We start from the raw sequence: 72,089 nt of genomic DNA on the forward strand, positions 1-72,089 counted from the left end.
TTCCTGGGCAGCACACACAGATCCAGGCGGCCGGAGGCACCTGAACGTCTCAGCTGGTCCTAGGTCTGCCCTGGGCTGCAGGCCCATTGAGAGCACCCTCCTCAAGGAGAGCACACCCTTTTAAGCTTTGATGCCGACAGATGTTAAGTTTGTGTCTAGTATTTGTACAAAAACTATACAAAAAGTTAAATCTTATGGGTGCAAAATCTAACAGAAATAAAATCAGATCAATATGAATTATATGCTAATTCATCTTTCAGTCGTCTTATTACATCTGCCCTCTCTTTACTAAGGTGCTTTTCTGCTCAATCTGCCAAAGAGATACAACGAATTTTATAGATGTGTATGGTATAAAAGAATCACTATTTAAATTAACTAGTCCAACTCTGTCATTTTACAGATAAAGAAATGGAGACCCTGAAAAGTTTAACGAAAAAGCTGCGAGCCAAACCCAGTCTAGTATTCATGACACTGTACCTCTGGCCTCCACAGAACACATGCCCTAACCAGCCAAGCTATTCCAGGCAATGTAAGTAAATGGAGATGTGTTTCTCAAGACAAACGTCAGTCACTGGTATAAACGATGCTTAGAAAACATTAGCCCTTTTTGGTTACTGCTGACACTGTTCCTGCAGTGTTTGGTCTAGCTTTTAAGGATGATTAATCTGCAGTTGCTTCCTTTGAGGATGTTTATTTATCCACTGTAGGAAAACACATGGTTAAATATGATCATATAATCAATCTCTAAATTATTTTTACATACGTTTGGATTCTTTTAACATGAGAATTACTTTATGCAGAGAATGAGTGACATATTACCTCTATATAAATTGTTGGCAACTTGAAAATCAGTTCTTTTCATTTAGAAAAGGAACTCTTCTAACTAATAGAAAGGGCATCCAGGGTAACAAAAACTGTATTTAAAATTACAGAAGTGAATTTTGACTAGTCTATCATCTGAGCTATGGAAGAAAGGACATGCTCAGAGAAATAGATCTGAGTTCAAGGGTTAATGCCCTTCCTTCCTGGATATGTAATAACCTGGAAGCAATTCAATAAACTTCTGGGTCAGTTTCTTTATCTGCAAAGAGCTAACATTTGCACTACCTACCTCATTAGATTATTGAGATTCACATACAGTCAAATATATGTGAGTGCTTGTAAATAGAAAAGCACACCAACAATATTGATTATTATTACCCCAATAATTATTAAAATGTGGACCTAGAAAAAAATTTAAATAATTACCACTCAGTGGCACTAGGCATGCTCAGGAGAACAAATTCAGAGGGTAAACCATGCAAACATCTTCAACTTTCTATGGCAAAGTTAAAAAAAAAAAAAAAAATCACACAAAGATATAATACCAAGGAGCTTTTTTAGAGAAAGTACTGAAAGACACAAACTTAAGTGACTTTAAAATGATTTGAGAATGATTTACTGCATATAAAGAGGTATTTAGTCTTTAGTGGAGAAAGCTGCTTCCTGTCAGAAAAACAAGCATTTGGGCATTCCTAAGACAAATGGAATAAAATTCCATCATGTTTGGCTGTTTTGTAAACCAGGCTTCTCACTAGTAACTACTAATTTTTCCAGTACTGAAATATACCCTAAAAGATAAAAGAAAATATCTGCCTCTAAATCACATCCAACGAGAGCCTGCATGAATGCAAGGCTTAAACAGAGTTCTCCCAGCTCCACAGGCACCTGAAAGTATTGACTATCCTTCATGACCACCCGTACTCCACCCAGAATAACGGAGATAGAGCACAGACTTCAAATACAAGGACTTCACAGACTCTTCTGATGCAGCTGGCTCACTCTTACAATGCTCCACTCTGGCGGCCTTTGTCTGTTTTTATTTGGAAAATTAGGTAGTACATTAGTCTTTCCCTTCAAATATGCCTTCTGATGTTCACTCTTATACCAAAAAAAAAGTTAACAACCCAAAATAAATGAAGATGCAAGGAAGAGAGAAATGAGATACAATTCATTAGGTATAAAAATATGTTGTTTCAAATTCAGAATAATTTAATAACTCTTCGTTATTTCATATGTATCTGGAAATGGGACGGATACATGTCCTGATCCTGTCACGAGAGGTAGAATTCCAGCATTTGGTACGACATTCCAGGACAGGGTTAAAGTGACATTCCTATTTCCCCTGTAACGAGACATCATAAACAGACATCAGCAGAAACATCTGTAGTTCAATAAAAATGTTTTAATTCAAGCACTGCGGTATCATATACTTTATATTTTAACCAGCTCTGAGTGGAATTCTAATCTACAAACACATTTTCTCAAGTCTTTTGAAATCTCAGACAATGCTGGAAAACCCCAGCATTCTCACTGTTGGCTTCCTGTAATGACCCACCTCAAGTTACTTCAGCATCAGTTAAGCAGCCATCAACCAAAATGCTTAAATGTGTAAAACACAGGGAACATAAACATGTTTGAGCTAGAGACCAGGGGGAAATGATCTGAAACTTAATTCTATCATTATCCACATGGGCAAACCTGAATTGATCAAAATCTCTCAATTATGGAAAATTTTCATCTGCAAAAACAGGTTTGGTTAAAATAGCGCTTCCTTAAAATCCTTTCCAAAGCTGACCCACAGAGACTAGAGCCAAAGCGGACCCAAAAGATCAATCATTCTAATTCCTTCATTTTGTACAAAAAGAAGCTGAGGTTCAGAGGTTAAGTGAACCAAAACCAGGAACCTCAGTGTCAACTCATTCAGGTTCCCTGGCAGTTCCTCTGACACCCCTACAGGAGCCCTCTGGGGATAACCGTCCCACCCCAGGATCAGAAGCCCAGGACGTGCTGCACTCCTAAGAGCAGAAGCCCCAGGCCCTCCTAGTCTGACTATTAAGTTCCCAGAAGCCAAGAGAACCGAGCACTTAAGACTCCGGGTTGTATAGCACTGTTTCTACTCAATCTTCCAGTTCAGAGCTATGTAAATACTTTTCTTCTCTCAACTTTACTTTTTAGCCTGTAACGTTTTTCTTTAAAAACACATCACGTCTTTCTCTCCCCTTCACGCCGCATCACATGTAAAAGATGACAAAGAGTTGCTCACTTGAGACCATTTCCGTCGTCAAAGAAAAAATACTTTGTTTTCATATCTTTTAACAGCAGCTTCGGATTATCACCTCTCAGAACAATCTTGTCCCAGAGGACAACCTGGTTCAGAGCCTGCATTAAAATAAAAATTAATTAGATAATTCAATAGAAATTAGCATCTTGGTCACTTCAGATGTATTGGTAAATAAAGTCTTATTTATATGAATGACTCTAACTTTGAGGGAACTGTTAAAATCTTAAAGCAGACAAAATGATACAAGTGGATAAACACAGGAGTCCAACTTCTCCTGGACAAAAGCCATTTCCCTAAGGAAAATCACCTCTTTTGCTAAGACAACCATATTATTTAGAGCCCTTGGAGCTCAAGGCAAGGGTTTAGACTTACGTGCTCTTCAGAGCAAAGCCCTAGGAGAAACAGAAATTTCACTATGGTAAAATCCTGGGAGTCAAACAATCCTTTCAAGTCACTGCTTTGACAGGTCACAAACAAGTATGGGAAATTAAGGACATGAAATGGAGAAAAAACACATCTGTAAAAAAAACAGAAGCTACAAAAGAGATAGTTTTCTTAGTAGAGTCACCATCTCCATGGGCTTGCAATTTTTACTAAATTACTCAGGTCAGATATTTCAACTATATAAAATTTATATTCTTTCCTAAAGAATGAGGTTTTAAATATCTACAGAAATACCTCCACACATGTACTTACATTATTTTTTGTTGAATATTCAGCTGATAAATAAAGAAACAACTGCTTAACATTCCAATCAAATATATTTTCTAGATGTAAATAAATTAAGGAATACATAAATCACAAAGCAGCATACAACTTTAAAAAAGATTTTAGTTATTCTTAAATTGATAATTCACAGCAATTGATACTAAAATTAAAATAAAGAAGAGGTGGCCCAGAAACATACTGGCGCACTAATAAAAACATATAAAAGATAATACAGTGTGAAATCCAGCTCATTCCAAAGTCAAAAAATACCAGAGAGATTAGAAGCATCATTCACTGCTCCCCTAAGCATTACTACCTGAGACACTTCAATTAATAAGAAATTAACCAAGAAATAAAAATTTAGTTTTCTGTAACATCAGCCCATTAAGTCTACAAGAAAGAGGACCTAGTATCTTAAACATACATGACTCCACTGGAGTTCCGAGTATGACCAATAATCACAAGGCAACTTCATGTTATGCAAAAAAGAACAGGCTCAAGTAACTAAACCAAGTAAACTGTACATGTTGAACTGAACTGAACCAAGGACAGTAAACTGTATATGTTGTTTATGGACACATGCCAGTAGAGATCAAAATGTCTTAACCCATGATGTGCTTTGTAAAGTAAGAGTATGAAGACCAACTTGGTTTGCAAGAGTGAAAAAGCGCACCAGGATTAATCACAAGACTAGTGGCACTGAGACCTGGGTTGGGAAGATCTGGAGGAGGGATGGCAACCCAGGTGCTTGGAGAATCCCCATGGACAGAGAAGCCTGCCGGGCTACCGTCCACGGGGTCACCAAGAGGAGGACACGACTGAGCGACTAAGCACAGTGGCACTAAGAAATGAACTGAGTCAATGTCTGGATTTCACTAAGCATCATACATTAAGTGAGTCATTTCATTATATCCATTTACATGCTAAGAGGTACATGTTCATGACATTCCTCTCTTGGATGTGTGTATGCACTAAGAATCACTATTTTAGAATTGAAGTCTTCAATATCTCTTTATATGGACAGGTACAATTTCAACTTTTAGCAGCCATGTTAAGAGAATTAAACTACAAATGATGAAACTGGGAATATATAAATATAATAGTTGAAATATCAGGAAGCTTCACTCTAAATGCCCAATACACAAAACTCCTACTTTTACACTAGATCCAAACTCCCTCACTAGCTTAGATTAAAAAAAAAAAAAAATGACTTAATAGCAGAAGTCTGCCACAGGACTTTTCTGATGGTGTATTCTATTTCCTTTATAAAAAAAAAAAAGTGCCTACAGAATTAATTACTAGTCTACTTCTAAACCCCATAATTTATTTTTAAAAAAGGAAATTAAAAGTAATTCCAGGGTAGTAAAGGGGCATGTCAGATAAACTCCCCAGGTACACAATCTGCTTCCACTGTTCAGACAGCTGCTTTACACAAGTACAGACAGTTCAATCTCCATATTCAATTTTAATCTTGCGGTCCTAAAAAGGCAGGTGAGATCCTAGAAGTGGCTGGGAAGAATATTGTCAAAATCGAATCCCATCAAGGAAGATTAAACTGGCCAAAAAGGAGTCAAAAGGTGGAAATTCAAAATAAAACACTGAAATCGCCTCCATTTTAAGTAACTGTTTTCATTAAGATTTCTCTTACTACATAAGTACTTATAAAAGAACTGTAAGGCAGAATGCTAGCACTTTTACTAATAATCATCTGATAATGACCTTCTGAACCACTGCACATGCAATTCACTTTTTTTAACATATGCTCCATATGCTTCTCTCTGCTATCACAAAATACAGACATATTCTTTGGGACTGTACATGAAACACTGCATCTAGGTAGGCTGAGTACTGGTAACATTCTTCCTACTTTAAGCTAAACGATCTAACTTTATTTTCTTTCTGAAATCTAGACTCAAACTCTTGTAGCTTTAGATTTAACTCAAGAATCTATAAATAAGTTTTCCCAAGGTGCGAATGAGGTGACAGTAACACGATTATACTAATGAAAACACAAGCACAGAAATTTACAAGGTTTGATTGATAACGTGGATAAACATACTTATTGCCCCCCAAGTCACTGAACAATATGTATATCATTATACAAGCAATGAGGTATTTTTTCAAAAGGATATCAGCAGTTATATCAAATGTAATGAATCCCAAATCACTTCTTTCTCTAGGTCCAGTGAAGTCTTCTACATTTTTTCTAGAAGCAAAAAATAGTAAGTTTTACCATCATTCAAACTTAACAGCATACAAAATTCACAAAATTCCTTACATAAGTGAAAGACGGTCTAGCTGTACCCCACAAACAAGTAAAAATCAGAGAAACTTGTGTATCAACAAACATTCTAATTCACTATTGAAGCAGGTCTTCACCTATTTCCATTTATCTTAAAAGAATCCCTAACAAAACCCAGAGGGAGATAAAAAGTGCTCAAAGAATGTGAAATACTTTATGTCAAGTAATACTAGCGCTTAGTATGTGTCTCTGTCAGGTCCACTATGTATTTTTGACAATCATCTCAATGCTCACAACATGCCTATGGGTTGGGTGTTACTTCCACTTCAGACAAAAGCAAATGAAGACCAAAAAAGGTTAAGAAGCCAGCTCCAGATACAAAGGAGCTAACAGTTCAGGATTTACCACGAGCCATGCTTTTCTAAACTCTCCCAGAGCAGACAGACTCCGGAGTTCCAGCCAGGGTCTACCTTCATGTAAAAAAAAAAGCTAAAAAACATCCACATAGGCAGGAAAAAAAAAATAGTAGGGGTATAGCTATCAGATGACCTGCTGGTCCGCATTTCCGACTTAAGAAATAAAACGAAGTTGAAGACGAGAGAGCACTTGTTGAAAGATGGCACAGAGAAGGACGATAGAACCAGGGAGGAGTAAAAAAAAAATGCGACGAATAGAAGAAGAAAATCCCGGAGAATAAATCTTAGCATTAAAAAAAAATAATGGGCATTAGCGGAAGGACCATAGCATTAAAAAAAAATAATGGGCATTAGCGGAAGGACCATGTCATTTTCAATTCTACTTGGGGACATGTTCGCAGAATGTATTCAAGCGGCTTGGTCCTTCAAAAATTTTTAAATTCAAAGCGCGCGGCCGCGCAGCGCCGGGGTGCCGCGTCCGCCCCAGGCACCCTCAGCCCTCCGGCGCAGTCGGCAGGCACCCTCGGCGGCCGGAGGCGCAGGCCGACCCGCGGAGGTGAGGGGTCGGGGGGCGAGCGGCGCGGGGCGCGGGGAGGCCGCCGCGCTGTCGTGGGGCTCCCTCATTGGCCGCGCGCGGCCGCGGAAGTGACGAACCGGAAGGAAGCGCGGACGCCGACCCGAGCAACGCTCCACAGGAAAACCGAGGAGCGAGCCCGCGAAGGCGCGGCGCAGGGGGGCGCCGGGGGCCGAGCCGCCCGCCCGGGGGCGCCGGCTCCTCGTGAGGGGCCCCGCGGCCCGGCCGGCCCCCCGACGCCCTGCCCGCTCCCCGGCGGCGGCCGCACTCACAGCATGATCCGCGAGACGTGCAGCCGCACCGGGACGCTCCTGTCTTTGAAGGCGGTGGTGATGAAGCAGCCGAACGTGAGCGCCGCCATCACGCTGAGCGAGAAGGCGAACAGTGAGTTCGCCCGCGACAGCACCGTGTTCATCTCGGCCGACGCCCCGAGACTGCACCGCGGCACAGGCACAGCCGGGACCCCGTTCCGGCAGCGGACCGGCTCCCGACGATCCGCGCCGCCTGCGCCGCGCGTTCCGGGGACGCGCGCCGCCGCGGCCCCGCCTCCTTTCCGGTCCCGGACGCGACCGAGCGCGCGCGCCCCCGCGGCCCGGACACACCCACCGGCGGACGGGGCGCACGCGGAGCCCGAGAGACGGAGCCGCGCGAGGGACCGCCCCCTGTCCTGCCGCCAATCACCGTGAGGGGGCGGGGCTTCGCCGAGGAAGGTCCGCCCACTTGGTCTTAAGTCCCCTAGCCCGGCCCGGGTCTCTGTGCCCAGCACCGTCTCTGCCTCTTCGTCAGCTTGTGTGGAGCTGTGGCTTCCCGGGTGCTTAGGTTCCGTTATTTTGCGTTTAAAGTTAGCAGCGGGGCAAGATCGTTTGGTGCGTGTCCTGACGGGTCGCGTTTGAAAGCAGCACTTTACAAAGCGCCCAGTCTTCCCCTTTGTCAAGCCTGATCAAAGTTAGAACATCAGCTTTTGGGGAGGGCGTGGGGCACAAAATTTATCGGATAATTGAAAGGATGACCTCACTGGGCTCTCAGGATCAAAGAAGGTGATCGCTGTGGAATTGCTATGCCCCACAAAAGATAGTTTAAATTTTTATAAAATACATAAAATGAAATTTTATAAAATATATAAATTTATAGTGTAAATTTTGCAAGCCATCAATACATAATGGCCTTGAGAGACCGTAGGGTTCAGACTGCCAATCCCTGAGTTTAAATAAACTGCCGACACCTTTGTTGCGTTAGCAGCTAGGGTGGGATTTTGGGTTTTGGCGGGGGGTTGTAATTTGAAAAATAGGATTCAATGAGCCCAGTAATCCGCTGAAGTTAACTTCTTAAAAAGTTTTGAGTCCATAAACTAAGGGTGCGAACACCTGAGATATCTGCAGACCAGAAAATGATACTCTGACCCTATTGCTGGTTTACCTGATCGGTTGTTGAGCCCTTGTTTCTTTGTACTACTCAGTAATCACTCAGTTTTCATACAGCCATGCAGTTAAAATTCTAAGTGCCTAGTATGCCAGGTACAGCAGGCTTTGAGAGAACGGGACTAATAACACAAAGCTCCTGCTAAATTGAAGTAGGGCCAAGTAATGAAAACCAAACAAGCTATAAACGAAAGAGAGATCTTTAGCTAAGTTTAAGCCCTAATATTTTATCTTCCAGGCAGCAAAGTGATTAAATGAAGCAATGATTTGTTGAACATCTACTGTGTTGCACGTGACACAGGTGTCTGTGTGTATAACATGGATATCGAAGGAGTATCCATTAATTCCTTCTTTATTGAGAAGTTTTTTTTTTAAACATAAACGAGTGTTGAATTATTTTCAAATGTATTTCTGTATCTTTGGATGTGATCATATGATTTTTCTGGTACCTATTGCTATAGATGGAATGTTTGTGACCACCTCATCTCAATTCCATATGTTGAAATCCTAACTCCCAGTGTGGTGGTATTAAGAGATGACCTCTGGTAAGTGATCTGGTCAAGAGGGTGGAACCCTTATGAGTAAAATGAGTGCCCTTCTAAAGAGACCCCGGAGAGGTCCCTACCCCTCCCTTCATGTTAGGAAATGGTCAGAAGACTGCAGGTCTGTGAACCGAGAAGAATACCTTAAAAAGTTAAAAATCCATATGCAACTCTTATCATTCTATCTTAGTAACTTGCAAAAGGGGGATAAGGAAATATTTGAATTCTTCATATCCTTCCTTTGAAAGGTCTATTGTGAAGAAAAAAATTGTGTAAATGGAATATATTAGATTTTAGCTTCTGGGTGCTAAAGTATGTTCAATTTTTTTGCGCTAATACAGTCTGAATCCGTATATTGGAAGGAAGTACAAAGTATTATTCAAAGGATGTGAATATACTACTAAAACGGAAATTCATGAAGCACAAATTCTGTTTCTGTGGTTTAACCGTAAGTTGTAAGAGTCAGTCATAAGTGTATGATATTCTAGGGACAGGTGGGGAAGCAAAGACCCTGTGACCTGGTATAAGATCAGTTAACAGACGCTGAGTAATGAGCTTGACAGGTGCTCTGATTGTACCATATAGGCAGGGAAGACCCACTGCCCCAAAGACAGCTGTGGTTCTGGTGAAAATCAACATATGATTTGAGTTGTGCATGAACACTTTGGGTGTCTTTCTGCACTTAACATTGCTCATTTGCATAAAACCCAGTGTTGTTTAGCAGTTGGTGATTTTTGTGACAACTTTCCTGTGAAAGATCCCAAGTGATTCCTGATACCAAGTGATTCCTGACACCAGGTGACTCTTAACACCAATATCCCTGGAAGAAAGCAGTGAATAGATCATGTCTTCCTTCTTTTCTCAGATAAATATAAAGAGAAAGCCAAAGTTCAGTCAGTCTACAAACTACATTTCTTCCCTTTCCACCTTCATCGAGCCTTTGGATGTAGATGTGAATCTAGAGAGAGACCCACATGACACTTGTACTTCTCTTTGGTTCAGAAGTGAAGTCGCTCAGTTGTGTCCGACTCTTTGTGACCCCAGGGACTGTAGCCTACCAGGCTTCTCCGTCCATGGGATTTTCCAGGCAAGAATACTGGAGTGGATTGCCATTTCCTTCTCCAGGAGATCTTCCCGACCCAGGGATTGAACCTGGGTCTCCTGCATTGTAGGCAGGCACTTTACCATCTGAGCCACCAGGGAAGTCCCTTTGGTTCAGAGGCTTACAGTAAATGTCAGTTTAGTTATTCTCATACTCCATTACCTAAAAAGTTGCTCTCTATCACTTGATATCATTAAAGGACATTTTTATATGTAGTGCATATTCAAACCACACAATACTCTCAGTCAATGCATTATGGGAATTAATAAGATAATGTCTTTTAAAGCTGGCTTCCCAGTTGGTATAATGGTAAAGAACCTGCCTGCCAATGCAGGAGATGCAAGAAATGAGGGTTTGATCCCTGGGTCAGGAAGATCCCCTGGAGTGGGAAATGGCAACCCACTCCGGTATTCTTGCCTGGGAAATTCTATGGACAGAGGAGCCTGGCGGGCTACAGTCCATGCAGTTGCCAAGAGTCGGACACAACTGAGCGACTGAGAACACCTGCACACACACACACACATTTTAAACTTGGAATCGATAATATTATATACATAAAAAATATAATTTCCATCATTTCTATTAGCTTATGTATATAATTTCTAAATCAAATATTTATATGTATTAGCTAATATATTTTTTATTCTTAAAATTAATAGTTTATTATTAGACTGTTCAAAACAAAATATAATTCTTTGGTTAACCAACCATGGTGAATAGGAGGCTGTTGTACCGGCCCTGAAACACTGGTTTAATGTTCCCACTGTGTTTTTTTATATCTGATTGTTGTTATTCCATAGGGATTTTGTGTCTTTAGAAGACGTGCTTTAAAGAAGATGTGTTCATTAACTGCTTTATTCCTGCCTAAGCCAAGAATGTTTGGTAACAAAGAAGAGAATCTGGTTTTTTTTAAAGTTGAACAATAGCAGGGAAATTCGCTGATACTACTGAAAGGAGACAAATAGAGACTCCTACCAGAAACTGCGTTAGATAACCAAAAATCTGCTTTGAAGAAGAAGGATACTAGAACAACCAATGCCAGTCAGCCTACTTCTGAAAATTCCTATGCAGAGAGATGAACTCTCAAAGCAAACAGAAAACCCTAAGACCAGCATTCTTAGCTCACCTCCTGAGAATGGTACCCATGCATGTCGTCACTGCCTCTGCTTCATCTAGGAGTAAATTATTTGAAGACCCATTTATAATCGGAATTATAAAAGAAGCATTTCATTAGATTTCAGTGTGTAGATCTGAGGCACTATAAATAAATCTCTCAAGCAGCAACCCTCTCCAGTGGGCTCAAGTAATCAATTATAGCTCCACTAAGAGAGATGCATTTTAATGTCTGACTTTGCCAAAAAGCAGGCTAACAGCTGATTCATTCCTAAAGACATTAGTGTCAGTTTTCAAACAATCTTTATTCATAAGAAACGTTCTAAGTCAGGCATCCAGAATTCTTTGGTTCTTAATTTTTTTGATTACTTCAGTGGTCCTGCCTCTAAGTCATTTCAGTCATGTCCAACTCTTTGCAACCCTATGGACTGTAATCCACCAGGCTTCTCTGTCCATTGGATTCTCCAGGCAAGGATACTGGAGTGGGTTGCCATGCCCATCTCCAGGCGATCTTCCCATAACAGGGGTCAAACTCATGTCTTTTACATCTCCTGCGTTGGCCATTATTTAGTAAAAAATAAATTTAGAAACTGAGAACATTGATGACAGAATCAATAGAGTTTAAACTCCAGTGAAGATTTTGGAATGTTAATTATGGTGGACATGTGTCATTCATGTTTACCTAAATTTTTTTCAATGCTTTCTCCACATGGTAACATCAGTAGTTTTGCACTTTGTCCATTCTTCCCTCCCAGCACAGAATCTGAAAAATAACTACTTTTCCCAGCACTCTGTTGCCAGGTACGGACATGTGACTTGTATTTCACCAATCAGATAAAGCCTCATGAACCTATGATTTGACTGACAACATAAGGAAATAGGAGACTGACATCCAAGTTTGCAGGCCTGAGTGTTTAAGTTTGAGGGTGAGTGAACCAGCCTGGAGAGTCACAGCAGAGGCAGTGTAGCTGGGTGGTCATTGGTGGTAGAAGCAGGACTTGTCTAAGGTCAGATAAGCCAGCCAGTCCCATGGATATGACACATCCCAAGATAGATCCCTTCTACCTCTGCTGGTTTTTCTTTGTTTTTTTTTAAATCTGTGCTGTTTAATTTCTGCTTTCTTTTACTCCAGTCATTACCCAAATGCTTACCTTGTTTAATACTGTTTTGCAGTGGTTTGTTATGATTTCAAATCCCGTTGTTTATGACAAAATGAAGCTGTCTTTAAGGGTGAAGTGGTTTTCAAGAACAAAGTGGTTTTTTTTAATAATGTTTATTGGAGTATAGTTGGTTTACAATGTTGTGTTAGTTTCTGCCATATAGCAATCTGCTATACATACCCACTCGCTTTTTAGATTCCTCCCAATGAAGTTAGTGTTTTGATGTAAAAGTGAAATTGTGTGTCAGGATGTCATCAACCACGTCCGTGAGCAGCTGAGGGGTCGCTGGGGGCTGGTCACTAAGAATGTGTAAGAGGCAGCTGGAGCAAGGGGACGCTTAGGTTACAAACACTCGAGACTGTTGCATCCAGGCAAAGGCTGGCCTTTGCTGATTAAACAGCTCTCCAAAGATCTCTGGGCATTAGCTCCTGATGTGAAGGCGACTGTTAACAGCAGTGGCCCCAGGAGGGACTATCTTCTTGCCTATCAACTCCGTTGCAGTCATTCCAGGCCACAGGTTCTACCAACAGGGGACTTTTCATTCTTGTGCTGGCGGCTGGCCATTAGCTCTAGTTGGTCAAGCCTTTTCCCTGAAAACCAGCTCATAGAAATGTACAGGTCCCCTTGTCTGGAGTGATGGTATAATTAATCTACTATTGGCTTGAGTCTGTTATTTCTGTATTGGTTTATTAAGAGGCATTATCCTGTATGCTGTTGGCTTGTGAAATTATTATAATCCCCACAGGGAACCTGTGTTAAATAAATTTTTGGCAAAAAACACTCTTGGTCTCTGAGCAAGCATAATTTGCCACAAAACAAACCCCTATTCAACAATGACATTATGTGGCATTAGACTTACCGTTAAAGTCTGTTTTCTGGAATGTTAAGCCATGATTGACTTCTGAGCCTAAAACTGGTACATCATAATGAACCATGTTTTCTTACTTTTTTGTCATTCAGTTTACAGTGTTTATGCTCAGCTTGGTTACGAAGTGCCAGATGGCAACTCATTGCCAGTAATTTATTAGGAAATAGGAAAAACACCATGTAATATATAGTGCTGGAATATGGAAATGCTAATCATCCGTGGCCATGTTTTAAATTTACACCAATTAATATTTCTTTGGGTACAGTTTTCTGAAATGAAGCCCACATATTGTCTCACAAGATGTTTAGCCCTGGAGTCTTTTCTCAGCACTTTCTTTTCTGCAGTTGTGTAAAGCTTCACAAATCAATGTGGCATTCTGGTGCTCTGAATATTCTGCCCCTGCACATCCAGGATTGTGCTGTGCCATTTCAAAGATGGTATTCTTTGATGCCTTCCTTCTTCTTCTGTCCAATTAGTCACCAAGTTTCTGTCGACTCCATCCCTAAGTGTGTCTTGCGTTGCATCCACTCTTCTCGGTTTTCACTTCATTACCCTAGTTCCAGGCATCACCTCAGCTGGCCCGCTGTAGCAGCACCCTCACCAGTCCTCCGATTCTGTTCCTGTCCTCTGTGATTCTTATACACCAGTTAAAATCATCCTCCCTTGCTTTTAGGAAAGCCTTTCAATCACCTTCCATTTAATTTAGAATAAAGTCCCATGGACTTGTGACGTGGCAGTTTGCTTCTTTGAGAAGACATCTCGAGTCAGAGCCCTGCTTGCAAGCGGGTGTGTGGGGAGCATCACGGGCTCCCCAAGAGGACCAACAGCGAGTGCAGTCGGCAGGCATCACCATCAGCAGCTGGGGGAAGACGTTCTAGAGGAGAGTCTGCGGGGTACTTGACAGTGTCCAGGATCTGTGGCTCAAAAGAAGGGTCATGCCCCCTCCTTCAGCACCATCTCATGCCTAGCTTCAGGCACACTGGCCCTCTATCAGGTCTGGGGAAATCAAAATCCTCGACTGCCACCTATTTTTCTATAAGGAAGGCTCATTCTAGCTCATCACATTAGCATCACTGAGGCCCCACTCCCTGCAAGTGTTTGCCAGGTTATAGAGAAACAGGTTCGGGTTTCCCTGGTGGCTCCGACAGTAAACAATCTGCCTACAATGCAGGAGACCTGGGTTCAACCCCTGGGTTGGGAAGATCCCCTAGAGAAGAGAATGGCTACCCACTCCAGTATTCTTACCTGGAGGATTCCATGGACAGAGGAGCCTGGCGGGCTATAGTCCATGCAATCAGAAAGAGTCAGACACGACCGAGCCACTAACACAGTTACAGAGATTGATCTAAGAAGACAGAATATATCTCCTGCTTTCAGAAGTCAGGATAGCTTATTGCTTTGCTCATATAAACACTAGAAAGGTTCTGGAATTATGATTGCAAAGAGTCGGACACGCCTGAGTACAGCACAGCAATCTGCATGTAGGCGCAAGCTGGGCTGAGGAACAATATCCTTGAATTCTTCTGACTTATCCAAGGGATCAAATATAAAAATACTCATAGATTCAACAGCTAAGCTTCAAAGGGACCGAAGACTGGAACCAAGCTGCTGATCAAATGCACGTGACCCAGACTGGGATTCTAGAGTTCCCAGGTAAACAAACAAAGCATCTGGACTCATAAATGCCTTTCAAGGTCCCTCGAGGAACAGGCATTAAAAAATCTCCAAAAGTAGCTTTCAGTTCAGCAGTTAGTTGAGGGTGATATTCCAGTTGGAACAGGTGTGGAGAACTTGATGGACCCTGTCAGAGACACAAGTTTCTTAAAACTAAGCAGATCCACCGGAAAAGATGGTGGCAGCAGCCTCTGGGGCACAAGCCTAGAAGGGTCTGCTCAGAAGAAACCTAGGGGCCAGCCGCCATGTGGAGCTCCCGCACAGAGTCCCGAGCGCCCACATTCGAGGCTCCAGGGGAAATGCAAAGTAGGACCTGTGTCCAGAACAGTACCCCAAACAAGGTCCGATGACTGGAACCTTCATTGCAAGCTCAAAATCTCTGCAAAAAGATTTCAGTGTCACAAATGTCACTGTGACAGAGGAGAGGGTGTCTGAGTGGGCGTCTCCTCCCAAGACCTAGTAATTTACACAGTACCCGAATTCAACTATTGCTGAGAAATCACTTCTAAGCGCCCAGTGTGTAGATGTTCTACAGTTCCCATCTTTTGTAGGCAATCTGGTCAAGATAAACCCAGATTTTTCTTTTTTTCCCTCAGCTAGTACACTCAGATATTGAGTTTCTGCCATGGTTTTAGCAGTATTAATACCACGTTCCAGGAATGTAATTTTTCCTGGAATAACTGCCAGCAGCAAGGACTGGTTTTGTTTTCTGCATTTGTTGGGTAGAGAGCTAGGGCTGTGGACAATCCTTTCCAACCTAGTATCTGAACTGTTTGGTAAGCAAGGGACACTGGAAGCCTGGCCTTGAGCTGGTAGGGCTCCTGCTGCCCTGACAGTCATTCAAGTGAGAATCCTGGCTGGAGAAGGTGCAGGAACACCACCTCTACCCTGTTCCTGAGTGAGAACTCCTCTGACTGAGCTGAATAAGAAACTGGTAGAATCATGTCTGGATCTTAATTTAGCTTGAGGTTTTTTGGGTTTTTTTTTTAACTTTGAACTGGTAACCCACATGAGCAAGTGATTTTAACTGTAGATTCCAACTCCTTTACACATAAACATGCTAAGGGACTTAGGCCCTTTTTAAAATTTGTGAAATTCAACAATATTGAAAAATGCACAAAACAAATACATAAAATGGTAACCCAAGTGCAAGACACAGGATGTTGTCCCCTGCCATAACACATTCTTTGTCACACCTCCTGCACCTCAAAAATAACCACTAACCTGGTAAACATGGCCTTGCTGTTCTTCATTCATTTTTACCACCTCAGTATGTGTCCCTAAAAACAGTGGTTCAGACCTGTCTTTGTATGATGTTTATGTTAAGTTGCATCAGTCGTGTCTGACTCCTTGTGACCCCATGGACTGTAGCACACCAGGCTCCTCTGTCCAAGGGATTCTCCAGGCAAGAACACTGGAGTGGGTTGTCATGCCTTCCTCTGAGGGGATTTAATAGCTCATACATATAATTATTTATTATATATTAAACTATTAGGATTATCTTGCATATTGTGAGATTATTCTGCTTGAGTGCATGCTCAGTCGTTCAGTCATGACCCCATGGACTGTAGCTTGCCAGGCTTCTCTGTCCAAGGGATTCTCCAGGCAACAATACTGGCGTGGGTTGCCATGGCCTCCTCCAGGGGCTCTTCCTGACCCAGGGATGGAACCCCCGTCTCCTGTGTCTCCTGCATCGATGGGGGATTCTTCACCACTGGCACCACCTGGAAAGCCTTTGTGTGAACTTCATATAAACGAAAGCGTGGGTGCTTTGGGGGAGGTAGGGAGTCGTTTCTCAGCACCGTGTCTGTGAGAGCCGAGGGTGTGCACAGCTGCTGTTTGTTTTCCTCAGGAACAGAAAGCCGGGGCCTGGTTCACTGCCTGTTTGGCCAAGCTGAAACCAGATGGTGTCCTTGGCCACGGCAGCTGTTCAGCCTCAGTGCCCGCGATGCAGACCTGAGAGTGGTCGCAGTCTCTCCGCTGGGTTGGTGGAATCCCCTTCCATTCTCACAGTTCAGCAGCACGCCCCTCCATGAGCCTCGTTAGGTTTTAATTGATTCTGGGGCTGTCGCCAATGGCCTAGCTGTTCAGTCTCCACTTGGAAAGCCACAAGTTCACGAACTGAAGACCCTCCTCTTGGAGGCCATACACGATGATAGCAAATGTTGGTACCACCTGAACCATCTGGGTCCCTTGCTGGATGCCCAGGGAAAGGGCTCATCCCGGTGAGACCAAGCTAAGCTGCTGTCTGCGCCAGCCAGTTGGCATCATTGCTGCCTGCCTCCATCATGGCGCGGAGCATAGTAACACGTCCGCCACCACAGACTGGCAAAGGGAAAGAGCCTAGTTTTGGTGTAGAGGCCAGCACTGCAGCAGACGTGACCCCCGTCATCTGTCCCCTGAGGGGGGCTGCATGGCCTGGGGCATGCCCCCACCCCCGCTCCTGGCAGAGTGACTACATTGGCTTCCATCTCCATAAGCTTAGTAAAAAACGCGACACGCGTTAGATTTCTGGAAACTTCACCGTCCCCAGTACTTATGAGCTTCTTTCTGTCATTTTGTTTGTGCTGGTTCTGTTCATATTGATACATCTTTTTGTGTGTTTCCTTATTTTTGAATGAGTGCTACATATGTCTTTTAAAAAATGTATAGAAGTAATTTAAGGCCTGTGATATTAACTTCCTCCAGAGAACATGCTTTTCATTGTTTCTGAAAGATGCCTATGGGTGCTGGCAATCTTGAATCATCTTAATCCAATCTTCAGGATAGAAATTTTCTAGACCATGTAGATTGTAGCAATTGAAAGTGGCTGGTGTACCTCTGGTTCACTCCACTTTTGCCTCTTCTGGACATCAGCTGTAAGTGTGAGCCCTCTACCATGGCCCTCAATCTTGGCAGACCGTATATATCACATTTTATGTGTCCTTTCCCCCAGGGACTGTTAGGAGGACTGCTTAATCTCTCTGCCATCTCTTCCGGTCCCTGGGGCAAGCGTGGTCCGTAATCCCTCTCTGGATTTTTCTCTTGTCCTACATTCTTAGGCCAGTGACTTCTCACTTTTTTCATACTTCGTGGATATTACTAGCAATGTGGTTTTAATATTTCACCCAGAAATTTTTGTTGTCTCCGCTGGGAGAATTAACTAGCCTGCCATTACCAAAAGCCAACACTTATTTTGTCAATTTTTATTTTATTGCGGTGTCATTCACTTACAGTAAAATGCACAGATTTAAATGTACACTTTGGTAAGATTATTTAAAAATATACACTCCATGTTGCTGTTGTCCAGTCACTAAGTCGTGTCTGACTCTTTGGGACCTCATGAACTGTAGCGCACCAGGTTTCCCTGTCCTTAACTACGTCCTGGAGCTGGCTCAAACTCATGTCCATTGAGTAAGTGAGGCCATCCAACCATCTCATCCTCTGTCGCCCCCTTCTCCTTCTGCCCTCACATTTTACCATCACCCAAATAAAGAGAGATAATATTCCCATCTTCCTGGAAAGATACCTCATTGCCCTCTCCAGTCAATCCTCAACCCCATCCCTGGAAATCAACCTTTAATTCATATCACCATATATTTATATTGTTATATGATATTTATACTGTTGAACTTCATAGAAAATATCATACAGTATGTACTCTTTTGCTCAGCAGAATTTTTTGAGAATCTTCTATGGTTTGCACACATCAGTAGCTTAATCCTTTTATTGTTCAACTGTATTATGTTTTATAAATATATCACTTCCTATTGTTGGACACTTGGACTATTTCAAGTTTTGATTCCTATGAATGTATCTATTTTGAACATTTTTTTAGGATTCATTCATATCTTTTGAATTTTATTTCTCATGGAAAATGATAGGGCATTTATATTGAAATTTAGGGCAAATTTAGGGCATCTGTATGTTATTGGATATTCTTACACCTCATTACACACCAAGCTACACCTTCCAACCTCATCTTCATCAGTTTGTTTTAGTTGCATATTTTTGTTTTTTTTAATTAATTTATTCAACAGGTTTTTATAAAGCACCACTTAGTATGTGCTAGACACTGTTCCAAATACTTTTAAACAGTAACATATGATAGTCCTGACAACCAGTTGAAGTAGTTATTACTATTCATATAAAAAGAATATATTAATGAATAAAAAGTCAACTAGAGCCTTTAGATTTCTGCCAGAGAAGAGGATCATATTTCTTTAAAAAAGAAAACAAGGAAATCATGATTTCAATAGGGTCACTCTATTTCCTCTACATAAAAAATATTTGTGCTAAGATTTAATAACTGGAAAGCACTAGAAACAGGCAATTTTTATTATATCCTCTGGACATGTTTAGTATAATAATTTGAATCAATGCTATAGTTAAGTCAAAACGATTTAGCCTCATTATCTCTGGAAATTTATAGACTAATCTGGCCATATTTGAAACTTATTACGATAGTTGACATCTGAATGACATGAAATTAAGTCTCGGAAACACATCACACACACAGTGTCAACTCATGCATGTAGTACTCGAGATGCTGAAGGGAGCTGAACGAGAGACTTGAAAGAGAAAAGGTCAGGGTCCCAGGGAGTGGTCTTATCTCTGACACCTGTGTGGTGGAGGGAGCAGAGATCATACCCAGAAAGGTGCCCGAAAGAGGAAGCCCAAGGCCTTTGTTTTCTTTGCTTTTTGTTTGAAAGATGCTCTGAGGATCACTCCTGGCCTCGGATGTCCTAAAATGCCTCCTCCACTAACCTACGGAAATAGCGCGTTGGAGCTCACCAGTGTTGCCCCTGTCCTTTCTTGATCCTCATTCTTTTTGCTTTCCTTCAGTCATTTGAGCCTGTTTTTAGCACTCGGCGTGGTTTTCAGTGCACTGCATCTCGACTGCCCTGTACTCTGCACCCCCCCATCTGCTTTCCCTGCTGTTTCAGTGGGAGCTGCTCACCAGCCTTGAACAATCCAGAAGTATTAGCCCAGCCACCAAGCAATCCCTTTCTCCTTGGCTCCCAGGTATCAAGCACACACGAGATTCCATCTCATGGAGTCATCAGAGCCTGGATGGCTCACCCCCTTATTTAGACGCTAATTTAGGTACCTGATTAAATGCAGTCTTAGTCCGACCTCTCTGCTGTGTGTGTGCTTCTGTGTGACTCTGTCTCACTCTCCACATGCACAAGTCGTACTTGCTCATTCCCACAGTAAGTGCTTAAAAATAGAAAATACGGGCAGTAGCTTGAGCACCTATTTTAGAGTCATAACTGTGTTCAAATAGTGCTGCTCAGATGGACTTTTTATAGGCCACCAAAGCTCTCAGAGCTCCACTTTCTTCATCTTTTAAAATGTAAATGACTATAATAGACACTCCTCTGGGATAGAATAAGATCGTAAATGAGGAGGTTTACGGAAAACATGTGGCTGATAGTAAACTCTCAATAAAATCACATCACCCATTCTAGTAACACAATTGTTGAGCTCAGCTTCAGTTTGATTGATTGAAACCAACATGATTAGATGGGTTAGGCTATGCTAGCTAATCACCTACCTCACTCTGCCACATCCTCTGAACATGGTAAATGATAAAAGTATTTATCTCAATAAATCACTTAAATTGCTAATCAATATTTTTTAAGAAAACATGAGTGCCAGGAAAATAGGTACACAATATTTTTCATTTGTCCTTTAGATACTAATAAAATATCAATAAATAACTTATGGTGTTGCTTGGAAGGATCTATAAGGTAAAAAATACAACATCTAGTTTATATTTGATGAGTTCACTTACTATGAGCTTTTCTATTTAGCCTTAATTTTTGTTTAGTGATTAATAGAAATAGAGATGGTAAAAGTTGCCAAAGGAGAGTTTATACTAACAAAAGAAAGGTGGGAAATCAAGGAACTCATTAAAATGAAGCATGACATCTGGACATAAAGTCCTAGATATTGGAGAGTTAGTATTTTCCTACTAGCAAAAACTGTAGGGAGTTAAACAGAATGTTCCAATGATAGCAGCCTTATCGAAATAAAAGTGCTCCTCAGCCCCAAAGAATCCAGTCCCCTGATGAGCTGATGTGGAGATAATTATTTATAATAGCACTTACTGGTAGACAGGAGGCAGTGAAACCTGAGCAGACAGTGAGGCGTGACTCAGGTGGGTTTTATTTCTGATTTCACAGCACGGAAGTGGGTGCGGGTGACTCAGAGCGCTGTGATGGTCCAGCTGTCCCCGGGCACGCCTCCCCGGTGCGGGCACATGTCTCCCCGTGCCAGGGGGAAGACTAGCAGGAGGGTCACCCTCCATAGTCTCACCGTCAGTTACTCCACCGTCAAGAGCCTGCAGTTCATTTTCATCGCTTCCCAAAGCACATGTGAATGCTCCACAAGGGCCTCTGAACAGCCACTCAGTCTAGTTCTCTGCCTCTGAAAACAAGACCAGGGGGCTTTCCCATAAGGAGGGCTGTGGATTGAACTAATTTACTTTTCTGGGAACCACTCAAGCCCTGGGGAAAGGAGAAGTCTGCTTTGTTGGCACATTTATTTTAAAGCTACACCTCTTTTGTCTTAGGGATGTTTTGTGCACGTCAGTGCAACCAGATAAAACACACAGCATAAAAAAGCCTGCGACACTGCCCAGCACAACCCAATATTGATACGCTTCTTTATTCCAAAACGAGCCACTTCTGTTCTCTTATGTCTTTGCTATTATTTGTGATTTTGGAACTTTTCAGAAGACTCAGGAAGCAATAACAACGGACAGGCTTCAAGCCAGGTCATATAAATGTACAAATAAACTCCCCGTGTGATATGTCATTTTGTACTTAAATACCGAAATCTTGACACTCTACATTACTGTTCTTAATAATTTACTCTATTTTGCTTTTTAAAATATAGCTTGCTTAAGGATTAAAATAGTGGTATTTTACTTCAAAACTAAATAAGATAGGGTTTAACTGATGTTGAAGCTGAAACTCCAATACTTTGGCTACCTGATGCAAAGAGCTGACTCATGTGAAAAGACCCTGATGCTGGAAAAGATTGAGGGCAGGAGGAGAAGGGGACGACAGAGGATGAGATGCCTGGATGGCATCACCGACTCAATGGACATGGGTTTGGGTGGACTCTGGGAGCTGGTGATGGACAGGGAGGCCTGGCGTGCTGCGGTTCATGGGGTCACAAAGAGTTGGACAAAACTGAGTGACTGAACTGAACTAACAAAGATTGTGAGCCTAAAAAATATGTTTTTGCTTGGTTTGCGAGAGTAAAGATGAAGCACTTCAGTTTGCTTGAAATTCTCTGAATACAGCGCCTCCTCCAGGAAGCCTTTGGACTCTTTCCTGCCAGGATCAGACCCTTCGTCTTTACGCTGCCCTGTCCTCATGTGTATTTTATCTCATTTCTCTTTCCTCCTTTAGACTCTGAGTTCTTTGTGGCTGTGACATTCTCTGCCGCTCCAGCATCCAGCTAAATGCTTGACACATAGCAGGTGCTTAAAACGTGTCCAGTGGATGAATAAATAGCCTAAAGTTATGACTCTGTGGCTTTCCAGTCTGTCCACTTATACATTTTTTTTCCCTGACAATGATGGAAGCCACATAATTGGCTAATTTGATGAGTGGTCATTAAATCCACAAGTCATGAACTATTTGATAATTTAGCTCATACTCTACAAATAGGAACATTTCAAAGGTTTAAAGTGATGGACTTCATTTTACCTTGGTATCATGAGTTTCGCTTACATTCACACCAGGAACCCCTTACCCAAAGTCTTCAAAACGCTCAGGACAATTATTTCCTCCCCCAAAACTAAGCTGCCTAGATAGCTCAGTTGACAAAGCAGGTGGGTTCGATCCCTTGGTCAGGAAGATCCCCCTGAGAAGGGAATGGCAACCCACTGGAATATTCTTGCCTGGAGAATCCCATGGACAGAGGAGCCTGGAGGGCTAGAGTCCATGGGGTTGCAAAAAGTCCGACACGACTGAGAGACTGAACAACAGACAACAAAAAGGAGACACTCTGTACATTAACGTCAGTACCTGGATTTTGAAACTCAGAGCAGGGAGGTGGAGCGTCATCTTATACCCAGCTCGGAAAGTCAGGCGTCTCAGAACCCGGCACGTGTTGCCGGCGCTCCCCCGGAATATTGTCAGACCAATAGGCGTGTGCGAGGCACTTTTATGGACAGTATAAATATTTTGAGCTGGAGGCATCGCCACCAGCTGATATTTTCTTTCCTCAGGACCAGCTGTTCAGGAGCATCCCGGACCGGAGCCAAGCACATTCAGCACTTGGATCTGACCCGGCCCGGCGGCCCAGCCTGCGCAGCGATGTCGGTGGTGGAGGAAACCCGGCCGTTCGCCCAGCAGCTCTCCAATGTCTACTTCACCATCCTCTCCCTTTTCTGCTTCAAGCTCTTTGTGAAAATCAGCCTGGCCATCCTCAGCCACTTCTACATAGTGAAAGGCAACCGCAAGGAAGCGGCTCGGATAGCGGCCGAGTTTTACGGAGTAACCCAAGGACAAGGTATGTGTCCGGCCTGCGCTCTGGTTTCACGCCGACTCTTATCTTTCATCCACAACCCAAGAAAACACCCCAGGTTTCCTCCTCTAGGGACCGATTCAAAGTGACTGTTTTACCAACTTCTCATCATGGAAAATATTTAAGTCACTTCCTGGCCTCAGGAAAAAAAAAAAGGAAAAGAAAATTGCTTTTTTGGGTTTAATCAAATCGAGGTATGGTTGCAAAATAACCTAATGGGAACATACTCTAAGGTAGCTGTTTTCTTATTCATAAATATTTTTAAACTTACAACATTTCACTTGCCAAGCCATACTTTTACAGGGTTCAACTACTGATTGCACTTCAATCGTCCTTAACATACCCAAGTTTTTATGATTTTTTAAAATCAAATCTTTAGGAATATGTAAAATTATTGTTACAGGAGAAGATTCGAAGGTTTTGTTTGCTTTTCACAGTTTTTATTTGACTGAGATTAGCCACTTGGTTATAAAGTAAAGCACACTGTGGAAAACACTAAGATTGATGGCACGGGTTTTCCTGATGGAATTTTTGTCGCTTTGCTCGATTTGTGAGAAATTGATTACAAAAGGCCAGGACCATGAATGAACAAATGTTGTATGTATGCAGCCAAGTACATCCATCTATATTTCTTAGAAGAAACTGAAGTATGAAACTAAGTGAGAAGCAATCATTTTAACCATAGACTTGAACGGTTGTAAAACAATTTACATTCTATTGGAGTGCTATTTTGTACAACAAAAGCAATTCTTATGGTGGGATTCAAGGTGACATTTCAGTTTCTTAAAGTCTTTTGATTATTTCTGGTTTGGAAATCATCAGGCAAGCATACACATTTTAGAGCTCCAAATATCTCTAAAGTAACTTAAATTTTTGAAATCAAAATATACTACCACATAATTAGAGAATGTATTTTTTTTTAAAGAATGCTTAGAATAGAAAGCTTGTATCTGCTTTTCTATATTTTTCAATTTGTGGAATAACATTTTTAAAATTTAGGTGACTCTGTAGGTATATGTAAAATTGAACAAAGTAGAAAATATTTTTTGGTGTATGCAGTAGATAAGGAATACATTTTCCCCCCAAGGAAGATCGTTCTTATGCAAAATGAGAAAGTTACGTGTTCGTTCAAAGTGAGGAAAATCTAAATGCCAGGATGAAACCCAGACAAGGAAGGTGGGCTCTAGAGGAAACAGGCAACATTTAATCTTTCACCCACAATCTCAGAATAGGGGTAACTGTTTAAATGTGGCATACACCATGTTGGTAAAGGGAATATTCTGTTTTAAAAACCAGCAAACATAAGATTTTAAAGTAAACCTCGTGTTTTTAGATATAAGACTAAATAGATGATGCAGGCATAAGGTGATGAAGTTTACGGTCACAGGCAGCCTGTAACTCATTACTTCTTAATCACATTCCGTCCACGTGTTATGAGAACTGCCGTACACAAGAAACATTGGCTAGAAAGCCCACATTTTTTGTGAATTGACAAGGGTTTTAGAGGAAGCTTTGAAATCTCCTTTTGAACTTACTTACAAATAAAAGAAATGCTTGTTCCCTCTTTAGCCTGATCTCAGTCTGCACAGGCTGGGAAGCCCCTGGGAAGCTGGGAAATGGCTTTCATGTTCCCATCTGTATTGATGAGTTTGTGTTAAGATATATTAGAACTCTAGGATTATATTCCAAAAAGGAGAGAAAGAAATTAACACTCACTAATAGAAAATACTTTTCCTAGGAATATAAATGGGGAACATCAAAATTTCAAATTTGTTATATGTTGTTTATAATTTTGTACCTGTTTACAAGATTCTCACTTCTTATAGCTTGCATTCACATATATATATTGACCAATACAATATACTATAATTTGTATTCAGTGTAAGAATAATCAGTCTCCAATTTTATTTTAATGTTAGGAGGACAGTCAGGAACCTTACAAACTCTTGGTCTACCTCTAAGAATTCATTCTTCCTTGCCTAGGAAGAAATTATACTGTTTTAATATAGGTTTTTATTTTATTTACTATGATTAAACTATCTTTATTGTGTTTATGTTTTTATAATTAACCAATCAGGCTTAATTATCTTTGCTTAATCTAGCAATTTCCTCCTTCCTAGGAAAGATTATCACCTTCGTTCCACTCTGAGTTAGGTTTCTCGTTCCTACTTTCAAGACTTAGCCAGATTGTTCCCCAACATTTCTGATGGGGAGCTGCCAAATTCCATGAAATATGAGATGGTGTGTGTATTTTCATGTCTTTCATAATCACGGAAGATCCTGTTGACAACAGTCTGGATGTCCTCCTAGTGAGCAATAGTTCTTTGGTAGGAAATAAAAGAAACTGTCTTCCCGGATACTGTTGCAAATCAGCTCATTGTCTTAGACAAATAAGGGGTGATCTTTCTTAATGTACTTTCCAATCAGGCTGGAGACCTGGTAGGATCAGGTAAGAATACCAAAAAGCAACATGGTAACTAAAATTGCTTAAGGTTGTTTCCTTCTGATCCCTTTGCTATTCCAATAAGCTATAGAAATCTGACCTTTCACCCTTTTTCCAACTGCACCATCATATTGGAGGGACCTCTTAGGCTTTTCTATGTAACTGTTTCCCCATATGGTTCTTGCTGTTAAATGTCCTGATGACAGTCTCCACATACCTGAGGTCTAGTCTATTTTTAAAGCCAGCACTTTACTGTGAGGCTGATTCAGTGAAACTAACAGGAGTTGAAAGGTGTCTCCAGCTGTTACATCAGACAGTACAGAGAGCAAGTGAGATGTGGAGGAGAATGCCGATTTTATGAAATCCCTCCAAAGGTGGGGAAGAAGCATGTGCCACTGACAACTCACAGGCACCTGGAGAAACAGCTAAGGGTCTACCTTGAAAGTTCTGTCTTAGGCTCTTAGGGGAGTTCAGTACTTTAACCTACATGTAGACAAGGTCAGTTCTAAGTACCTGTTTATTGAGCACCCTGGCATCAAGACATTGAAGAAATAGGATATAAAAAAGGCAAACTGTACTGTTCCCAACTGTAAGCAGGTTATTCTAATTGAGGAGATGTCTGTTGTTCAGTCACTAAGTTGTGTTTGACTCTTTGAGACCCCAGGGACTACAGCATGCCAGGCTCCCCTATCCTTCGGTGTGACCTATAATAATTACTTTCCAGATACACTAAATACCAAATGAGCCTAAAGCATGGAAAGGTCAATTTCAGATTTGGACCCTCAGAGATAGTTTCATGGAGGATGAAGATCTTGAGTTGACTCCCAGGAACCCAGGAGGGAGCAGAGACAGGAGTTAGGGTGCACATATGGTGTTAAAAGACAGTAGATTTGCCTGGAGTTAAAGGTTCATGCAATAGAAAAAATGATAATAAATTGGGCACAGATATGAAAGAATTTGAATAGCAGGCTAAACAATTTGAACTTAACTTTGGCAGCAGTAGGAGTCACTGGGAGTGTCTGGTATGAGGGAAGTTTGGAAAACATATAAAACGCTAATTTAAGGTCAATTTATACATTAGTGGTCTTTGGAGTTGGGTAAGGGGGTAGGGTTGAAGTTGGTAGTTCAGTTAGACCCTGCCATCAGGAGATGAGGCCTTAGATTTTCTGGTAGTGGTAGTGGTCTGAATGGAAAGAAAAGAATGACAACAAAAAATAAACAAAGAGAAGAAGAAATGAATGAACCTGATGGTACCTTTAAATACACCAGCGGAGAGGTAGTGCGTACCTTATGGTCTTCCAGAATTAGACAGTGACATTCCTAAAGGAAAAGTCTGTCAATCAGAAGAAGGACTAATTACCCATCCAGGTGGGTGTGCAATTCCCAGGTAATGCCACCCCTGAGAGCTGGGTCCTCAGCTGCCTGGCAAGTCTGATGGGTCACCTCTTCTAGTGTGAAATGTCAGGGTGAGTCGGGAAATCATAGCACTAGGCTCTGAATTCCTGTCTTGTCTTTGACTTATTGACTGTTTATTCCCTTTGTTCCACTTTTTCGTCACCAAGTAACCCTCTGGTTATGACTTGGCCCGCCCTGCCTCTGTCCACAGAGAGAGAATGTGCTGGCTTGCCCTGGGAGGGTTTCAGTGCCTCTGACATTTATGGTTCTCGAGGTAAATTAATATGCTTGTATCTTGACATCACTCTTTAGTGCTCTGTGCTCTTTGAGTTGCAAGTCCACCTCTGAGATGTGCCTTTGCTCCAGCTTTGCCGACAGATCAGGTTTCCAAGCCTGCAAGGCCATGGACCAGATTTTAGAGTGTGGAAAATTCATCAAGGTAATGACTCCATGAGGCTGCCTGAAAAACAATCTCATGACACCCAGCCTCCTCGGCACTCCTTTCATGGTTGAGGCTTGATATGGAATATAGAATGTATGAGGAATCGTCTTGTAGGATATTTGTGCTTGAGATTTCAGAAATTTGGTTTCAGGCTTGCCATTAAGCATGCAATTGTGTTTTGGTTTGTTTTTTTTTTCTCAGTGAGTCTATTGTTGACACTTGGAAATAGAATACAGGGTAAATGTGCACTCTGAGTTGAGTCAATGACAAGGGACTTATCATTTTGGAGAACACTGGAACCTGGGGAGGAAAGCAGCTAGAACTTTGTATGATGTAACTTTCTTCTCCATCAGTAGAATCCATCCCAGGTTTAAAAACAACTCAAGAGATTTAACTTCACGGCTGATGGGAGCAAGGACAACAGGCACGTCCATTATACCTATTCCCTGGGAACAACTTGTTTCCTGTGGGTTTCGGTGCTACTGTATTGATTGTGAGGTTAGTTATGTTGGGAACATTTCTCAGAATCTCAGTATTGAAAAATGTCAAGCCAACCTGTAGGCTCAGTTCTTTTATAGTGCTCATTGTATGAAGGTATAAAAATACCATGAAGATGTGAGAGTCTGGGGATACATTTTCTATACTTAATGGAAAATCACCAGATAAGAATAACTGGAATAAATAGAACAGTTCTTCTAAGGCAAGAAGCATGACGTTATAATCAAAATTGCTACCAAAAAGGTTTTTAAGAGACTTTCATTTTGCCCACATTTCTACTATTTTTTTGGGAAATGCCAGAGCACTTTTTTTGGAAGGGACGAATATAATACTGTGAATTTAAACAGGAATCTGAGAACAAAGTTTCCAGGGTACAAAAGGCTTTGTCATATTTTAATGTATTAATATTGTTCCTGTTCCTCTGTATTTGGAGAAATGCTTATATTTTTGGAATTAGAGAATGCAGCATAGCTCATTATTGCTTAGGAGGGGACTGGTTTCCTAGGAATATTCTTCCATACCTTTTACTTGTGTGTATTCTATATCAAAGGCACAGTGCTAGGCATTAAGGATGAAATATACAGACAAATCACTGTCTGTCTCCTAAAGGTATGTATAGTCTAGTGAGAGAGACAAACAGATGACCAAGTGATCTGAAGCATGGTGAGTGCTGATTTGCACGGTTGAAGGGGTGCTCGGGGAGCACAGAGGAGAGAGTGTGGAGATCAGAAGGTTCTGCCCCGGGTTTCGTCAGGTAAACAAAAGCTGTGCTAACCACGGGCGTCTTCTCGCCATCATCACGCATGCGTCCTCATTCATCATGCTCCAGAGCTCCCCAGGTCCCCATTGCCCCTCCCCGTTCACCATTTCATCTCTCAACCTATTATTACCTCTAACTCATATGTGTGTATGTTAGTTGCTCAGTCGTGTCCGACTCTTTTCAACCCCATGGACTGTAGCCCACCAGGCTCGTCTATCCATGGAGTTCTCTAGGCAAGAATACTGGAGTGGGTTGCCATTTCCTTCTTCAGGGGATTTTCCCAACCCAGGGATTGATCCCAGGTCTCCCACATTCAAGCAGATTCTTTACTGCTGAGCCACCAGGGAAGCCCTCTAACTCATATGTCTCCTGCCTAAATCTTTACCTGTAGGTGCACAGTTTTATTGCCAAAAGATTTTTTTTAGACAAGAGCCAGTGTGCTCATTGCTTATCCGTTAAGCCTTTTGAAGAATGAAAAGTATGTTGGTGACCAATTTAAAATTGAATTTTCTATATAGGTGGCATGGTTATAGTCAACTCTAAAAATGTTATATAATGACTGTAGTTAAAGAATGAAAACTAGGTCTAGACCTTCTGCTTTTCAATTTGCACTCTCTTTTAGAGGATGGTAAACTATGAAAATTAGCTAGTTTTCTTATTAATTGACATAACTGATACAGTTTTGAATTTAATTCAGTTCAGTAAACACTTGAACACCTGCTCTGCTGCTGGCACCATATTATGTGCTGTGTACACAGGGATGAATACATTTGTGTGTATGTATGTGGGTGTACATACGTGTATTTAACATATATAGCATACGAGTTGCTTTTGAGTCATAGGAAACTTGGGTCAATGGAGCCAAACTTTGTACATGTTAAACCAGCAAACAGCAAACACATAGGAAAATCATAAAGTGCTACATTGAACATGGTTAAGTTCTGCAATGAATGTTCCCTAAGGAAGTCCATTGAGAGTATCAGATCCTAAAGAAGGTGGAGCTGAAGGAAAAACTTCAAAAGCAGAACATATCTGGTTTGTATAAGTGCTGATGGAACCAAGCTGCATGTAAAGAAAAAAAAAAGAGAGAGAACTTTTAGATGTGGAACTGAGCAAGCCTGGTTCATGGGGGCAGAGGCTGAAGGATAAATATTTGCTGAAAGACAGAGCCAGGTGCCAAAGTGAAAAATACATGCATCCTCAGATTGCTTGTCCTAAAGTGAAAAGTTCTATTGCAAGTTTTCCAGTGCATTTACTGGGTTCAGCCTGCACGAAAGAGCCCCCAACTCATGAGGGAAGCCGGCACAACCATGAGTACTTTTATAAAATCCCAGGTGTAATGAGTCAACATGTCATCACGTGTGGTCCGTGAACTACGTCTCAGAGTTCGAATACCTCCTGGGTGCTGAATCAGCTCTGCACATCCTCAGAATGGGCTCACGGAGGCTCCTGGACTCCTGCTTCATCTCAGCACAGGAAGCTCATTTTCTAACCTGGGGAAGAGAGAGGAAAGTTGATCCCCAGTGATAGTCAGGCCATGCCGTTGAAAGCAAGGGGGGTTATTTGGAATGCCTCTTCTTCCGAAACCACCATCAAATAGTTTCTTAAAGGAAGAAAGTGTCCACTCACAGCCTCTGAAGAACTTTTGGCATTTCTTCTTCACCAGCTGCACAAAGAACAAATCATTCATTCTTTCCAGCCTTCTCACAGCAACGCTACAAAGCAGACCATTGGCTTTTCAGATTGGAAATGCCCCAAGAATATCAGGTCATGGGAGGAGAGGCTTAAGGGGTCTAAAAACTGTTCAATTATTAGCATTTCCAGGTGGCCTGTAGTTAAACAAGCATACTCTGTGACATGTAGGTTGAGGAGGACATGTAATGGTTAGAATGGTCTCTTTTCTCAACCCTATAATTCTTCATGGACAACTGGGGGACAAGATTTTTAAAATCAGTCCTCTAAGAAGATTTAGGAGATTTTTAGAAGAGCCTCAAGGACTGAGAGGCTAGGGCAGTGTGAGGGGACAGGTTCCCATGGTCCCTTTTCCTTGGTGATCAGAACCACTTGACTTTTATGAATCTTCAGATGTTGGACTTCAAGAGGGAATTTTCTTTAATGTTTAAACTGTCCCATTTTATTTAAAATATGATGTGAGTTAACACACACCTTTATAGACCCTAACCACTCTATAAAATGAGTCATAACTGAGTATCCATTCAACGTTCTTTCCTAGGGATTAGAACAACAGAAAACATTTGGGGCCTGACAGGAATGGGCATAGCTATGTCCAATGGCACGAGGGCATCCTCTCTCCATCAGAGGAGCTAAAATTTCCATGTCACCATCACCCCTACTGAGCAAAATAGAAACATTCAGAAATACATACACTCTTTCCAGAAGGCTTACGGTCTTAAGCTATGGGCAGAGCACAAACAAACTGACATTTAATATGGAAATGCCATTGATGTTCTTAAATAGAAACATCAGTGCATCTCCGTCATCAAGTGTGCACTTGATTTAAATGAAAACTTACCAGGACGCAGTTAAAGTTAAGGCTGGTACATTGAAAATCTGTTCTTTCCCATCGTAACGCCGTAGCGGTCCCTGTGAGTCTATTGAAGCAGGTAGTCCGCCGTCAAAGTGCTAACAGATGATCTTCTTCTAAAGAGTTCTCAGCACCCTGAGACAGGATTGCAGTTAAATAATGAGCATATAAGTCATGATGACTCTGTGAGTGAATCCCTCAGGAACAACCAAACACATCCTTGATTAACCACTGAGAAGATTGATGAGCCCTTCTGTTTTCCAAATTCTGCCTCCTTCACTAGAGAAATGACGATCCCTATCATCCATCAAGTCAAAGTAGTAAGTAATCTAGGGAATGAAATGATGCACCAAAGGAGTTTCTGCATTGAAAGCTTTGTGTCTTATTTCCTCTTGAACCATGGTCAGGATGGGGAATTTGGACAGGAAAATGTACCAGTTCTCTCACAGTGCAAGTATGTAGAACCTCATGGGCTTCCCTGATGACTCAGCGGTAAAGAATCCTCCTGCCAATGCAGGAGGTGTAGGTTTAGTCCCTGGGTCAGGAAGATCCCCTGGAGAAGGAAATGGCAACCCGCTCCAGTCTTTGCCTGGGAAATTCCATGGACAGAGGAGCCTGGCAGGCTATAGTCCATGAGCTCTGAGGTTTTCTCTCTCTCTGTGTTCCCTGTAGTTAGGATGAAATTGCTCATCCATTAAACTCTAGTAGAAGAATGAAGTTTTATGTATACTTACCGTTACTCAAAGGAAGGAGCAAAACAAGACCGAATTGATTTGGAGAGAATCGCTCCTGTATAGTGAATATTACACCTTGAAATCATGCTTGCATATCTAATTGGTGTGACCTTCCAGGAACATGAAAGACAGGGAGGTCTGCTTAAGTAAGCTCAATATTTATGGGAAAGCTGCTGCTGTTTAGGAAGTTGGCTTTTTCCCTTTATTTTCTATGCTTTTTTTCTACCAGCTGGTCTCTCCAGGAAGCCAGTAAAACAGCTTTTCACTGGACATATCTTACAAAAAAATTTTTTTTTCTTATGAGGAAAGAGAAAAGTAAACCTTTTAAAAAAATGAGTGGACTATATTTGGGAAGAGGATGCAGAATTATTTCATAGAATCATTGAATACTTTCAAAGTCTATCAGTATTTAAATTATCTGGGAACCTAGAAACATGTTTGCAAAGTACCTCTTCAAGAGCTTTTAAGGAACTGTGGCTTCTTTTTTTCATTTTAAAAAAAATTTTTTTTATTTTTAATTGGAGGATAATTGCTTTATGATGTTGTCTTGATTTCTGAAGTATATCGATATGAATCAGCCATACGTGTGCATATTTTCCCTCCTTCTTGAACCTCCCTCCCACCTCCCACCTCCCACCGCACCCCAGCCCTCTAGGCTGTCACAGAGACCAGGCTGAGCTCCCTGAGTCATACAACAGCTTCCCAGCAGCTGTCTGTTTGACGTACAGTAGTGCCTATGTGCTCTTGCCTGGAGAATCCCAGGGACAGGGGAGCCTGGTGGGCTGCCGTCTATGGGGTCGCACAGAGTCGGACACGACTGAAGCGACTTAGCAGCAGCAGCAGCAGTGCCTATGTTTCAGTACTACTCTGTCAATTCGTCCCACCCTAGAACCATTGCTTCTTTATCAGGCTACTGCAAGGATTATGTGAAGGTGACTAAGCCTCTGCTCAGAAAATGAACCACAAATAATGATTAAGTCTTCTCTCTTCAGAATGAGAGCATTAAATGTATCTTGTAAATGGGAAAAAAGTGCTGACACAAACACGAGGAATACAGGGACTGTTGGTAGGTCTCAGGGGCTAGCGTCCTCCTGCAACATCTACGATCAGGGTGAGGCCCAAGTCAGAAACCAGCTTTACTGCCGAAAGCGTGGCTGGAATATGTTGATGGACAAAGAGCCTTCTCAAATCAATGTCTTAAGCCACTTCACAAACTGGAGAGTGGCATTTCTGAGACTACAGCGCAATGACGACTCTCCCTGATTATCAGAAGGGAGCTCAGGCTAGCCCAGTCTTCACAGACACTTAAGGAGTCATGCTTCTGATAGAATACTGGCCATTTGCCTTATGAGATGATGGAAATCCAGTTCTCTGTTGTAATATCAGAATCATAATAGTCCAGCAGCAATGCTCTTGAACATAGGAGCTTTTAGAGCCTTCCCAGGTGGCTCTGATGGTAAAGAACCTGCCTGCCAATGCAGGACACAGGTTCCATCCCTAGGTCAGGAAGATCCCCTGGAGGAGGACATGGCAACCCACTCCAGTATTCTTGCTGGAGAATCCCATGGATCGAGGCACCTGACGGGCTACGGTCCATAAGGTGCCAGAGAGTTGGGCATGACTGAAGTGACTTAGCACTCGTTCAGAAGCTTCGAAAGCTATGTCTGGAAGTTGGCAAAAAACCAATCAAATGTATATATACCAGAGTATGTGCACAGTTTTGCTTCATATGTTGCGTGTGGAACCTACCCTGCCCTTTCTGATGATAATGTCGTGTTTTTGGTGTAATCCACAAAGACTTTCCATACATACAATCCCTTTTCACATCATCACTGTCCTCTCCCAACTACGGGATGGTATCACACTCCTTTGTTTGTAAGGCATCACCTATTATAATCCTGCCTCGGCCAGTGGAGTGGCCCCTGTAAACACTGAGTAAATGTTAATCTGGAGATTCTAGGGGAACAAATGAAGACAGGAAATCCATCCTGTCCAGAAGTTAAATCTACAATTATTTAACTTTAACCCACTCCTCTTTTTTTCTTTATCAGACTTACTGTCCCTTTTCCCTGTTTCCTTTTAACCTCATGAGTTGGCATTAGACAAACAAATCCTTTATGTGTATTTTATTTACTGGGATCAGTTAATGTTTGTTAATATATTCAAGTAGTTTCTTCACCTCATAGGAACTCAAAAACCTCTTGCCTTTTGGAGAAGAACGCTACTTGTTTACCTTTTGATTTCTCGCTTTAAGCAAAGGCATTTTTATTCTTAATCTTTTAAACTTTCTGAGCCAATCTTCAAATGTTATTAAACATTTTTTTCTCCGTTCATTTAAAATTGACCATGGTACTTCAAAGTATGTACCGTGAATAGAAAACACACCAGAAACCAGATACCAGAACTGAACAGACAGGGGATCACGCTTTCTGTCTGAGAAGCAGACTAGAAAGTTGTCGGGTCTTAGATGTTACAGGAAGGGGTTTGGCTGATGTGAAACTCTGAATCAATACCTGCTAGAACAAGTCCTCCAGGTTTCAGTCTTCCTCTTCAGGCCAGTCTGTTTGTTACTGTGTGTGTGTGTGTTCCGTTGTGTCCAACTCTTTGTAACGCCATGGACTGTAACCCACCAGTCTTCTCTGTCCGTGGAGTCCTCCAGGCCAGAATACTGGAGTGGGTAGCCTCCCATCCCCAGGGGATCTTTCCAGTCCAGGGGTCGAACCTGCCTCTCTTGCATCTCCTGCATTGGCAGGCAGATTCTTTACCCCTGAGCCACCTGGGCAGCCTCTGTATGTTACTTCCAGGCCCCAAATTCTTTAGTATCTGTTTTATGGGAAGACCTGCGTTCGATCCTTGGGTTGGGAAGATCCCTTGGAGAAGGGAAAGGCTTACCCACTCCAGTATTCTGATATGGAGAACTCCATGGGCTGTATGGTCCATGAGGTTGCAGAGTCAGACATGATTGAACGACTTTCACTTTTTTTAATTAGCACAGTGGTAGGAATGATAAAAATAAATGTTTAAAAAATCTTGCTTTTGCCTAGGCACCCAACTGGCTTCTTCAGGCACAGGCAGCTAGAGGATTCCAGCAGGAGGAATGATCTGTTTCAGCGTCAGGAACTCCCTTCTCCATAGTTAAGGCAACAACAGGGCAAGACAGAGCCACAGCCCCCAGCATGGGGTGGCCTCCTGTTTGGAGGTGGATGAGCAAGGACAGACTCCCTTGGGACACCGGGCCACTCTGCCCGGGTGTCTGGGATGTCACCCTGCCCGGCAAAGTTGGAGTTGAGGCCAGAACACTTGGGACCCTCAACTGTCTATGCTTTCTGCTCTAAGACCTGCTTCTGCAAGTAGGTTCAGCATGGCAGAAACACGTGTCAGTGTACCCGTTCTTCAATTTTCATGAAAAATATCAAGATAAAGTTCCTCGGCTACTGCCAGCCTCTAAACCCGCCACAAGCACATGGTTAGTGGTGATGAAACTATTTGTGGCTAGAACTACGGGGAGGAGTGGATTATGTGTAAAATTGTTCTTGCATTAAGCTCTTGTCCGGATGCATATCAGATTTTCCTCCCAGCAGCTGTTGTCCTCCAACGGAGAGCACAGGTTGCTGGTTGTATTCCTTGTATGGGTTTGTGGCCTTTTTGAAACTCCACGCTGATGTTTAGTAGTGCCAGAACAGAGTATTAACAAAGTCGGTGAAGAGACAGAAAGGATGAGAAAAGTGTCATTTAACGAGAAGAGTAAACACTCACCCTGGTTCTTGGTTACCTGCCAGGGGCTGTTCTAAACAGGCACAGTTCTGTCGCTATTGTTCAGTCACTCGGTGGTGTCCAATTCTGCAACCCCATAGACTGCATGCCAGGCTTCCCAGTCTTTCCCCATCTCCCAGAGCTTGCTCAAACTCATGTCCATTGAGTCGGTGATGCCATCCAACCATCTCATCCTCTGTTGTCCCCTTCTCCTCCTGTCCTCAATCTTTCCCAGCATCAGAGTCTTTTCCAATGAGTTGGATCTTCACATCAGGTGGCCAAAGTATTGGAGCTTCAGCATCAGTCCTTCCAATGAATATTCAGGTATAGTCATAAACTCTTTGAATGGAGACAAGAACATGAGGATCTAGGTGCTGTTGGTAATTAGGTCTTGTTTTGCCTTGCTTATTTTATGTTCCCTGGTTTCGATTTGTCCACCTGTGGTTAAGGAGCAACACTTCAGGTTGGGAAAACTCAGCAGGGAGCAGACAGTCTCCTTTTCAGTCCTGCTTTGCTGGTAACGCTCCAGGTGACTCCGAGGATACCCACTACCCTCTCTCGACTTCAGCTTCTTTATCTGCAGAAGGGAGGAGTTAGGCAAGATGGGTGGGTGGGTTTTGAACCTTTTATTTTTAAGCCATTGACTCTGTGTGTGTGTGTGTGTGTTAGTCTGGAAGTTCAAACCATAAAGCGGGTAGAGTGGCAGCAGGACTGTTTGAAGACAGAGCCCATGCTTTGCAAACGCACTCGAGGTGGCTCTGCTGAACTCACGGGGCTTTTGAAGCCATTTGTGAGTGGCGGAAGTTAATGGTATCTGAAGTCCACTGGTGGCTCTGAAACACATAGCGTTTCTTTCACGTTATGTTGACTACTGCTGAATCCTTTTTGTACCGGAGAAGCTTTTAGCACTCAGAACCCAAGCTACTCTCTATGGATTTATCACCCCCATAACCTTACCTGCCTTATTCCAGAGCACAGAGAATGTTCTCAACCGAGCTGTTCAGAACAACTGTTGTGGGTCACCGAATAACGTGAACTACCTGATTTTATAGCAGTAGGCCCAGCTCTTTGCTCTTGCAGACAAAGAGACAAACGTTTTCACTTATTCGCTCTGACGGTCACCCACGGTCAATTGATGCCCGCATGACTGACAGTTCTGCCCTCAGCCACGCTGGAGAGCTACTCCCTCCTCCCACAGTGCACACTTTCTGTGCTAAGAAAAAGTTCCTGGGTCATCTCTGTGTGTCCCCTGGAGGTGAACGGTAACCCGTCTGCACACCTAGGAGAGGATCTGAAGCCCCCTCAGTCATAGGGCAGGTATTCAGCAGGTTTAGGCTGTCGGGGTTGGGGCTGGAGGGGAGGGCCCTAAAGTAAAGGACACCAGGGTGAGAAGAGCCAAGTACCTTCCCGTTTCTTGCTGGGGTTCTGTTTTCTGTTAACCTCCTCCTCCAGCTCCCCTGTGTCTCAATGGTAAAAAATCTGCCTGCAATGCAGGAGAGGCGGGTTCAACCCCTGGTCAAGAAGATCCCTTGGAGAAGGAAATGACAACCCACTCCAGTATTCTTGCCTGGGAAATCCCATGGACAGAGGAGCCTGGTGGGCTACAGTCCATGGGGTCTCGAAAGTCGGACACAACTTAGCAAATAAACAACAACAACCACCCCCCCCCCAATATTACAACCTATTTTGGCTAGCCTCTCTTTGTTAATTGGCATCTTTTTGATCAAAAGTTAAACTATATCAATACAAAATGAACAGAACTCATTTATGAAGTGAAAGTGAAAGTCACTCAGTCGTTTCCGACTCTTTGCAACCCCATGGACTATACAGTCCATGGAATTCTCCAGGCCAGAATACTGGAGTGGGTAGCCTTTCCCTTCTCCTAGGGGATCTTCCCAACCCAGGGATTGAATCCAGGTCTCCCGCATTGCGGGCAGATTCTTTACCAGCTAAGCCACAAGGGAAACCCAAGAATATTGGAGTGGGTAGCCTTTCCCTTCTCAAGGAGATCTTCCCAAACCAGTGACTGAACCCAGGTCTCCTGCATTGCAGGCAGATTCTTTACCCGCTGAGCCACAAGGGAAGCCCAAGAATACTGGAGTGGGTAGCTTATCCCATCTCCAGCGGATCTTCCTGACCCAGGAATTAAACTGGGGTCTCCTGCATTGCAGGTGAATTCTTTACCAACTGAGCTATTGGGGAACTCATTTATAGAATTTAATAAAACACCAAAGTAGAAACCCATGGAACCACGAAGCAAGTCGAGAGGTAGAGCATGCTTGGGACCCCAGAAGCCCTCCAGGTGAACCTTTGTAACCACAACACCTCCCTGTCCCCAAAGAGAGAGTGACTAACTTTGACTGTAATCATTTTCTTACCTTTATAGTTTACACTCCTCTGAGTATATCCTAAATTGATAAGGTTTGATTTGGCCTGATTTTAAATTTTATGTAAATCGAATCATCCTCTAAGTATTCTTTCATGACTTGCTTTTTTTCACTGAACAGTATGATAGGAAGATTTATCTGTGTGTGCATGAAGTTTATTCATGTTCAATGCTGTAAATTCTATTCCCAGTTTAGGGTAATTAAGAGTGAAATTGCTATAAATGTCCAGCACTAATCGGTTGGTATGGCTCTAGGACAGGAATTGCCAGGTCAAACAGCATGAATATCTTTGGCTTTTTTAGCGAGTGTTACACTGTTTTCCAGCATAGTTGTGTCTATACTGAAACCAGCACCATATAAATTTGTGATGCTTCCTATTATTGCTAATGTTTGATATTGCCAATATTCTTAATTTTTGCCAATCTAGTGAACACATAGGTTTAATTTTCATTTCTCTGGTATTGCCATTTTCATGTTTATTAGCCATCTGTACTTCTCTTTTGTGATATGCCTGCCAAATAGTTTGCTATCCATTTGATTATGTTGTCTGCTCCTTTTTGGGTGGATTTTTAGAAGTTATTTTTATATTCTAACAATTAGATAGAAAATGAAGACAATGTGAAGAAGCTCTTTATAAGTATCTTTCATGGCTTGACTTTTCACTTGCTGTAGGTTTTTCTTTTGGTGAACAGGAGCTCTTAAGTTTAAAATAGTCAAATTTAGAAATCTTTTCCATTTTGGTTAATAATTTGTTGCAATTAATTTTTAAGAAATCTTGCTGTATTTCAAGATAATGAAATTTTCCTATATTCTCTTCTTAAAGCTTTCCTTTCCAGTTATCCACTTGGAATTGATTTTTGAAATGATGTTAAGTCCAGTTTTTCCTAAGTGGATGCCTAATTATATTCACATCATTTAGTGGAATGTCAGACATACATTCTGTGATTTACAGTTGCTACAGGGCCTACTCTGAATAAGTTTAGGGTCTGTCATCCCTGTCTGTGAACTTTCTCCACATCTAAACCATGCACTATTAGTTTCTATAGCTATAGGAGAAATTTAAAACATAGATCTTACTAAGAAATGGGACTCTACATTCACATTCTTTTCATGTATATTTTGAATATTTACAAAAATTGAGTATACAAGGGGCCATAAAGCATATCTCAAGAAATTTCAAATGTCTAGTATTATATAGGCCAGAGATTGGCAAACTGCTTCTGCAGAGGATCAGGGAATAGATATTCCACTTACTGTGATGCCATGCAGTCTCAGTTCTGCAGTTATAGTGTCAGAGTAAACACAGATGATGTACAACAGAATGGATTTGATTCTGTTTCAATAATACTTTATTTACCAAAACAGATGGTAGGTCAGACTTGGGCCGGGAGCCACAGTGTGCTGACCTCTGATAAAGAACACATCCATTGCTCTCAGTGAAATTAATGTAGAAATCATTAACAGAATGCAATTAGAAAAACAAAAAGCTCATTATGTTTGGAGACTGAGAAAATATGTTTAAGTAACTCATGGGTCAAGTAATCAAAATTATGAAAAGAACAACACAATTTACTTCGAGAGACTAAGGGAAGAAAATGATAAAGCTGCACATAGAAATGAATAAAGTAACTTTTTGTAAACAAACTATAAACAAAACTAAAAGCTATTCTGTTGAAAAACTAAGATTAGCATACCTCTGTCGCAAGAGAGCTGCAAATCAACGACAGATGGAATTAGAGAGACCATTAGAGCAGACGTTACTGAAATTCTTCAATCAGCGGTTGTTATATAACAACTTCATGCCAGCAATTTTGACTGTTTGGATGGGATAGACCATTTTCTAAAAAGCACAACTTATCAAAGCTGAATTTTATGGGAAATGAAGAACCTAAACAGTCCAAAAACCGCAATATAAATATAATCACTAGTTTTTAAACTTCCTCAAAAAATCTCTGAGTAGATGATTTTATCAGTGACTTCTACCAATCCTCGTAGGTAATAACAGAAATATTTCTAATAGGTGGACCTTGACAGTAGAGAAACCAAGAGACTAGCCCCTCTCATCTCATGGAGTCAGTGCTCTGCTACCTGTAACATTTTTGTTTGGTGTCACCTTAGTTACCTCTTCAGAATCATTCCAAGATAACTCTGGCAGCTTTGTGTGCTTCTGCAAAAGCAAGGTTGGGTCTCCTAACAGGACATTATCTTTCTGCTCTGTTTATGGGCCAGGAAACCTTATTGTAAGAAATTTCTTAGAAAAATTATTTCTTATGCTAGATTTGTTTTGCTGATATTTCACTTATAATGTCATACAAGATGTCTTCAAAATTTTTAGCTTTCAATATTAACAAACACTTGAGTTTTGTGGAAATCACCTGTAAGAGCGACTGAGGTAGAATGATTCCTCCTTGTTTAATTCCCTGGACAATGGGGACAGGTATATTTTCCTCAATAGAAGCCGTTTACCATCTTGTTTCAGGATCTACCATGAAAAGATGCTTTGTGCGTGCATATTCATTACTGTTTCAAACTATATTTAATTTTTATTTTTAATTATACTCAAAGTTTTTTAATCATAGCCCCCAAAAGTTAATAAAATTGGGAAGACCTTCTTAAACATTTATTCTCAAACTCTTATGCACTCAAACTCAGAAAGTATCATTCACCACAGCATCTAGGCACTGTGTTTTGTAATGACACCAACTATATTTTTGGTAATTGGGATTTTTTTTCTGACTCCTCTGGCCTCTCCTCACCACTCAATTCCAACTAAGATAGGAGCTGTCATGGACCACAAGATGTCACTGTAGGTTTCCCAGCAACCTTTATATAAGAGGTGGATGACCCTTGAAACAAGGATTGACTATTAGGTAACAATACCCTCTATTTTTCCCAAGATACTTTGATCAAGTTTACCTTCAGACCCCATCTGCCCTTATCCCCATCACTAAGCCATTAGATGTAGATATTCATGTTTAGAAAAAACACTGAAAAGTAAGATGGAACAAGAATGGGGCTCAGCAATGATGCTTAAGACTTATATGTGCATGTAGCTTTGTAACGAAGCCCACAGTAAGGCAGCAACCAAGAACTGAATAATGGCCTTTTCCAGATGGGACTTTGCAAGGGTGGAAATTTGACGCTAACAGGTAAAGGAGACTCTGCTGTATTTTGGTGATGATTTAAGGTGATGATAGTGTCCTGTATTTAGAGAACCCTTAGAGAAAACAGGCATTCTTTTTTAAGAATAGGAATTTTACATTTTTAAGACATTTAGAAAGAGGAGAGACTATAGATTTTTGCCCCAAGATAAAGGATTTAATCAATTTAGGCATGGGGGCAGCTTATGAACTGGATGGCTCCTTAGAAAATAAGAACTGCTGGCCTGTAGAAGCTCATATATTGGAAATAGTGTTTTTGTGAGATTATGATATAGTAGTTATGGCTACAAAGAGCCTGCATCTTTTAAAGATACATACTGAAATATTTGTAGGTAGAAAGAAATGATGAGGTTTGCTTCAAAATAATCACAGGAATAGAGATGGGGAGGGACAGGGGTCGACTGTAGGTTAAACGAGACTAACCATGAGTTGGTAACTGTGAGCCGGGGTGATGGATGGCATGTGTCTGAAGTTATAATGAGGGAAGGTGTCAACCCCAATCCAAGCAGGAGTCTGTTCATCTTAGCCTTCCTTTCCTGACGGTGGAGGAACTCCAATGATCTAAGTCCCCCAGCTCAGGAATATACCCTCCAAAATCTTTACCTGTTGGGTACCCATTCATTAGTTTACCTCAATACCACCGTTCTGGAGCAGTGAGCTCCTGAAGTTTGTGACTGTGTAAACTTAAACAAAAAAAGGAGTTTACATTTGTGCCCTAGATACAGGTTTTAAAACTGTCAGAACATGATCCAACTTCCTAGTGTTTCAGAATGTCTTGAAAAAGTTTGTTCATACTTAACTGTGACTTATATGATTATGTAGATTTCTATCATAATCACTCTTAGATTCCAACTTTCTATCTTTAAGTATCCAAAAGTAATAAGATTTCTCTCCTGCAGAAGCCCCTCCATCTCTTTGATGATTTTCAGTGTCCTTCTGTGAAGATTTTTCAACTTTGTTGTTCAGTTGCTAAGTCATGTCCGACTACTTGCAGCCCAATGAACCGCAGCACACCAGGCTTCCCTGTCCTTCACTATTTCCTGGAGCTTGCTCAAACTCATGTACACTGAGTTAGTGATGCCATCCAACCATCTCATCCTCTGTTGCCCTCTTCTCCTCCTGCCTTCAATCTTTCCCAGCATTGGGGTCTTTTCCAGCGAGTCAGTTCTTCGCATCAGGTAGCCAGCGTATCAGAGCTTCAGCTTCAACATCAGTCCTTCCAATGAATTTTCAGGGTTGATTTCCTTTAGGATTGACTAGTTTCATTTTTCAACTTTAATTGTCCCTTTATCACTGAGGACTGGTAACCAGACCAAACATAGGTCCTGGTGTTTTCAGATACACTAGCATTGTTAAAATGGGAACAGAATGACTCCTGGGAAGAAAATTGACCTGGTTCACTTCCCACATCCTTCCTACAAGGTGTAAAATTTCATTTTAGTCTTCATGGGCAGTAATAGAATGCCATCTCCAATCTATAGTCTATCTCAGATACTTTTTCTGAGACATGTTCAGAGCCCAATATGATCTATGAAATATAATTCTTCTTATTTTTCCTTAGTGTTTTATCTAATCCTGCTTTGCTTTAAAACATCTGCCTACTCAGAGCCTGAAAATATCCTGTGGTTTATCTAATCCACTTTTTTATTTACACTTGGGAAGATGCTATGGCTGGAGATTTCACAGTGCGTTCTTATTCATATGGTCATAGACACCCAGCATTTCAATGATGCTGTCCCAAACATATTCCCTTCACTGTGCATATTTTAATGAAATCATACAACTGTGCACAATCAGTTCAGTCTTTCATCCTTTATTTTCTCCAGCAAATTAGCTGAAACATTTTCCTTCAATTCCATAGAGTCGCTTTTAAAAATTCTTTATACTTTTGATGTATATAAAGTTTTTGGAAGAAGTAATTGTGATCTCCTTTGTCCACCTAATTATTTATGTGAATTATTATAGGTATTCTGCAAGCCACACACATCTCACCTAAGTAAGTATGTGGTTATAGTCAAATCCAGTGACTTTTCCCCCCACTGCACTGGAAATTTGCTTATTCCCCACTATGGACTATAGAAAGTCCTCTTGAGGCTTCTTGGGAATTCTATATTCAAATTCCTCTTTTAAACTAGCATTTTTTTGATTGCCCATTATAAGAGGTGCAGTGGTGGACCTGTTGAATAACAGATGTACGTTCTCAGAGATCACAGCCTCGTAGAGGAGACAGACATAGAAATAGATCCTTATGAGACCAGAAGTCCAAAATTGTTAAGACCAAAAGCTGCCCCAATTCTTATAATAAAGGATTCTATATTTATTTTACAATGACAAAAGAAAAGTGCAAAGCCGAAATGTCAAAAGCTTAAAATGGAAGTTTGTTTTTAGAAACAAAGATCAGTATTTACTTTTACGGTTCATCTAGTTTAGATCCTTGAACTCTGTTTATAGGTACCAGCCTGTGCTGAAGAGCTAGTGGTTTGTGACAACTACCTCCTGCAACCACGCTGGACTCAAAAAGCCCTTTCCAGACCACCCTCTAAGATTTTCTCACCACCTAGGAATGTCTCCCCCATACAAATAGCCTCAGCTAAGCTGATCCCAAGTTCCAGTTTTATTGGAAATGTCTGGCCTCCTGTGTAGTGATATAATATGCCCAGAGCTGACATAACCACCCTGCCCTTTTATATCAGTCCTAGACTCTGAATCAAAGAATGTTGGAGCCAGAAAGGAACCATCTCCTCCAAGCTCCTCATTTTATAGAAAAGGAAACTGAGGTATCATCATGCTATTTGCCCCAGGTCACATAGTTCCAAGGATTAGAAATTAATCCAAGATAAGGAAAAGATATTCTTGGTATTCATTCACGATAACTTTGAAGTAAATATTGGCAATGCAGTGTGGCAGCAGATCTTAACAGGGGAAATAATCTTACTCATGAGATGTTTTTTTCTCTTATCCAGCTTGTTATAAGAAAGTAGTACCCCAATAATTTTTTTTCCATTATATCGACAGAAAGTAGAGCCTAATAATAGTGGGTGAAAAATAGAGATAATGGAATCTGTAACCATTTTTCATCTGGACCCATCTCAGTAGGTTAATTCTGTGTAACAGGATCGCCAGCTCAGTTAATCCCTGGCACCCTGGCACGGTTCAGCCACTGCTCTTGCCTCAGTCATGGACCTGCTCCTTGTTCAGCTTTACATGCCAACAAAAAAATACCAGGCACATGTTCGCTTTTTTCCTCTCTTCTGTCCAGCTACTCCTTCCTCTGCCTTTTAGGGTGAAAAATCTCAGCTGTACTTAAATTGACTCCTGACGTCTTTTGGTCTAGAAATGACCTCCAGAAAAAAAAAAATCACAATAGGGAACTATGCCTATATAAATAGGAAGACTGTGATTTTGTACAGAAGCCAATTCTAAACTTAGATCCTTACAAGATAAGAACATGAGCTCGCTACCAGCTGACCCTAATGCACACACACTATTTATTCCTGAGGATGGAGGAGACAGGCTTGCTGGTCACCCGTCACGACCGAGCATTCTGGCTGCAAGGCTGTTTACTGCTATTATCAACAGGCTATTTTACATTGGATGGATCTGTAGAGATTTCACACAGGCTTTCATGCTTGCAAGAGAGAGCACATTTCTATTCTGTTTCTGACTAGGAAAGGTGACTTTTTTGCACATTTTTGCTTTCTGTGTCACGCAGATAGTTAAATACTTCTGGCGACAGCTGGGTCTCCACTTTAAAAATAGAAAAGCTACTGCCTTCCTGGCCCAGCCCCCACCCCTGCCAGCCCTGCTCCCCGTGTTTCTGCACAGAGTTCAACGTGGAGGCCCTCCTCCAGTGAGCACACAGGAATCTCTGTGAAAGCACGAGGGAAAGAAAGAAAGTAGTTAGAAATCCAGCTGCTGACCTTGCTGCTGGCTGGAGCCTTGCCTCGTGACCCTGGCTGTCCAGGCAGAAACGCCAAGCCCACTATGCCCGCAGACGGTGCTTCTGTTGAAGGGAACTGCATTAAGCAGACCCTCCCGAAAAGAAGGCTAGCGAGCATAGAAGAATGTTCTTCTAAGCGAAAAGCTAGCTGGGGTATTCTGACCAGTCAAGGTTAGTAAAGCGGCCATTGCAAGTCTGTTGGTGTCCTGAAATAAATGATATTGTCTTTGCAAGTACTAACTTGAAGCTGTGGGTGCTTTCCAGAATGTGGACTCTGACCTGGAAATGTATGGCATGGTCAAGGGCTGCGCTGTATCCTTCACCTTAGAGCATCTGGAGAATGCCCCTGCAGACTCATTCTTAGGACTGTGTATTAAACACCTGGGTAAACTCGTAGTCCCTGGGTTGCTTACCTTTCCGATTAAGCAGGTGTTTCTAAGTTGGTGTGGGAGCCAGGAAAGCTGCTATTGAGCAGGAAAAGAGTATTTCCAAGCAATTGAATATGGGAATTTCAAAACATTTAAGGTAGGAGGCAAGAAAATGAACAGAAGCACTTCCTTAAAGTGCTGTGGCATAGAGCTCCTAGTTTTAATAATAAAAATATGAAAGCCATGGAGGAGAATGAGCACAGTGCCAAAAAGGAACTGTGTAAGAGAATTATTTTTTAAAAGGACAAGTGTACACTTTTGTAAAACGTCAATATGGTCAATAATAGACCTAATGTTGGAAGTGCAGATTTAGAGATAAAAATAACCCCTATCCCCCTACAATGTAAAAGTTACATTTACTGTAGATGGATTGTTTAGAAATTGTTATATAAATTTGTAAAACATGCAAATCGTATTTTTAAATAGAATAAAATACTCATTTATTTAATAGACCAAGAAAGCAATCTGATTTTTCCCCCGCCTCAACTACCCAGCCCAACATACATTTCTTATTCATTACTTTTTAACAATATGGTGATCAATAAAGATTAAGAACAAATTAGCATAGATAAAAAAAAAAAACAGGTGACTACAAAGAAGACAAATCAACAAGTATTTATTCATCCATCCATAGACATTATTGACGCGGTAGGTATTCGAGATATGCAGTGAGCAAACTGTAGCAAGTCCCACTTTCTAAGATCTTCCACTGCAGTAGTAACAAGTTCTACAAAGAAAAACAGAGCAGGGAAATGAGACAGAAAGAGTACTGTCGTAGGGTAGGACGGTCTCATAAAAGGTAGTCAGAGAAGAGCTCCCCATGAGGCGATTCCAGTGCAGAATAAAAGTTGGCCATAAGCCGCATGTGTCTGTCAGAAAGAAGCCCCGCAGGCAGAGGGCACAGAAGCTCAGATGCATGGCTGAACGAGGATCACGGATGTAGGGGAGGGGTGGAACTGGTCACACTGGTCAGAAGTTCCTTAGATTTTACTCTGGGGGAGAAAGAAAGCCATTGGAATGTTTCTCACTTTACAAGGATCCTCATGTTTTGGATAGACTGTTGGAAGCACATGGGTGGAAACACACAGATCTGTTAGGAGGCATTTGCATTAAGTCAGACAGGCATAATGGTGGCTTGGACTAGGGTCGTAGCAGTGGACATTATGAGACAATAGTCCGGATTATATTTGAATGGTCGAGGCAAAAGGACCTACCGGTGTTTGACTGTGGGGTGTAAGAAATAGAAAATCAGGAATACACGAAGCACCTGGATGATGGAGTTGCCATTTACTGATAGGAAGGAGAGCTGGGAGGATCACAGCCAGGGTTCAGTCTGTGGCGTGTTCAGTTGCATGGTCTACTTAGATAGCCAAGCAGAAAAGGTGAAGAGTCAGTTGGAAATACACATCTTGAATTTAGAGGGCAGAGCTGGTCTGAAGATACAAATTTGGGGTGATCAACATGTGGATAATATTTACATCAGTGGGACTAGAAGAGATTCTCCCAAGAGTGCGTGTAGATGAGGCAAGGGCTGAGCTTGAGATGCGGATCCACAAAAAATAAAAGACTAAAGAGAAGTACCTGGTTTAATAATAACTGCCTCCCTGCGAAAAGCACAGGAAATAGTCAGTACATATGAAGCTTTCCTTTAAACTGCTGTGCTTAAATTTAAGGCCATATTATTAGTGCCAGGTGACAGAAGCGATGGTAACCCTGTCTTAAAGCAACGGAGAAGCAAAAAAGAATAGTTGGTTTTGAGAGAAAGGTGATGACTTTCCTTTTAGAAATGTCTTGAGATGCCAGCAAAATATCTACAGGAGTGTCCAGAATTAAATTTTGTAATGTGTCACAAAAATTCATAGAAAAGGCCAGGCATAGAGGTATTGATTGAAGAGCTCTCTGTGTGGATGTGACCACTGTCTCTGAATTTTGACCGTTCCCTGTCCATTTATATCTCCTACAGATACATGTAAGAGGAACAAGATGAGCTGAAGTTTTCTTATATTAAGTAAATTAAATTACTCTATTTCCTGTATAGAAGATGCAATGAAAAGCTCATAGGACAGACATACAGAGGCATTTGTTTAAAATGGAATTTGGATTGTATTGTCATATTTCAAATGTGTTTAGTACAAATGTGCGAAGTACATTCACGTTCACTACAGTCCTATGATGGAAACAGAATTATCCTTCCCTTTAAAGGTGAGAAAACTGAGGCTCAAGAGTCCATCTGTGCTGGCCTCTGAGCTCAGGTCTCTGTGATGAAGTTCAGCAGGCTCTGTCCACAGCAGCAATGGTCACTGGTTTTTATGAAGTGTGTTAAATAGTCTTTCTCCTTTGATTTTGGATATTCACAGAAGAACTACTATCTTTACTTCGTTAAAAATTTAGTCTTATTTCTTGAGACAAACTGCAGCAATGCTTTCATTTATCTGTGTGTGTGTGTGTGTGTGTGTGTGTTTCTGTTCCAGCCCATACCCTGTATTCTTGTAAGATAACGGAGGGCTGCTAGATCATGAGCAGGAAATCAATCAGAGTAAGTGGCAGGTCTGTGCAAGTCCGCACATATACCCGAAGTTTCCAAGGTACAGCTCGCTCTGGTGGTCTCAGATCTTGCATTATGTTCAGGAAATGAACGACAAGGACATAATCTGAGTGGAAAGACAAGGACAGTCTGTCTTTGAAGAGACTGGTTTTGGCAACAAGTTACTTCCCTAATCGACCACGTCCTCAAGGATTTGTGTGGCTCTATTAATCTGCTCAACAGAAAAGTACTCAGTAAGGGTCAGTAAATCCCTGGTGATTTTTAAAGTATTTTATAAATCTGTGCATAGGGATGCATTAGATGTCACTGAGTCTGAAACTTCGCCACATCTTTGGATCTTCTTTAAGACAAATAACATGAAATTGCATAGTTTTAAAAAGTGGCCGTGGAAATTTCAGGTTCTTGACTTCACAGTAAATCCACATCCATCATAGGGAGGATTGTTGATTTAAGACCTGCAGTCTGTAAAGTGTATTAGCATTTTGCTCTCTGATTCATATATGAAGAAGTCATTGCTTTTCACCTCTCCTTGTCATCTCCTGTTTGAGATGACCGTCCTGATGTTCCTGTTTGGGACCACTGAGGAAAATCCGGTGTGACCCAAACACAGAGAGCCCCCTGCACTGCTCCTAAATTTCCTCTCTGATGAGTCCTGCTTCCACATCTGCTGATGGGACTAGGATGGGGAGAAGGCAAAGACTTCCTGAAAAATAAAATGGTTTCATCATAACCCTGGGCAGAGATCCAAGTGTAACACTTTTATTTCATTGCGGACCACACTGTAAGGAGGAGAAAAAATTAATTGAGAACAGTCAGTTTCTCAAAGAGCAGTGAGCAATAAGAGGCAATTCTGAAAAGAAATCTGATTTTCCACAAGCTGTTTTTCTTTTTGGAGGTGAAAGGTCATGTTACAAGGAGCTTAGAGCTCCATAAAATGGCTGAACAGAGCTAACACATACATGGCAAGTGACTTTTTTTTTTTTTAATGCTGATCAAAAAAAAGATATGAGTCGGATTTACCTCAACAGTGGCTGGCTTGAAGTGCCGTGGGGAGATGGTGACTTAGGTATGTTATAGACCCCTACAGACCCATAAATATCTGAGAACACGAATGTTTTTGCTCTGGTAAGGTGGTTGTTTACAGAATACGACAGTCTCTCTCCCTGTAAATTATATACCAGATGCCCTGGAACCGGTGTTATTTCTAAATATAGGTACTTGCCTCCCGTGTGGCTGCAGGGAGATCGAAGCAGTGGGCATCAGATTAGCTGGTGAAAGTTACAGACTTTTTGTAAAACATTTTCACATTGAATAATTTATCCTAAGGAGTTCAACTGAACTTTTATTTTTTAAGTCTTAGATACCCAATGTAAAGTCTAACAAGATTGTAGAGTTTAAAAAATTGTAAATGAAGATGTTTATCTTTTGTTTGGTCTTGAGAAAGTTTATAAATCTTTCTACTATAAAGCATATCTGTACTGAAAGGTAAGATATTTAATATTGAATATATCTGAATAGAAATTTGCAGTTGCTGATTTTCAGATTTTGAAAGGGAGAAGCAGGGAGGGGTGAAGGTTTAGTTCAAAACAGAAACTGGAGCTTGATGGATCCTCTGATTCTCACATGCTACCAGATTAATTATAGAAATTCATTTAAGGAATTATAAGGAAGCAGACCAGGTGGGGTTGCTTGGGAGTTAAGTAAGCAGAATTCAAAACAAAAACTTTTTTTCATTGACTTGCCAGCATGTACTATAAATTACTCCTGTAATGGATTGCTATGACTTTATTTCTCAGAGCTTACTTAGGAAAGAAAAAGATAGCAACAGTGTTGATCATTGGCTTAAATACATTTATGAATCATTCAATTGCTTTATATGGTTTATTTAATTAAGCTGATAGCACTGAAAATCATTTTGGTCAATAGATGCTGTTACTTATGGCTTGAGTTCCCCTAATTTTGGAGAAGAATTGTTCCTTTAAATTCATATTAAAAACCTCCTGTATTTATCAGTTCATATTTAACAAAGAATGCAAGGTATTATTTGTGCATTTACATGGCAGGCATGCACTTAGCCTGCTCCTTTCCAGCCTGCTCTCAGTCCTGTCTCACAGGTAGTATTTTTCCTATTTTATGAGCAAATTGACCCTCAGGTCGGTGAGGTCCTCGCTGAAGGCCACCACCCTAATCTGGGATTCAAGGCCAGGCCTGCCCAGTCCCTCCGTCTTTTTCCTCCATGACCCTTCTGGGCTCCAACCTGCATCTCGTCTCTCTCTTCCTCCTGGTCTCCAATCCTCTCACCGCCTCCTCCTCTAGCCCACCCCATGCTTCGAGGCCACAAGCAGCAGGGCTCCTGGGCAGGTGAGCAGAGCTGAGTTTATCCAGGAAAATATTAGTAACAGGGCAGTGGCTCTCAGAGATTGACCTCTGCCTTTCAGGCCAAGGGAGCCCTCACCCACACCATATATTCCCAGTGGGTTTCTCACTGGCCACCACCCACACTCTCTTGCAGACCATGTGACATTTAATTCCCCTTTCATGCCAGTGGAGGTCCTGTGAATAGAGATAATAGCAAATGCACATACAAAACTCTGGCTTCAGGTTTTTTTTTTCTTCCACGGTAAAGGACTTGAGGCTTGGTGATAAAGAAAATGGCAATGGGGACAGAAAGCTCTGTGAGAATAGGGGGCTGTGATGGGTGGTGAATTCAGTAAACACTTACATTTCTTTATTTTGGCCCTGATGTGGCCTATTTTCTGAATGATGCTTTTCCATTTTGTCTGTCTTTTGTGAACAACATCAAGCAATGCTGAATGGTCCAGAAGACTAATGACATCATTTTGATGGATAAATTGTATGTAAAATAGGAATATCTAGTACCCCTCAGTTGTAAGTATTATTAATTTTGCTGCCCCTTACAGTCTTAATAGTTTACTAGAAAGAAATGAGTCCAAAAATGAATCCAAAAGGCCATTTCTGTAGACTGTTCTGAGTGCCAGCATCTGGTTAACTGCCACATTAGCCAGTGATGGTGGAAGAATGGGCGGTGATAACAGATCAGCCTCATACAATTCAGCATACAGCATTCAGCGATAAATTAAGGATAATGAAATTTATTAACCCATTATATAGCACGGAGCATTATAAATCATTATAAATATTATAAATGAATATTTAAGTTCAAACATTTATTTAAGCATCGATTGTTTAAAACCTTGTTAATTTACTACTGCTGTGCTCAATAAATGTACACAGTGGTTTTACACATGCAGTCTGTTTGGAAAGTTAATAATTTGCTTATTTAAACATTCACCATGAAAACTGATACATGTTCTGAAGTCCTCCAGAGTTGTGCTTTGCAGTCAAGTTGTTTAATGATAAAACAAACAATTGCGTGTAATTTTGAAAGCATCGATATCTTCATAGATGGAACTTGAAACATAAGTAAGTCTTCCCCCCAAAGACTTACTTATGATGGTGACTTTAGCATTTTATTTTGTGAATACATAAAGGCCCCAATACTTATGAATTATTATTTTCCTGCCAGATTTGCCCTGTTAACAATCTTGAGAAACCTGTATGCAGGTCAGGAAGCAACAGTTAGAACTGGACATGGAACAACAGACTGGTTCCAAATAGGAAAAGGAGAACGTCAAGGCTGTATATTGTCACCCTGCTTATTTAACTTATATGCAGAGTACATCATGAGGAACGCTGGGCTGGAAGAAGCACAAGCTGGAATCAAGATTGCCGGGAGAAATATCAATAACCTCAGATATGCAGATGACACCACCGTTATGGCAGAAAGTGAAGAGGAACTCAAAAGCCTCTTGATGAAAGTGAAAGAGGAGAGTGAAAAGGTTGGCTTGAAGCTCAACATTCAGAAAACAAAGATCATGGCATCTTGTCCCAGCACTTCATGGGAAATAGATGGGGAAACAGTGGAAACAGTGTCAGACTTTATTTTTTGGGCTCCAAAATCACTGCAGATGCTGATTGCAGCCATGAAATTAAAAGACGCTTGCTCCTTGGAAGGAAAGTTATGACCAACCTAGATAGTATATTAAAAAGCAGAGACATTACTTTGCCAACAAAGGTCCGTCTAGTCAAGGCTATGGTTTTTCCAGTGGTCATGTATGGATGTGAGAGTTGGACTGTGAAGAAAGCTGATCGCCAAAGAATTGATGCTTTTATTGGGATACACTAATTCAGTTCTGCTTTTAATATGATATGGGAGTGTTGCATCCTGGAAAGAAACAATACCGCAAAACTAATAAAAGATAACTCTTTGTTCAGTTGATAATTCAAAGAATTGGATGTTGGGCTTATTAATTTTTTGGATAAGCAGGAAATAATGCTGGATGGAAAAGCAAAACAATGGCAATGGAGTTGTAACAGTTCAGTTCTGGAATTAGACGATGTGACTCTTTTTAAATGTTTTCATTTCTTCTAGAGCTCTCACTTCTCAACTTTAAAACAGAAATAATGATGATACGTACCTCAAAGAGTTGGTGCCGGGTATGTGCGTGCTCCTCTGTGTCCGACTCTTTGAGACCTAATGGACTGCAGCCTGCCAGGCTCCTCCATCCATGGGATTCTCCAGGGACAAGTACTGGAGTGGGTTGCCATTTCCATGGAGTTGAAAAAGTTGACAACAACTGCCACCACAGGGTCTGCTCTAACTCATAGATTTTTGTTTTCTTTCTTTTCTGGAAGGTTCCTGGGCAGATCGGTCACCAGTACATGAAGCAGCCAGTCAAGGTCGTCTTCTAGCTTTGAGAACATTATTATCACAGGTAAAATATAACATAATTTTCTAATATATTATAATACATAAGTTTATGATATAACATATAGTTTAAAATATGTCTCTGTTCCCTAAGCATACAGCATTCATTATCAGTAGTAATCAACTCCAAAACAACAGAATTGCTTAATACCTTTTACTAGCTTTTTATTTTAGCTCATATTCTTAGTCAAATCCATAGTTTCTCATTTATCTTTTGAAACATCTTTTAAAATATTTTGGTATAGTTTTATGTCATGTCTTACTATTTCAAATTTCTCACACAGTATATTTGTTCATTGATAGACATATTTAAGCACGAAGTAATTGGGTATACGTATTATTCATCACACATTTTAAATATGCTTATATCGGTACAATGATATGCAGCTAATTGCAGGCTTAGTTCGGTCATAAAATATCCAAAAAAAGATAATCAGGCCAGATGCTGTAACAATGCTTTTTACGTTATGGTAATCTGTAGTATAGAGAAGGAAATGGCAACCCACTCCAGTGTTCTTGCCTGGAGAATCCCAGGGATGGGGGACCCTGGTGGGCTGCCGTCTATGGGGTCACACAGAGTCGGACACGACTGAAGCAACTTAGCAGCAGCAGCAGCAATCTGTAGTATGTTATGGGGATTTGCCTATGAAAGCCACAGAACAGTCATTTTTACACCTCTGTGATCATCAGACTCACTTGAGGAAAAAAGAAAAGCACAGATTCCTTTTGAAGTATAAAGGACTCTGGCTTGGCCAGTAGGATATGAAAGCACACCCAGATCCGAAAGTCCTTGCCCTGGTGCTTCTTAGTATCAGGGAGACAGGAGTTTTCTCAGATGACTACGAGGGGAAGAAGGGTTGTGTCACTCACTTTAAGTAACACTGCCCTGGGCTCCGGTCACCTGGACTCCTGACTGGCACTTGAGGTGAACCACAGCCTGTCAGAGCTTCCTTTCACTCACCTGTGAACTGAGGTTGCAGAACAAGACGCTCCTTGGGGCCTTCCAGTTCTGGGATAATCCGGTGACTATGTGGTTTGCTCACCACTTGATGAAAATTACAATAAAAACTGCAAAACGATCACTAACTGCTGAAGGGCAACCCCTCTGAAAGGGTCACGCAGTTCCTGGAGAGGAGAAGAGTCTTAGGAGATTTGTAAGCACACGTCCACAGACGGGCCAGCCGAGAGGGTCAGAGGCTGTGTCTGGAGCCCTTGTGAGACGGAACCTGGACCCTTGCAGAGGCTTCTGTCATCGGTCACCCTCATGGGCAGTGGCTGGGAATCAGCTCTCCAGGTCTGGCTGCAGACCAGCCAATCTGAAACCTCTGACAGGGTGATTCAAGGGATCTTAAAAAATTGCCACTCGCTAGTAGCAAAGATTTGGGGTGATATTTATTTTCTTGCCTTCATTTCAAGATTCTTCGTGTCCTTCCTGGTGTTATTATAGATCTTGGTAACCTAAAAGATGCTATGGGGGTTTGGCCATGAAAATCTTCCTGTGATGATGGTAGTATGATTGTCGATAGAGTGAATTATCAAATATAGTAGGAAGGCAAGGAACATTTTTTTCCCTAGCAACAGTTAAATATTTTAGACTAATATCATTAGTTTATTTGGAATAAAAATATTTAGGTTTTACTTAATTTTGATGGAATAATAAGACATTTTCGTATGCTGGGCATTTAATCATTATTGCTTTGCATGTATCATCTCATTTAATCGTACCAATATATTTAGAGGTTAGAGTAGCAATCCTAATTTTAAAAAATACTGCATTATGGAGCTTCAGACTCACATCTAACTGACTCTGTATTGAGACTTGTTAACCACCAGCATATAATCTAGTTGATGGGGTTCAGAGCGGGCTGCCCCAAATATGTCAAGGTGGCTCAGAATCTGTTGGACAAACCCCTTAAGGCTGTGTGGGATGCAAAATGATGGTTACAACAGTTTGGTTCAGGGGATCTGACAGCTGTGTGACTCTGGGCGTTTGAACTGGTCATGCTTGCTAAACTGAAACCCGATTTTCCTGAGATGTTCTGGTCTTTGCTATCACCTTCTAATAACAGTTTACACAGGGGATTTTTCTCTGACTTTCTGCTCACGTTTCAAAATTATTGATGTCATATTTAGGGTTATAATGTCAACGCAGTGACCATAGACCATGTCACGCCATTACACGAAGCCTGCCTTGGAGATCACGTGGCCTGTGCCAGGACGCTTCTGCAAGCCGGAGCCAATGTAAGTGCCCCGAAAAGCGTTCCCTATCCCTCATAGGCTGACTGAGAGAAGCAGGCAAAGTCCTCATTTTGCTTCTCTTGCCTTCTTAGTAGTTTTCAAAAAAAGAGCAAAAAGAAAGCTCTCAAATTGCCTGCTAGCACTCCAAGCATGATTTTCAATCTTTGTAAAAGAATGCTTAGCACACTGCAGGGTATGGAGTATCCCTTAGGCTGTTTCCTGCTTTTGCAATTCTGAATAACAATAGATGAACATCTTTAAGCTATAATGTTTGCTCATCTTCTGAATTTACTTTTTTAGATAAATTCTCAGAAATAGGATTTCCAATTTCATCTGCCAACCAGCAAAGTGGCTTCATCACTATTACATTTGTACCTTTTTTTCCCTAACTACAAAGTACCTAATCATTTAACTCATTTCTGTGTATTGATTCTAGAATTGTTTTTTTTCTCAGAATTCCACTAGTTGCATGCCCACTCCTGTGGATTATCCACCACATCACGTTTCTATTTATCCCTTAGCATTTTCAAGCTCTGCTTACGGATGTATGTGTGAGCTTAAATAGCCCTTGTCACGTTTGCTGCACACACCGTCTCAGTTAATAGTTGTTTCCAAGCACATACCTGTTTTAAATGCCTGACAGGAAGGGCGAGTGGTTCTGTGACTCTTGTTCTCAGAGCTCTGGTTCGGTTTAGGTAAACGCGATCACCATAGACGGCGTGACCCCCTTATTCAACGCGTGCTCACAAGGCAGCACCAGCTGCACAGAACTGCTCCTGGAATATGGCGCCAAACCCCAGCTGGAGTCCTGCCTGCCTTCCCCTACGCACGAGGCAGCCAGCAAAGGTGACTGCCCCGGGTGAAGTGTTAAGGGGAGAAAGTTCCTCCAGCCACAGGCATAGTGAATACGGCTGCAGGGGTGGGAGGCAGGGGGAGCTGTGTGTTGGAGGTGGGGGATCAGGTGTTCAGGAGACAAAAACTCACCTGTACTTTGTGTTGGCAGGTCACCACGAATGTCTGGAAATCCTGATATCCTGGGGTGTAGATGTTGACCAAGACATTCCTCATCTGGGAACCCCTCTGTATGTGGCTTGCATGTCCCAGCAGTTCCATTGCGTCCGGAAGCTTCTTTACGCTGGTAATTTTCTATACCCCATCTTCCATTCTGTCTGTCCACACAAGTGGTTCTTCAGCTTCGTATCGACTTCTCTAAATAAGCTTCTTTAAAAATTACACCTTAGGGATAAAAATGTTCTTATTCTAAGCATCCTCACCTATAACTCTAAAATCCATAAAAAGAAGCACATTTGTGGTAACTCCACTTAACCTCAAAACTCCAAAAGTCCTACCTATAAAAGGTCACAAAATTAAAATCCTCAAGGTTGGATATAAGGGTGCCACATATCTCTATCTCTGTGAGCAAACCTATCAAAAGAAATGTTAGGGGTTATAACTGCTTAGGTAACCTTGTCTTTCAAGACTTTGCCCCACTTTGTAATTTACCCAAAAAGACTTAATACCCTTTCCCTTTCTTGAAACAAGCCAATTCCTTAAAGTTCAGCTTCAGCCCTAAGAAACTATTCATAATCTTCTGAGACCGTGTGGTATCTTCCACTCTAGGACTGCAAGCCCTTTTAAGATATGAATTATATGTTTTTTTCCATCAATTCTTCCCTCTAGCCCAATGCCTCTCATGTGGCAGGTGCTCAAACTATACATAAAATGAGTAAATGGATTTCTATAGTTTTTACTGTTTATGACACTCATTCAGACTCTGATATATGAAAGTGAAAGTGTTAGTCACTCAGTCGTGTCCTACTTTTTGCGACCCCATGGACTGTAGCCCTCCAGGCTCCTCTGTCCATGGGATTTCCCAGGCAAGAATACTGGAATGGGTTGCCATTCCCTTCTCCAGGGGATCTCCCTGACCCAGGGATGGAACTTGGGTCTGGCACATTGCAGATAGATTCTTTACCATCTGAGCCTCCAGGGAAGTCACGTATATTTTTAGTAATCCTATTCTGTGTTACTCACTTCATCTTGGCTAAATTATAGACTTCTTCAAGCAGTGTCTGCATCCACTATTTCTTTCTCTTTATACCTAGTAAGAGTCTTAAACGTGCGTTCTGCTAATAATGGCTGGCAGATTGTTATTTTCTGGCTATGTTCACCCATAAATTTGTATAACCAGAAGAGTTTATTCTTTGCAACCTTCTTTATTTTGCTTGCAATATTGTTCTCTTCCCAATATTTTATATTGGGTAAAAAAACCTGAAGCAGTATTGTTAGTAATTGTGGATTGGTGGTTATTTTCAGGCTCTAGTCTCCCATAAAATTGGTATAACCAATGAAATATATGCTTTCTCTGTGGAGATTTTGTTATGGAATATATATTTTTTTCACTAAATCTTTTACATTTGATTTTAAAATATTGAAAACAAATACATTTACTGAAACTTGAGAGTATCAGGAGGGCCATAGAGGGACTCATGAAATGTGCTGCTGCTTATAAACATCATTGGTTTTATTGATGGTGTCAGAAAGCAGAGCTGAGAAGGACTTAATGGATTTTTATTAACAGGCCTGTCTTGGTGTTGTAACTTTTTATGTATTGGAAAATGGGATCATTATTCTTTATAATATTAAACAACACATATTCATTGCACGTGTGTCAAATGACCACCATGTGCCAGGGGTTTGCCCCAAGATAAAATAACTGTGTAATAGGTAATATAACATGTAAGGATATTTTAATATAAGCATTTAAAGAACTTGCTTTGCATGCAGAAATATAATGTGCTCTTCTACTTAAAAAGCTCAGTGCCTTTATATATTTATTGAATTAAACTACCTGAGTGAGAGGGGGACAAATCTGTATACATTTTATCCAAAGAGCTCACATATCTACAGTCATGTGTTTTCCAAGAAACCAAAGAGCTCTATTGCCCTAAAATAAATGAAAAGAATAACAATAAGCTCTTGAATAATCCTAAGAATGATCCATTGTGAGGAAAATGGATATGTCAACCTAATTGTGCACTATAAATACTAGTTAATATGATTACTTTGGGAATTGTTTAAAATTAAAAAAAAAATAATTTATTATGAGATTTTTCAAGCATAGAGAAAAATATTAGAGGACCTAACAAAAGTGTGAACTCTCCATCCAGGTGTATTGCATTTTAAGATTTAATACATGTATGTATGAAGCATATTTATGAAATCTGCACTGTGCATATATATTGCATACGAAGAAGTAGCTCATTATAGAGAATTGAGGTCCTCTTTGTGGCTGACACACCTGCCTCCCCTTGCTGAGGTAGGTGATTCGTCTCACAAACCATCACTCCTCATTTCCATGTAGGCGCTGATGTACAAAAAGGCAAATATTGGGATACTCCATTACACGCTGCTGCTCAACAGTCCTGTACAGAAATTGTAAACTTACTGCTAGAATTTGGAGCGGATATCAATGCCAAAAACACAGATCTTCTGCGACCTGTTGATGTAGCTACTTCTAATAGTTTGGTGGAAAGATTATTGCTTCAACATGAAGGTAAGAAGAATCTACAAGGACATTAAAAACATTTTGAAGGACTTGAAATAGATGGAATTAGAAGGCTTCTGTTGGCATGTAAAATAACAATGGCATAACATTTGGAATATGTTTTGAAGGAAGATAACTTTTTAACTTGGGTTGCATCCACAAAGAAGGTATCATGAGGATTTTTATTTTCTTTGTTCTCATCTTCCCTAAATTCTGTCTTCCTTCAGTTAAGTTAAATATATTATTTTTTGACCGTAAACAATATGTTGATTCTGTTTAAATATATATTTCTTCATATATATCTTGAACTATGCCCCATTTTATAAGGATATGCATCAGCTACAGTGTGTTATAGAAACATAATCATGAAGTATTTTTGTTCTAAAACAGAAATTCTAAAGCCTGGTCTAGACACTAGAGTAAAATTTGCTTTGGCTTAAATAGTTAACCTAATTTGAGGAAAAAAAATTTTTTTTAATTCCCCTTTTAGTGCATAACACTTCTTGGAGCTTTTGATTTATATGTCCTTCATAAAGCAGGAGATTTATATCTCCTTCAAAAAGCAAAAAGCCTTGTTTTTGAGGCTTTACAAACAACAATAATTTCATAAGCCCCAAAACTAAAATATTTTAAAGAACATGCATAGATTATATCTCAGTTGTAATAAAGTCTTACAAATAAAAGCAATACATATGCTTATATAAATTTCCCGAGATTAATGGGTTTCCCAGGTGGTGTAGTGGTAAAGTATATGCTTACATTGCTGGGTTCGGTCCCTGGGTTATGAAGATCACCTGAAGGAGGAAATGGCAACCCACTCCAGTGTTCTTGCCTGGAAATTCCATGGACAGAGGAACTTGGCGAGCTACAGTCCATGAGGTTGCAAAGAGTCAGACAAAACAGCATGCACAAACACACAATGGTCATACTGCCCTAATTTATTGCAAAGCACTGTTTTGTTTTGTTTTGTTGTGGTTTGATTTCATGTGTCTTACAACACAGAAAAATCCATTTTGATTTTAATGAACAAATACTTTCACGTTTCTTACAGCCACCCCAAGCTCTCTATGCCAGCTCTGCAGACTCTGTATCAGAAACTACATCGGTAGACCAAGATTACACCTTATCCCACAGCTCCAGCTGCCAACGTTATTGCAGAATTTCTTACAGTATAGATAAGGGAGTAAAATAATTCTAAATGTCTGAAAATCAGAAATTTCTATTTCATCTGCATAGTGTATATTTCATATTAAAACATGCTAAAGAGATGGTAGAGATATGAGAACACCCGGGAAGAAGTGAAATAGCAATTTTAGTTACAGTATACTAGTGCATAGTATGTTTCATGCATTTTTACTGTTTTTGGACTATAATATGTTTAAAGTATCTCTGTGAACGCTTACTAAAAGTATTCATATATTTTTGAAGGTCTATATTCTTTAATTAATGTTTATGCTTTTAAGTTTTGGCCTCTGTAATTGATTATTTCTGTATTGTTGACATTAATATAAAATATGAGTATGGTTTAGAAAAGAGCAGCTCGTATATTTTTTGAAATAAAGATGACTGTCATTCAGGAAACCCACAATGTTAAATGTTTACTTATCATTTGAATGATCAATTCAGTAAAGAAAGGACAAATTGCCCCTTTCCTGCAAAGGTCCCAGTGGTCACTTCATTGCCTTAGGTAAACCTGTTTCAGAAACTGTCAGGACTAGAATGATCACTACAGCTCTCTCACCCTGAGAAGTCTGGAACATTACACACCTGCTCAGTGTATTTGAAGACCCTTTCCTACTCATGAGTGATCTCTCAGGGTCTCTCTTCTGTGCTTTTATACATATCACCCCAGCCTCCTCCATTCAGAGGCTGTTGGGAGCTGGTGAGACTTGGACCAGGAAAATGAACTTCATATCTAATTGATAAAGAGGCCCTGGGTCACACTCCAGGGATCAGGAGGGCCCAAGGCTGTAGAAAGTGGAAGACAAAAAATGCCTTAAAATGTGGGGTTTTCAAAGAAACGGAAAAAGGGTATAACTAAGCAAACATAGAAACCTTAGGAAATGTCCCCCATCTGTGGACGTTCACTGTGGTATTTCTAATTCTTGCACAAAACAAGGGTTCAGCATAGACTATACTGTAAAGGGATGCTGTACATAAGGTTTCCTCTGCAGGGGTTTATTCTCTTCTGCTTAATGTATTTGAGTGCAATATAAAAAGTAATTTAAAAAATAAAATTAAACATTAAAAAAACCTCTCTGTGTCTACTTTGTAGTTCAAGCCATTTGAATTTATAAGATAATAAGATACTTATACCACTGTGTAAAATAGAAGAAAATACTTGGATGAGTCCTATAAATTTATCAAATTTTGATAAAATATTTGATAACCCAGGGCCTATTTTCCTTTTTACTTAATTCTTGACTCACTGCCAGAGACCTGTAGGAAATAATTATTGTATATAACCCCAAAGTTATTAAGATTATATTTTTAAAGAATCATTCTACTTTAACAAGTGGTGCTGGGAAAACTGGTCAGCCACTTGTAAAAGAATGAAACTAGAACACTTCCTAACACCATACACCAAAATAAACTCAAAATGGATTAGACAGCTAAATGTAAGACCAGATTCTATAAAACTCTAGAGGAGAATGTAGGCAAAACACTCTCCGACATAAATCACAGCCGGATCCTCCAAGACCCACCTCCCAGAATATTGGAAATAAAAGCAAAAATAAACGAATGGGACCTAATTAAAATCAAAAGCTTCTGCACAGCAAAGGAAACTATAAGCAAGGTGAAAAGACAGCCTTCAGAATGGGAGAAAATAATAGCAAATGAAGCAACTGATAAAGGATTAATCTCCAAAATATACAAGCAGCTCCTGTAGCTCAATTCCAGAAAAACAAATGACCCAATCAAAAAATGGGCCAAAGAACTAAACAGACATTTTTCCAAAGAAGACATACAGATGGCTAACAAACACACGAAAAAATGCTCATAATCATCTGATCCCTCATAATCAGAGAAATGCAAATCAAAACCACAATGAGGTACCATTTCACACCAGTCAGAATGGCTGCTATCCAAAAGTCTACATGCAATAAATGCTGGAGAGGGTGTGGAGAGAAGGGAACCCTCTTACACTGTTGGTGGGAATGCAAACTAGTACAGTCACTACGGAGAACAGTGTGGAGATTCCTCAAAAATCTGGAAATAGAACTGCCATATTATTCAGCAATCGCACTCCTGGGAATACACACCGAGGAAACCAGAATTGAAAGAGACACATGTACTCCAATGTTCATTGCAGCACTGTTTATAATAGCCAGGACATGGAAGCAACCTAGATGTCCATCTGCAGATGAATGGATAAAAAAGCTTTGGTACATATACAAAATGGAGTATTTTTCAGCCATCAAAAAGAATGCATTTGAATCAGTTTTAATGAGGTGGATGAAATTGGAGCCTATTATACAGAGTGAAGTAAGCCAGAAAGAAAAACATCAATACAGTATACTAACGCATATATATGGAATTTAGAAAGATGGTAGCCTTAAACCTGTTTACGAGACTGCAAAAGAGACATAGGTATATAGAACAGTCTTTGGAACTCTGTGGGAGAGGGTGAAGGTGAGATGATTTGGGAGAATGGCATTGTAGCATGTATATTATCATATGTGAAATGAATCACCAGTCCAGTTTCGACGCATGATACAGGATGCTCGGGGCTGGTGCACGGGGATGACCTGGAGGGAGATATGGGGAAGAGGGAGGTGGGAGGGGGGTTCAAGAAGGGGAACACATGTACACCTGGGGCGGATTCATGTCAATGTATGGCAAAACCAACCAATATATTAATGTAAGGTAATTTGCCTCCAATAAAAAAATAAATAAAAAAGAATCATTCTAGATTTTCAAAGGTCACAATAAGGTTGGCATGTTTATTTAAAAAAATGTCTTCTATGTGGCTAGAGACTTTTAAATTAGTCTGTTTTACAAAATATCTGTTTAATAAATTTGTAATATCCTCAGAAAAATATGCATTTAACCTTTTTTATTATAAAGTAACCTTATTAAACATAATCACATATTAAAATTTCTTTTCAGTAAAACAGTGTCTACTAGTATTTTTCCTGAGCAAGAAGTCATCTTAGGGTACAAGGCATCTCTCTTAATTGGTCTTATGTCAGTAAGAGAAGCAAATATCAAATATTAAAATAAAAATTGACAGTTGGAAAGTTTTAGAGTGCTGGTACCTTGTATATTAGCTTGAGTATGATTATCGTATCAAAGAACTGTTCTAATTTAAACATATCATATGTATGTTACTATATTAAAGTGTGATGTTTATCCCTGGAATAAACCAGGTTCTTTTTTTTTCTGTTCTAATTAGTATTTGATTTTATAATGGAAGGTAATGGAGAATATGATTCAATTGTCCTAGTCTTATTTACTCCTGGTTTTCAAATCACTGCATCAGGAGCAGTAAGAGTAGCATAATGCTGTCTGACTCCCTGAAGTCCCTCTAATCAAAATCTTTTTACACGTGTGTAAAGGTCCAAGGAGAAAATTCTACAAAGGCAAAATAAAAAAATACTACAGATAGTCCTATACCATGCTTAGGATGGGGTTGCCTCCTGATCAACCCATCATAAGGTGAAAATATCATGTGTTAAAAATGCATTTAATACACTTCCCCACGGAACATCAGAGCTCAGCCTGGCCCACCTTAAGTGTGCTCAGATCACTTGCATTAGCCTACAGTTGGGCAAAATCATCTAACACAAAACCTATTTTATAATAAAGTGCTGACATGGCATCTGGTCCCATCACTTCATGGGAAATAGATGGGGAAACAGTGGAAACAGTGTCAGACTTTATTTTTTTGGGCTCTAAAATCACTGCAGATGCTGATTGCAGCCAGGAAATTAAAAGACGCTTACTCCTTGGAAGGAAAGTTATGACCAGCCTAGATAGCATATTAAAAAGCAGAGACATTACTTTGCCAACCAAGGTCTGTCTAGTCAAGGCTATGGTTTTTCCCGTGGTCACATATGGATGTGAGAGTTGGACTGTGAAGAAAGCTGATCGCCAAAGAATTGATGCTTTTGAACTGTGGTGCTGGAGAAGACACTTGAGAGTCCCTTGGACTGCAAGGAGATCCAACCAGTCCATTCTAAAGGAGATCAGTCCTGGGTGTTCCTTGGAAGGCCTGATGCTAAAGCTGAAACTCCGATACTTTGGCCACCTCATGTGAGTTGACTCACTGGAAAAGAGTCTGTTGCTGGGAGGGATTGGGGGTAGGAGGAGACGGGGACGACAGAGAATGAGATGGCTGGATGGCATCACCGACTCGATGGACATGAGTTTGAGTGAACTCCGGGAGTTGGTGATGGACAGGGAGGCCTGGCGTGCTGTGGTTCATGGGGTCACAAAGAGTCGGACACGACTGAGCGACTGAACTGAACTGAACTGATCCCATGCAGTTTGCTGAATATTGTACTGACAGTGAAAAGCAGGCAGTTGTCTGGGTCTAGAATGGTTACACGTGTATCAGTTGCTCTGCTCTGTGGTCAGGGGACTGCCTGGGAGCGGCAGATCCTGCCCAGCATCGAGAAAACTGGTGGGACGGTTTACCACTGGCTTGGGACAAAGACCCAAATGCAACCCTCAAAGTACGATTTCTACCGAAGGCATATGGTTTTCAAACCATCCTAAAATTGAAAAACCAGTAGATCGGGGACCATCTGTATTTGATATGAGATTAAAGAAATATGGTGAAATAAATGCTGGAGTAAAGCACTGCTGAACACATTTATTTTTGTAGGAAAAAAGTATTTACTTTCTATTATTGTTGTAACCACAGAGTACAGATGTTCAGAAAATCAGTAAATAGAAACACAGTGTGAAAGGGTGGCCTCTTCTGAAAAGGTCTAAGAGTATCCACTGTGTTTCCTTAGACAGCCCTGAACCCAGGTGAGCAGTTCTTCACTCACTACCAACAATTTAAACAAATGATCCACTCCCTTGGGTTATTCCCACCTTTTTACTCTAATTTATCTACTTTCTTATTTGTAATTGGTTTAAGGTTTGCCCTCTCTCTTAAAAGCCTTAACAATCATTCTCAGTCTATTTTGGGAGCAAATTTTGTTCAGAAAATTCAGGCCTTGTTACCTCTCCATCTGCTCTAGGGCTTCAACAAAAAAAGGGATGCCCTTCGGGGAATATAAATGACCTAAATATATAAAATGAAACATCCACTGGAATTGCTATGGCAAATGGAAATATTCACTCTGTGTCATATAAGACACAGATTAGGTCCACCTGCTAGAAACAGGAGATTTTAGTGTTTCTGAGTCCCGACACAAACGAATCATCCCAGTGATTCACCCCTCAGACCATGAAGGTTCCCAAAGGCTCGAGGAGAGAAAGGCTGTGTTTCTGGGGGGCACAGGCCCTGGTAACAACCAGGAGAGGATTTGCTGGATGCAGGGTGGGAGACGCAAAGAGTCAGGACATTCCCTGTCAGGACAGCTCCATCACAGGAAGACTGTTTCCCCCTCAGGGCTTCCCTGGTGGCTCAGTTGGTAAAGAATCCTTCTGCAAGGCAGGAGACCCAGGTTTGATTCCTGGGTTGGGAAGATCCACCTCCCTGGGTCATCCCTTGTCAAAATCATGCCTCGTCAGGGTGAGGCATGCAGGCAGATAATCTATGAAACGTGCAGAAGGAGGAACATGGTTTCTTCCCCAGGGGGGAACTGAGGCTGGGCTGGAGGATAGGGCAACGTGGTGCCAGGATCCTGCACTAGACCAAGGAATAAAGGCATGCAGAAAACCCTGTTTCTGATCCTCCTTCACCCAGAGACAAGACGGAACTAACACCCTACACCTGGGTTTTTAAAGAGATTGGGTTTTTTTTTCTTTGGCAGGGGAGAATGGTGACTCCATCTCTCTGTATCATTCATTCTTGTGCCCAAGGCAGGATTCTTAGCTTGTCCCTTCCTCAAAAAGGACAAGCCAGCATTTGGGACTTGACACCATCTCTCAGACCATGGACTTCAGGGAACCCAGGACTATTGAGAGTGAAGGCAGTTCCATCCGGGGCCAGGATTCAGTCTTCAATAGCTGCCCCTCTTATTGCCAACTCCCTGCTCCCCATTATAAGGAGGAAGGGTTCCATTATCACTGGTCCCCCTTCCCCCCGGGGAAGTGACTGACCCACAGAGCATGATGGTGGGCCTCAGCTCTGGATCTGTCCTGTCTGGACCTAGCACTGCCCAGAGGGTAAGTTAAACACAAACACACACAGTTCTACACTTTCCAAGGACAAATATTAATTCTCAGGGACAGGACCATTCAAACACATAAGGAGAAACAGAAGTATTTTCCTAACTAGCTCATAATTTTTGAGGCCTCCCTCTCAAAGTGAAGTCAGCATTTTACATTTTTATGTTTCAAATTATTATGCAGATCCATATCTATTATGTACAGGAAGTCATAACGCCTTAGGCACGAAATGACTTTGAAAGGAAGGACTCAATTTAATGGCCTCAGTCTGGGGGAAGGGAAGCAGTAATTTTGGACTCTGTTACAGTGTCCTTAAAAAAAAAAACTAAAGGTATTAAAAGGAACCTCAGGAACTTTCTTCTTGAGTTACACATAGGAGGAAAAGTACATGGTCAGCCCAGCCACATATGCCAGCTTCAGGAACACTGGGTTCGGTTCTGTTCCAGGGTACCACACTCACAGCATCCCATGCTTGGCTTAATGGTCATCTTGAAATGCTTAATTTTTCAACAGTAGGCCCCACAGTTTTATTCCGATTCTGTTCTGATTCTGCTGTGACACTATAAATACTCCTGTGACTAACATCCATGTGGAGAGACGTTTTCATCTTTGGGTGATGTGGCAGTCCGAGCACGGATTGGAAAGGAATTTTTAGATGCAGAATGTTGCAGAAAGGAGTGGGTTTAAGAACAAAAGAGCGGAGATAATGTAGGTGCTGTGAGCACAGCTGGCCGAACTCCTGGCTGATGCTTTTCATAGGTTAGTAGCCAATTTTTATAGCCTCAAGACAGAGAAAATTCCTGCTGGAAGGGTGGTATTACATGACTGGTTAGGGGGCCATGGTGGGCATTTTTACCTAATTTTAGGTCAGAAAGCTGGCCGGTAAAGATCAGAGGGCTTTGGCAGCAGTTCCAATGGGGTTCGGTCAGTTCCAGGGGTGACCTTGGCTCTGGGCTCCAAGTCTGAGGCCTTGGTGCAAGGCCTCGCACCTGTGACCTGCGGATAGGACTCCACAGGTAAGTCACGTGGAACTTTCTCAGGTAATTCTTGTCCCATTAAAAGAACTAGAGGGATAACCTGAGGTGCTTTTTCAAATGTCACTTCAATATGGACACAGTCCAGGTTGGAGGGCTCAGAAGGAGAATCAAGAGATCCTTCTGTATGACTCGGGAGATGGAGACTTCCCCTCCCTGTGGGCAGCAGACAGGGTGGGGTGGGGGACTGGTTACACCCAGAATAGCACAGACGCCCCTGGTTGAGCAGAACACAGTCGATTTCCACTGTCTGCGCCCCATCACCTTCACAGTGGAAGAGAGTTGTGATGTAAAGAAATCAAATCTGAGACCACAGCTTGAAAATCCCTCCAGACCAAATTCCCACTGTCACTTAACTAAAACCTAAGCAGTCCCGATGTCCCCAAATGCTGATTCCAACCTTAAATAAAACTTGAACCTTTTTTCCTATCAGTGAGACCTTACAGCTTCCTAGCTAGTGGGTGACAATCAAGGAAAGGGAGTGTAGGCTCCCAGTCACCAGTCACAATAGAAAATGGTGCAGTCACCCCTTCAAGGCTCGAGGATGCCAAAATCCCAGGATGCTCAAGGTCCTTATTAAAAACGGTGTGGAATTTGCTCATAAGCTATGCACACCCTGCTGTATACATTAACTCATCTCTAGATTATTTACAATACCTAACACAAAGCAAATGCTGAGTAAATAGTTGCTGGCAGGAGGAAAATTCAAGTTTTGCCTTTCCGAACTTTCTGGAATTGTGTTTTCTGATATTTTTCTATCTGAGCCAGGTTAAATCCACAGTTATGGTAGCCATGGGTCCGAGGGCTGACTGTACTCACATAAACACAGTTTATAAACAGCACTATAATTGCTGAAAGTCAGCTTCTAATTTCCTTCTGCTGCAACTCTCCCTGTCTGACAAGTTTGCTTCTCGATCAAGAAAATACTCATATCAAGTAAGCTCTCTGAATTTTCTTTTGACATGTGAGAGGTCAACAACAATTATTGACTTGGATCGCTGTTTGGCTTATGTGGGAAGTTGGCTGAGACTTAAAGGATGACTGCGGGTTTCTGAACTTCATCAGGAGGTAATTTCAGTCACAGCTGCTTTTCTGTTTGAGGGCTCTTTACTGGAATAAAACGCCACAGTCCCTAGCAACTGTTATCCCGCTATTGATCTGATACTTTCTCTCCTCTGTAACAATCTGCAAGGACCACAAAAAATGGCTTGCTTTCTTCAAGCAGGAGCAGTAGGCAAGTTCATCATCCTGCTTTAGGTCAAATCAATTTTCTGGCTCTCTGCCACAAGATCAGCAGAAGTTTTTGAGTATCTTAACATCCCCCAGGACATCCGGCTGGTCCACTTTATTCGTGATACCATGGATCTGATTAATAGGAGTAGCAGGTTCTTCAGCTGCCTTAGTGAGATGTAGATGAGGCGGTGGTAGAGGGAGACCACACTCCAGGCATCATTCATCAGGGAAACAGAAGTAACTTCATGAATTCAACAATAATTTAACATCAGGAAATGGTTAAATGGATACTAAAGAGCTAAACTATTAAAATGAGACGATTAAATTAACAGAGATAGACCTCTAGTTGCTGTTGTTGTTCAGTTGCTCAGTCATACCATGACTCTTTGGACTCCATGGACTGCAGCACACCAGGCTTTCCTGTCCTTCACCGACTCCCGGAGCTTGTTCAAACTCATGTCCATTGAGTCAGTGATGCCACCCGACCATCTCGTCCTCTGTTGTCGCCAGACCTCTAGTGCTAGAGGGAAGGCAAAGGGAAGGGGCATGAGTTCTGAGTGGAGAAGAAAATGGCGGCCCACTCCAGTATTCTTGCCTGGAGAATCCCAGGGATGGAGGAGCCTGGTGGGCTGCCAACAGAGTTGGACACGACTGAAGCGACTTAGCAGCAGCAACAGCAGCAGCAGGAATTCTGGGAGCCTTGAACTTGGAGGGAAAGCCCTACAGACTGACTCTTTGAAGAGGCAGAGAACACAGCAGGTGCTGATTCTTGAGGAGCTTAGAGCAGGGATCTGAGAATAGAATCTGGGGCTCAGACTTCTGAGTGCCACCACTTTTCAATGGTCGCTGAAACCTGTAAGAGAGTACGATGAAACCCGCTCCAGGAGTGGGAACAAAAACTGGGAACTGGCACCAGTTGCTACTGCCTAGTGAAGCTTTGTGGCCTTGGTGACCTTTGTCCAAACAGCCCTTCTCCCTTCCTCTGGCCTCTAGGGCTCTCTGTCTAGTTCCCCCTAGTGGCAGAATTTAATACAGCTCAACAAAGGAAACACCACATTCAGTTCAGCTGTCACACAGTCATGTCCGACTCTTTGCGACCCCATGGACTACAGCATGCCCGGCCTCCCTGTCCATCACCAACTCTGGGAGCTTGCTCAAACTCATGTCCATTGAGTCGGTGATGCCATCCAACCATCTCATCCTCTGTCATCCCCTTCTCCCGCCTTCAATCTTTCCCAGCAACAGGGTCTTTTCCAATGAGTCAGTTCTTTGCATCAGGTGGCCAAAGAATTGGAGTTTCAGCTTCTGCATCAGTCCTTCCAATGAATATTCAGGATTGATTCCTTTAGGATGGACAGGTTGGATCTCCTTGCAGTCCAAGGGACTCATAAGAGTCTTCTCCAACAACACAGTTCAAAATCATCAATTCTTCGGTGCTCTGTTTTCTTTATTGTTCAACTCTCACATCCATACATGACTACTGGAAAAACCATAGCTTTGACTAGACGGACTTTTGTTGGCAAAGTAACATCTCTGCTTTTTAATATGCTGTCTAGGTCAGACTTTATTTTTTTGGGCTCCAAAATCACTGCAGATGCTGATTGCAGCCATGAAATTAAAAAACGCTTACTCCTTGGAAGGAAAGTTATGACCAACATAGATAGCATATGAAAAAGCAGAGACATTACTTTGCCAACCAAGGTCCGTCTAGTCAAGGCTATGGTTTTTCCCGTGGTCATGTATGGATGTGAGAGTTGGACTGTGAAGAAAGCTGAGAGCCGAAGAATTGATGCTTTTGAACTGTGGTGTTGGAGAAGACTCTTGAGAGTCCCTTGGACTGCAAGGAGATCCAACCAGTCCATTCTAGAGGAGATCAATCCTGGGTGTTCATTGGAAGGACTGATGCTAAAATTGAAACTCCAATACTTTGGCCACCTCATGCAATGAGTTGACTCACTTGAAAAGACTCTGATGCTGGGAGGGACTGGGTGCAGGAGGAGACGGGGACGACAGAGAATGAGATGGCTGGATGGTATCACCAACTCGATGGACATGAGTTTGAGTGAACTCCGGGAACTGGTGATGGACAGGGAGGCCTGGTGTGCTGTGATTCATGGGGTCGCAGAGAGTCGGACACGACTGAGAGATTGAACTGAACTGAGGTTGGTTATAACTTTTCTTTCAAGGAGCAAGCGTCTTTTAATTTCATGGCTGCAGTCACCATCTGCAGTGATTTTGGAGCCCAAGAAAATAGTCTCTCACTGTTCCCATTGTTTCCCCATATACTTGCCATGAAATGATGGGACCGGATGCCATGATCTTCGTTTTCTGAATGTTGAGTTTTAAGCCAGCTTTTTCGCTCTTCTTTTTCACTTTCATCAAGAGGCTCTTTAGTTCCTCTTCGCTTTCTGCCATAAGGGTGGTGTCATCTGTGTATCTGAGGTTATCATAGATGATATCATCTGCTTTTGCTCACATTAGTAACTCCATGTGAAGCTGCCCCCTTTCCTCTTCATTCCACAGATTTCCATGATCATCTTAGAAATATTTAAACGTACTGAGCCCTTATGATGTGTGCACATTGTTCCAGACTTTTCACTTTATTTAACTTATTGATTTAATCCAACACAACCCTGTGAGGCATATCCTATTTACTTTCGTCTTTTACAAATAAAAATAAATAACTCGTCACATAATAAGTCTCATAACTAATAAAAGATAGGGCTGGTGCTCCAAAGCCTGTGTCTTAACTGATTCAAAATACTGCCTTATAAAAGTCACATCAAAGGTCACCTCCTCTGAGAGGACTCCTACACTCCCTCAGGCCAAATTATTTGCTTCCTCCCTGATACTAATATATTTTTACCATGGCAGAGCTTTTCAGATATTTATATCTCTGTACCTTCTATAAATAAGCCAGTGCACAGCCACCCAATGGAACTTCCTGCAATGACAGTGTGGTGTCTATGCTGTACCAAGTGGTGGCCACTAGCCAGTCCCATGTGGCTACTGAGAAGTTGAAATGTAGCCAGTGTTACTCACTTTATTTTAATTTGTTAATATTTAAATCTGAACAGTCACATGGGGTTAGTGGCTACCATATTGAATAGTGATCATCTAGTGCACAGCAAAGAACAGAACAATACCTCCTCAAAAAGTTCACTGAATGAAATAATTACCCATGAAAAACATATTGGGCAAAGAAAAAACACCTGTATAGCCCCATTTCCGGTTTTCTTTTTCACCATATACAGACTCACATCGGTTTACTATATTAATAAACATGTTCAGTAAAATATTATATAGCTTACTCTCAAGTCTATCCCATATTTTATCTTGCATAATAATATGTATCTATGAACCACATTGATTTTATCTTTTACTGTAACAGTTTTTAAAGAATGTTAATAACTGTGATGTGCAAATATTTAATTGATAATTGTGCCTGGTCTGCAATCCTTTTTTTCATCTATATCATTCA

The 72,089-nt window shown here is 41.3% G+C and overlaps 2 protein-coding genes across 3 annotated transcripts in view; one reads left to right on the plus strand and one right to left on the minus strand.

Moving 5' to 3' along the window:
• Nucleotides 1-7,602, minus strand: part of SPCS3 (signal peptidase complex subunit 3) — an 8,968-nt gene extending 1,366 nt beyond the window's left edge. The window contains exons 1-5 of the mRNA XM_088832494.1: nucleotides 7,316-7,602; nucleotides 5,942-6,017; nucleotides 3,800-3,874; nucleotides 3,086-3,201; nucleotides 1-2,164 (exon numbers count right to left, since the gene is read on the minus strand). The exon at nucleotides 1-2,164 is cut by the window's left edge and continues 1,366 nt beyond it. Of these exons, the coding sequence (XP_088688620.1) occupies nucleotides 2,032-2,164; nucleotides 3,086-3,201; nucleotides 3,800-3,874; nucleotides 5,942-6,017; nucleotides 7,316-7,458 (543 nt within the window). The 5' untranslated portion in view covers nucleotides 7,459-7,602 and the 3' untranslated portion in view covers nucleotides 1-2,031. The remainder of the gene's footprint in view (nucleotides 2,165-3,085; nucleotides 3,202-3,799; nucleotides 3,875-5,941; nucleotides 6,018-7,315) is intronic.
• A 15,499-nt stretch (nucleotides 7,603-23,101) lies between these two features.
• Nucleotides 23,102-60,632, plus strand: ASB5 (ankyrin repeat and SOCS box containing 5). Of its 2 annotated transcripts, none has more exons than XM_055416346.2 (7): nucleotides 23,102-23,431; nucleotides 53,194-53,273; nucleotides 55,400-55,507; nucleotides 56,200-56,350; nucleotides 56,508-56,642; nucleotides 58,869-59,060; nucleotides 60,103-60,632. In XM_055416346.2, the coding sequence occupies exons 1-7, from the start codon at nucleotides 23,236-23,238 to the stop codon at nucleotides 60,228-60,230; spliced, it is 990 nt and encodes a 329-aa protein (XP_055272321.2). In that variant the 5' UTR covers nucleotides 23,102-23,235; the 3' UTR covers nucleotides 60,231-60,632. The 2 variants fall into 2 exon arrangements, with proteins under 2 accessions (XP_055272321.2, XP_088688859.1); XM_088832733.1 differs by having other exon boundaries at nucleotides 23,294-49,543.
• Nucleotides 60,633-72,089: the final 11,457 nt, after the last annotated feature.

Source organism: Moschus berezovskii, chromosome 26, assembly GCF_049115385.1.
Source record: "Moschus berezovskii isolate FMDL1 chromosome 26, NW_MosBer_1.0, whole genome shotgun sequence".
Taxonomy (NCBI): Eukaryota; Metazoa; Chordata; class Mammalia; order Artiodactyla; family Moschidae; genus Moschus; species Moschus berezovskii.

Bases quoted from the DNA above. Each gene is read 5' to 3' on its own strand.
- ASB5 (XM_055416346.2), top strand. From the start codon at position 23,236: ATGTCGGTGGTGGAGGAAACCCGGCCGTTCGCCCAGCAGCTCTCCAAT. The intron at 23,432-53,193 runs GTATGTGTCCGG...CTTTTCTGGAAG, and splicing joins CGGAGTAACCCAAGGACAAG to GTTCCTGGGCAGATCGGTCA. The intron at 53,274-55,399 runs GTAAAATATAAC...TGTCATATTTAG, and splicing joins TGAGAACATTATTATCACAG to GGTTATAATGTCAACGCAGT.